Source organism: Venturia canescens, chromosome 5 (genome assembly GCF_019457755.1).
Source record: "Venturia canescens isolate UGA chromosome 5, ASM1945775v1, whole genome shotgun sequence".
Taxonomy (NCBI): domain Eukaryota; kingdom Metazoa; phylum Arthropoda; class Insecta; order Hymenoptera; family Ichneumonidae; genus Venturia; species Venturia canescens.
Window position 1 is genome coordinate 22840271 of NC_057425.1, and position 72089 is coordinate 22912359.

The window sequence follows — 72089 nt, forward strand, 5'->3', positions numbered from 1 at the left end:
CGCATCTCCCCACATACCCTTCTTCTCGCAGTTCTCTTCCTTACCTTTCTACAATTTTTTTTACTCATTAGGAGGATACACTACCGATTTTTTCCCACTCTTATCCCCCATTCACATTGTTTTTTGGGGAAAAAAATTTTTCAGGGAGAGAAAATTTTGGAAAGAAAAACTTCCCTCATTCAACCGTAGTACTCACCACAGTACGTTTCGCAATCTTTTCAAATCATCCATCTCAAAAAGTATTCATCATGTATTATGAAAACTTCAATACTGACAAGTTGGTCGGACCATATCATTATGTACGCATTTCCAGCGTGCTCAATCCGAGCCAAGTGTGTGTTCATATATTCGGTGAAGACAACAGTTTAGTGCATCGAGTGTTGGAAGCAGTCAACGATATACCCCTTGATCATGCAGAGGTTCATCCCATTCTCGAGGAAGAGGTGTACCCGGGGAAGGCTCTTCTCTATCGTGAGGAGGAAATAACACATTATCGGGCCACGGTCATCCGCCGAGCGGGAGTGGATAATGTGATTGTTTGGCTCGGTGATTATGGCTTCGAAATCATGGTGAAAATCAATGAACTTTTCACACCACCAAGATGGACATTCGAAGTGCCATATCAGGCGGTAGTGTGTGGGATCCGTGGCATTGGACCGATTGGTGTGGACTATGAACCATTACACATCGAGAGTGTTGATGCAGCGATTAAAGGTGTCGGCTGGACTCTTGAAATATCACAAGAGGAAACCAACACCGATGCAGTGTGGGGACGGCTCATAAAAAATTCGGAGGACCCGGACGAACGCATCGACTATGTCGATCTCGTTTACAGCCTCTCAGCTGGTCGAAAATCCAACGACACGACACCATTCGAGTTTGCTGCTGCAGGATCGTGGTTCTGCAGCGTATATGAGCAAACTAACAAATTTGCTAACTTCGCGAATGGTGAGGATGATGATGATGATGATGATGGAACTCATCCAGTTGGTGATGCAGATGACCAGATATCATTGTTTGATGACGATGATGATATGTGGTTAAATTTCGACTTGGAAGAAGAGGAGATGGACGTGATGGCAGCGGGCGAGGAGGAGGAGGAGGAGGACGATAACTTGAGGGCACCACCAATGCATCCCGAGGAAATCCGATTCCTTCAACAATGGGGTGTGTTGGAAATACCAATGTTGGAGGAGGAGGAGGAGGAAGAGGCTAGTGACTCCGACAATTCCATCGACTTATGTTGAAGAAAAAAGTGCGTGTGTGTGTGTGTGTGTGTGTGTGTGTGTGTGTGTGTGTGTGTGTGTGTGTGTGTGTATTATATTGTTGATAACCTTTCATATATTTTGTCAAAATATATTTTTCATGAAATATTTTTTCTTAATAAAAATAATAAAATCTAATATCCAAAAAACATAATAAGCCTGTCTCCGAGTCATTTTTTTATTTACTACTCCAATATATCTCCCTCCCAGTTAGTAATTTCAAGTCAACGTGAAAACGAGTGAGGTAGAACGCGAGAGAGAGAGAAGAATAAGAAAATTACCTGCACCATCCGAGGGAAAGGACTGTGTAAAGGGAGTGAGCGTGAGAGGGGAGAGATACATAGAAAAGGAAAAACTACGGGGCACTTTTCCTTTTTTTTTCATTTCATTTTATTGCACCAGCATCAATCCATGAATTCTGGCTATCGTCGAAACCGAGCCATTTTACAAATATCTTATTGCCACGCCTCTTAACTACTTTTTCTATGAGATAAATATCAGGATATTTCACCTTTAAAAGTTCATGCTCGTAAAAACCACCGGCAATGACCTCGTCTTGGTAATCTTTTAAATGGTAAGTTATTGGGTTAGTTCTTCTTACACGGGAGACGGTAAATATTTCAGTTGTCCAATTTGGCGTATAACCTTTATCGAAAACATTTTTAAACTTACTTATACGCACTTTATCACCTATTTTAAATTTTGCTCGTTTTTTCACCACCTCTATTCGGTTATAAACGCTATGTAAAAGTCGTTCTTCATTCGCGATGTTAACATCTTTCGGCTTCATTTTTGTCGTACTATGAATAGTATTATTATAATTCTTAATTAAAGTACTAAGAATATCTAACCATTTCCAATTGCCGCGAAGACTAAATTGTAGCCACATTTTATTTTTGAGTGTGCGATTGAAGCGTTCGCAAATCGAAGCTTTTAAATTGCTAAATGTTGAATATAAATTTATATTATATTTTTTCATTAAATTCTTAAAGTCCATATTGTAAAACTCTTTGCCACGGTCGACATGAAGATTTTTCGGTACACGTCCTTTGCGGAAAATTGATTCCATAACGGCGGTGACATCTTTCCCACTCTTACTCTTCAACGGTGCGGCCCAGGCGAATTTGGAGAAAATATCGATGACGGTAAGTAAAAATTTATACTTGGAGTTGTATTGTGCGTATGCGGTCATATCCACAAGATCAGCTTGCCAAGTCTCATCCAGGCCGCGTATATCCACTCGTTGACGTGGATAATTTCGTCGAGCTGGCTTATGCAGCTCCTCCACCACGGCACGCTTCTTATTACTCATTTTCTCTCGTCAGTCGCAACACGTCTTACCACATTTTTCATGATTGAGTATTGTTGGCTTTTTCTTCGATCGTTTCACTTCAGTTTGATTGTAAAATTTTGAAGTCACTTTTAAGCTTTGCAACTGCACTTTCCAAATTTTGCATCTCCTTTAACAGGATGGGGAGATCATCTTTTATTTGCTTCGCGATCGCATTTTCCAAATTTTTCATCTCCTTGCGTAGAGTGGTGAGATCATCTTTTACACGCTTCTCTAGAGCAGCCACATTCGATTCGCACCTTTGCGTCGTTATATGAGTCACACCATGTGTTATAGAATGAATGTGTTTACTTAATACACCGAGTGTTACAACATCTCTGGCATTTATTGGGTCGCCAACGTTTCCCAATCGTTTTCGTTCCAAATTAAAATGACCGTCTGGGGTTTTATTGAATCCAACACCTGGTTTACCCGGAGGACCTGCACCACGTCTACTCAGCTTTCGTCCAAACACATCGACTGTCATGTTGGGAATGCGGATGAAAGCAAGCCCTCACATGTTAATAAATGATTTCAGCTTCGCGCAATTCTTCAATAATTGAAATAATTTCATTCGAATGCGATGAGTTTCCGGCTGCTTGCGATGCGAGTAATAAGCGAAGACGATCCACTAGTTCATTCGGATCGTCCCAATGCACGTAGTCGATAGAGGTATGCTTGCGTGCCACCTTATACTTGGGCAGACCAACACTATCACCCCCACCACCACCTTTTTTATATCCACCATTGCTATGCAGCATATTGGATATATAATTTTTGAATTTATTACTTTTATCATGGCGTACTGCACCATTACGTTTATAAAATTTTCTATGAGCATTCGTTGAAATAATAATTTTTTGATATTTCTCCAAGTCATTTGGTGTTAAATATTTGAGCTCAGGCTCTTTTTTAAACAATAATTCGATCAAACCAATACTTTTTGGATACTTTTCCGCTCCAACTGATATATGATCGAGTTCAAAATGAATTGGTGAATTGCCAATCATCAATTTATTCTGAGCGAGATTTCGTACACCATACAAGCAGTCTAATTTCGTCTTGTTATTTCCACGTAGTAAACTCAAATATTCATTTATCAACTCATCAACATCTTTAGATGATTCATCATCATCATCATCATCATCATCATCATCATCATCATCATTATCATTATCTTCATTATCATCATCATTATTATTAGTTGAGGGCACATTCTCATTGACAATTACATCATGCCATTCATCATCATCATCATCATCATCATATTTTGGAGAAATGTTGTGTAACATGTTGTCTTGTATTTTTTCAAAGATTTGAGGCTCCTCTTCACCCCTCTTCTCCACCTTAACATTCACACGTTCCTTCTTAATTTTATCTTTTGGGTTTTTTGTATATGACACTAGCTCTTCTAACGGCTCAACAATCGGTTTAAACACATCATGCATTTTCTGCTGAACACTGTCTCGTCCACTTTTTAACATTCGATGTTTCCGTCTGATTGCATCACTTGCCTTGGCAAGTTCACTCAATACAGCCTTCTCCTTTAAAAGTTCTTTGCTCTTCATGTTGACATGAGCAAGTCAGACTTCAGACTGTTCTATAAACACTAACGAACAATCATTTATTATCATCATTATCATCCGCAGTGAGGAAGAAATCAAATCCTCTTCTATATCTTCCAGCATTCATTTCACTATCCTTGTCAATCGTGATGAACCCATACTTTTCCGACTTCCAACACTTTATACACATGTTTTTGAAGCATGCATAAGTCATATCGGTATTCACATGATCATTATACACATGTTTGAGGTTCATGTCGTCTTGCTTGAACAGCACAACAAAATTTGCATTATCTCTCACAAGATGTTTCGGGATACGCGTGTACGTTTGACATAGATAAAAACTGTCTACAATCTCATGTCTCCCCATGGAAAAAAATGCTCGCACATTATCCTGCTTTTCACATGCTATATCGTCAAAGATAAATATTGAGTTTGGTCGAGCATCATTTGGTGCAATGACTTGTTCATGCTCGTTGAAAGGAAAAAATTTCACTCCATCCACGGGTTGAAGCATTTGCTCAAGCAATCTATATTTTGGCTGCTTCAACGATTTGGAGTAGAGATAAATGTTTTCAAATCTCAGACCATTTGGATGTATTAGTAGCGTGAGTAATGCATTAGTCTTTCCACAATTCGATGGTCCACAAAATATGGCGCGAATACTGTCGGGTAGTAGATTTCCATGACGCTTCTTCACACCCGCACCCGCTCCAACGACAAATTCATCGAAATTTATGATGGGGAGTTGACCGCCACCACCACCACCTGAAACTTGTTTCTTGGGCACCATCTCATACGCGACTAATTGAAAACCCTATAAATACACCATTATAACATCTGCAATGATCAGTTAAGAACGACCTGTCCAACGGTGATGATCATACATCATAAGTCGGGTAAAGGTTTAATCAACGATCTCATCAACAATCTTCCCATAGAATTACATTTACCGGGCTATCAATATTGTGGACCTGGCACAAAGTTGGTCAAACGTCTTGCGCGTGGTGATCCTGGAATAAACCCGCTGGATACAGCTTGCAAAGAGCACGATATTGCATACTCGAAAAATCGACATAATTTAGAAGCGAGGCATTTGGCCGACAAAGTTTTGTCTGAACAAGCGTGGCAACGAGTCATCGCAAAAGACGCTAGTATCGGTGAGAGAGCAAGCGCTTTGGCAGTAACGAACATTATGAAGGCGAAAAGAAAATTCGGTATGGGCATGGAGTCGTTGAATAAGAAGAAGAAGAAGACGAGAAAAACTGCGGCAAAAAGTGTTTGCTTGAAGAAGGTCATTAGTGCAGCACGAAAAACTATGATTCGAAGTGATGATCCTCGTAAAGTGGTCTTGTCCGCACTAAAAGGGGCTCGTGCCAGCGTGAAAGGTGTCAAAGTACGCACACCTCGAGTGTTACCTGTTCCCCCGAAAACCGGGGGTCTGCTACCCTTTCTCATTCCAATCTTTGCCGGCCTCAGCGCTGCAGGTGCTTTGTCTGGTGGTGCGGCCGCAATAACAAATGCTGTGAATAATGCTCAATCGGCTAAAGAACAATTGGAAGAAAACAAACGTCATAATCGAACCATCGAGGCGATTGCTTTGGGCAAAGGTTTAGTAATGAAACCATTTAAGCAGGGTTTGGGCCTTCATATTTCACCAAAAAAAAACGCATAATCACGCTACCACATCGGCCACTCACCAATCATGATCTACTAAAGTATGTGAGAATCATGAAAATTTCAAATTTTCGAGGAGTTTACATGCGAGATACTCTACCTGCGAGTGGACCACTGAAACGCGAATCTGCCATTGTGAATTTGGATGAAAATGTTGGTCCTGGCACGCATTGGGTTGCTTTCAAAAAAACTGGTGGGAAAATCATGTATTTTGACAGTTTTGGAAATCTCCCACCTCCACCCGAACTCATGAAATACTTCAATGTTGGTAGCGTGAAATATAATTATAAAAAATATCAGGAATATAATACCGTAATATGCGGTCATTTATGTTTAAAATTTTTGTGTGGTCAGTTGAATCGTCGAGGCAAATACACACTATATAAATGAGGAATACAAGTCTAATAGTTTAGTTCTAATTTGTAAGCATCATGGATGATAGCTTAACAATCACCATATCTGGATCGTCATCTGTTCTCGAGGCGCAATTCTTTCCACCTATCGTGCTATCACCCGACAAAAATTATACTCTCGGCCTCGTTGAGCTACTCACATTCAATTCAATTCCCAATATCGACATTGGCTCGAATGAGTTTCATGTTGGACCACATACATTGATCATACCAACGGGTAGTTATGAAATAGAGGACATTGAAAATTACTTAAAATCTGAACTAACTCGTAAAAACATAAAAATTCAGCTCAAACCGAATAATAATACACTACGCAGTGAACTGGAGTGTGATCAACCTATACATTTTCCATCTAAAAACTCGATTGGACCCCTGCTGGGCTTTGCATCGCGCTCATTGGAAGCCAATAAAAGACATGTGTCTGATCTGCCAGTATCCATTCTCAAAGTGAACGCCATACGAGTCGAGTGCAATATAACCACTGGTGCTTACATTAACGGACAAAAAGTGCATACAATTCATGAATTTTTCCCATCTGTACCGCCAGGCTATAAAATCATTGAAGTACCATCAAGCGTCATATATCTACCTATTACAACTCGTTCAATCGACAATATACAACTTCGTATTGTTGATCAAGACGGTGATTTGGTAAATTTTCGCGGAGAAATCATCACCGTACGACTGCACATAAAATCTCGATGGGCATAGTTTATAATAGAGTGGACAATATTAATAAGCCACCGGCATGGAATTGCAGAATCAGTCATCGATCATCGCTCAAAGCGCTAACACCGCAAAATCGTCTACTCTTGAAGAATTTGGGTCTCAGAGTTCGTGGGCTACGCGTGTGAAGAATTATCTACTTTGTGCATTGTGCATCTGTTGTGTGAAATGGAAGCGGAAATTGTAAACATTCAAACACCCGTAATGTTCGATGAATCCATTATACATTATGAGGTTCATGCTCATCAACCATATGCGTCATCAACATACAACAATAGCGATGAAATACGTATTTCAATCCAACATCAAGATTTATCAATTCTACCGAGCAAAAGTTCTATTCACATTTGTGGAAAATTGACAAAGCCAGATGGAGCAGTGTTAACTTCAACAAATTTCGTTAACAACGGCATTTGTCATTTATTCGAGGAGGTGCGTTATGAACTTAATGCAGTTGAAATCGATCGTAATAAGAATGTGGGTATTACATCCCTCATAAAAGGATACACCTCGCTTTCGTCGGCGAGGAGTACAATGCTTGAAAACACCGGTTGGCTTGATGTTGCGGAGATGAAACAAATTGCAGATGCGGCGGGCAACTTTGACATATGCATACCGCTGAGTATGCTGCTGGGCTTTGCTGAAGATTATCGAAAAATGGTTGTGAATGCAAAGCATGAATTGATTTTAACGAGATCACGTTCCAATGATAATGCAGTAATTCAAACGACTGCGCAGGATTATAAAATTACTCTACAAAAAATCGAATGGCTTGTTCCGTATGTTACCATAGCAGACCAGAAAAAAATTCAGCTTTTAAAATTCATCGCTAAAGACCCGCCAATTCCAATGAGCTTTCGCACCTGGGAATTGTATGAATATCCGATGCTACCTGCTACAACGAAACATGTATGGTCTGTTAAGACATCGACACAGCTGGAGAAACCTCGATATGTAATCTTGGCATTTCAAACAGGTCGGAAGAATAATAAACGGCAGAATGCAAGTAATTTTGATCATTGCAACGTGAGCGATGTGAAATTATACCTCAATTCACAATGTTATCCTTATGGCAATATGAATCTAAATATAGCACAAAATCAGTATGCATTGCTCTATGACATGTATACAAATTTTCAATCGATGTACTATAATAAGGAGGCTGAGCCGTGGCTGACGAAAGCAAATTTTTTGACATATGCTCCTCTCATAGTCATTGACTGCTCAAAGCAAAATGATTCTCTCAAGTCTGGACCTGTCGATGTACGTCTCGAATTTGAAATGAAGGAAAATGTGCCAGCGTCAACGTGTGCATACTGCCTCATACTGCATGATCGTATCGTCGAATACACTCCCTTGAGTGGTGGGGTAAAAAAATTAGTATAAGATCATTGTTACGAGTTGACTAAACATCAGTCGCGATGGACTTTATCGTGGATCTACAAGGTTTCAAGGGACCCACCAACGACTTTATCCTCAAAGAAATATCAATTGTTCGTGCTAACGACAAAAATGCTGAACCTCTTACATTATTCTTCGAATCGCCATATGCATGGCATACTCTACCAGCTAAATATAAGACAATGAACAAATGGTTGGAACGAAACTATCATGGAATATCATGGGACTATGGAAATCTACCATATGATACAACAAAAGTTATAATTCAAACCACCTTACAACGAGCCCGAGTAATATATGTGAAAGGATGTGAAAAATCTTTGTGGCTGAAAAGTTTGTTGGATCTATCAACGGAGATTATCGATTTAGAGACTCTGGACTGTCCATCGCTGCAGAAGTTGCCAAAAGTTCACGTCAATTGTCCCCACCACCACCACCACCACCACCACCACCGCCGAAATGAAAATTCAAAATATAACTGTGCGAATGAAAATGTGAAATCTCTAAGGAATTGGTTATATGTATATCTAACATTATGTGAACGTGGGATTCTTCAATGAAAAATAAAACATTTTTTTCCGATGATAATATGTGACTTTTCTTCGTTTTTATTATCAACTCCCTTCTCATCAGCGTAGCATACAATATTATGATTATTAAGATTATTCACAACGATGATACACTTCTTCTCCTGTTTTCACTCTGAAGATTTTGCAATATGTTTAAACTCAATTTTACTCCACTTGTCGGCAAATGTTTCCATATAGAGTTCCCTTGAACGAGCTGCCTCCAACAATTGATTGAATCCCTCCACATCCTGGTCAAAAGCCTCGGCAAGTCGTCCAGGTAGAAAGACTGAGAACTCGCCTCCGATGTCAGCGACGTATCGTTTGCCAAATTTGGTTTTCACCGATCGAATATTGTGGATTGGATAATCTGTTTTAACTTCAAGCTCGATCAACTTCTTCCACGGTAGATTCTCCAATGTGGCAACTTTGTTCAGAGATTTGAAGTCCATTTTCTTTTTTTTTCGAAGAGTTAAAAAGATTGTGAGCGAGAGTGAGATTAACGTCCAACTCGGAGCTGATGTACAGGCTGAATGACAAAGCTCTCGATTCCCTTTTTCATTTTCAAAATCATCCATTTCCGCTCCCCCTCCACCTTCTCGATGCGCAGGTTCAAACATATCACCAAACTTCCACCTCCACATCTCGCACCCATCGTTATCATAATACGGCTCGGGAAAACAGGTTTTTTTTCCACTTTCTTGGATTTTCTTCTTTGTCTCCATTTATATACTTTTCCCTACAAAGATATTGACTTGAGCTCAGTTAGACTCTTCACTCTCTTCTCTACATTTTCTACAATTTCGACGTAGAGGTGCAGGACCATCTATATGATTGCCCACCGAATTGGTATTCCAATGTTCATAGCATCGACGAAAAAATTTAATTTCACTGTCAGATTTGTAATATTCAGGCAAACGCTCCCACAATATGTCGGTAAAGTCGCTGAAATATTTCTTAAACATTGTTGGCGATATTATTTGAAGTTCTTCAGACGATATTTCACTAGGATCTCGAATGCAATAAACCACATATATATTCATAAGTTCTTCCATCATGTAACACTTTTCACAATTGCGACGTATAGGCCATGGAGCATCAATATGAGTTCGTACCCATGGAGGATTAAAATGATCTTGACACCAATGATATGACTGCACCTCACTATCATTTTGCAAATGTTCAGGCAATCGATCCCACAGAACGGGAATATATTTATTATAATATTTTACAAGCAAAGCCTTGGGAATCCATTCAAGTTCATTTTTTGTCAGTAACCACGGCTCTTTTGACGGATGGACTGCATACATACTTGCACATCTATCCATTTTGAAATCTACTTTGGAAATGATTATTCTATGAAAAAAAACGATACATAAAATGCATTTTCTATTCATTCATACTGATCTATCCATCCCTCTCTTACACTTACCATCTTTCTAACTATCCCACTCTTTTTCACACCTCCCTTCCCCCTCCCGCCGAACCTACAGACAGGTCAACTGAACGCACGGGGACCCTCGGTTGCGGGGGGAACACGCTATAGTAAGAGAGCTATGGGGATTCTGGATCAAGTGGAGGGGCCGAGGGGGGAAGCGGTGCGGGGTCCCCCCGCACCGCTTCCCCCCTCGCCTCCACTTGGTCCAGAATCCCCATAGCTCTCTTACTCGCGTCCCTTGATCCCCAGTGCTGATTAATGTGGAAGAAGCTTGTCGCAGCTTCACTATTTCTCATTCGTCATTTATTCATGGTATGCTATCGAGTCAGAGCAATGTCAGATGGTTCCGCTTGGTGGTATTTTTCATTTCACACAGAAGTTTTGGAGACTTTGTCGTAACGAACCAAGCTCATGGATTCCCAAAGTATTAGAACTTGTTACGTACACTTTATACTCGCTTTTCTTGTGGAAGGTCATTCCTCGGTCATTCGAGCTTTACTCGACGGACAGGGAATTATTTCTTGTATTTTCCTCGAGTTGACATATTATTTTCACACCACCGTTCATTTCGTCCTCGACACCGCGAAATCTTGGGTTTTTGAAAATTCAGCCATAGCAAAACTAATGCGTGTTTTTTTTTTCGTTTCCGGTCTTGCAGAGTCTTGTTTCGCGGTACAATAATAGGAAGGGACCCGGAAATTTGCCTGGTTCAAAAGCAAAACAGGCAAACGAACCGGCAAACATTTTGTTAATCCGAAAGAAGGAGTGATAAAAACGTTGTATTCATCATTTTTAATCATTACCTTTTGATAAAACATCCTAAAACAGAATATAAACTGCACAACTGATAAACTCGTTTAGCGTCATGTTCAATTTTAATTAAAATTCTACAGTCAATTGATTTCTGAAGTAATATTCAAGTTTCAATTCGATTTTTTGACGTCGATAGATTTTGCAGTGGAAAGGGTGCACAATTTCCTAATAATACTTTTAACTTCAAACCGATACGGAGTGATTTTCTACGATCGCAATATTGGTACATCTGTTCGGAAGAACAAAATCAATTGGTCAACATGGTTTTACAAAGTCTCGGGTGCCTCATGGAAATATTCCAAGCTTTTGGACCTCATAATAAAAATTCTCATCGCTTGTCCAGATTGTGTGAAATCTCAACTGATTCATACCAAGACATTCCTTGAGCCAGGGGCTTCAAATATATAAGTGGATACTGACAATGAGATTCATGGGTCACTTGTGAGAATCGAAAAATCCGAAATATTGTCTGAAACCTTGTTTATCAGAACTTTCGAAAAACACGAGAAACATTCTAGATTTAGGTCAACAAAATTTTGCTCAACGACCATTTTTCGCAATTTTCACCTATTTTCACGGTATTTTGGAATTCGGCTTCAGCATGTCAAAATAAATATATAGAGAGAGATGGGTGTAGGTGAATATATAAACTGCTTTATTGGGTGATCAGATGTTTCAATTTTATGATCATTATTTCAATTTTTCAATGTATCCCATAAAATTTCAGATTTCGAGTACACAAAAAGTCGTCAAATAAACCTGCAACACAGCACGAATGCTGTAAAAAAACTAGAGACAAGTACATTTATGCCCTCTGGGAAGTCATCTGTAAAATCATGGAAATCAATGGTCGTAAGACTTTAAATCCAAGAAACAAAACGTTGTTAAATAAATGCAGAAGTTGCCGAGTACATCGCACGACGAACAAAAGAATTACAAAAGAAGAAAAATAGGACACAACAAATTACAACCACAAAGAATACAAAGACAAAACATTACAAAAACAAATTGCGACTAAAATAAATTAAGATCATAAAAATTTTTAATAAATTACCCACGGAAAAAAATTATATACCAAAAAATTGAAACAAAAAAAATTTGGCCGTTGTACTTGGCGTTTTACTCGACTTTCGAATTTGTGAGTATAAGATACATGTAAATTAGATAATATTAGCTAGAAAAAAAACGCCAAGTACAACGGCCAAATTTTTTTTGTTTCAATTTTTTGGTATATAATTTTTTTCCGTGGGTAATTTATTTAAAATTTTTATGATCTTAATTTATTTTAGTCGCAATTTGTTTTTGTAATGTTTTGTCTTTGTATTCTTTGTGGTTGTAATTTGTTGTGTCCTATTTTTCTTCTTTTGTAATTCTTTTGTTCGTCGTGCGATGTACTCGGCAACTTCTGCATTTATTTAACAACGTTTTGTTTCTTGGATTTAAAGTCTTACGACCATTGATTTCCATGATTTTACAGATGATCTTCAATTACTGCTCCTTCTTCAATCAAAACTGTTTCCAAATTTTCCTCCATTTTTTCTTTCTTCTCCTTTTCACAGGGTCCCACTGCGGGAATTACATCAACTACATCATTATATTTGACCTGGAGACTCATTTCTCCCAAATCAATCAAACTTTTCAAGGGTTGGAGTGAATCTACTCCCAACAATACGTCTCTTATTAAGCCAGGAATAATTAGATATTTGATAAACGTTTTTATTTTGCCAATTTGAGTTACAGCCATAATTTAATGTTTAATTTTTGTCAATTTGCCTTTAATAGCACCTTTCACCGTGACTCCCGTCACAGGTAAAAGAGGACAATTTTTCAAAATTTCTTTATTTTCGAGATAGAATTCTTCCGAAATCGTAGTCACTTTCGATCCGGAGTCAACGAGAGCTGTCACCTGAATGCCTTCAATTTTCGCATAAATTTCTGGACATTCAATAATCGGGACTGCTTCACCGTTGATTTCCTCTCCCATCAAATACTCTCTAGTATCAGTGAAAATTGAATTTATTGGAATTTGTTCATCGCGCCTGAGGTCCATTTTTAATGCGTCGTGCGGGTAATTTCTAATTTTATTAATTTTCTTTTGATTTCTCGTTGTACCTCGCATTTTTATATCATTTTTGTTTTTTCGATTATCGTTTTCGTTTATTGCGGGTACAACGCCTACGCGTTTCCCGCTTTCGAGGTAGAGGGTTGAGGTTCTATTTGCGCCTCTATTGTTTGAATCGGTGGTTGCTGCGCATTATTATTCGCAGGTGGCCGATATCCCCCGTTGTTTTGAGGTGGTCCTCTATTTTGGTTTTGGTTTTGCTCACGGCTGTAATTTGGGCGATTATTTCCGTTTTGCCCTCCATTTTGTTGATTCCGATTGAAATTTCCATTATTCGGCCGTTGATTACCGTAATTCTGTTGATAATTGAAGTTGCGGTTTTGTTGATTATAACCGTTAGTGTTTTGGTAACCTCGGTTATTTTGGAATCCTCCATTGTTCTGATTCCAATTCTGGCGATTATTTTGCCAGTTTTGATTTCCGCGATTATTGTTCTGGTAACCATTGCTGTTCCAGTTGTTTTGCGGAGGCATTTTGAATGGCCGTTGCTCATTTCTGTCGTTATTCGGTTTTTGATTTTGAGGCTTTCCTTCCTCAGTTCCCGTGTTGACAGGCCCACTTTGATCCAGTTTCTCCAAGAATTCGATCAATTGTTCGAGGGTTTCGAACCCACGACTTATGATCGTGGCTCTAATCTCCTCGGTGAAGTGCTGAGAAAGCGATGCAACAATATCCGGATCGCTCGGTGGTGGAATCAAATCACGGGCCGCTCCGAACGTCCGAGTTGCATATTCCACTTTTGTTAATTTGCCTGGCTTTTCAGGATATTTCCCGAATTCCAGGTCTTTACGCACTCTTCGTTGCACGTCGTGACTCCAAAATCGATTTGTAAATCGTTTTTCGATGTCTTCAAAACTATTAACCTGGTCCTCGACCAGTTCCCACCATTCCTTGGCGGCTTTCTCAAGTGATTGGCTGAGCAAGTACTTCATTTCGGTGAACGTTGGGTTCGTCACCTCGCAATAATGCCGAAATTCTTTTATGAACTTAATTGGTCGTTTATTGCTCGATCCATCGAATGTTGGAGGCTTGATTTTAATTTTGTTGGTCGATGTGATCTCGTTCCGGAACGTTTGCCTCTGTTGTTGTTGCTCCTCATCGTCATCCGATTCTTCATCTTCGTTTTCTTCCGGGATGTCCGTCAATCGTGGATGAATCCGGGTGCTCTCTGTATTTGGACTTTGTAATTTGTCCGTTGACTCCAAATTTTCTACCCTTTTTTTGATTGCACTCACGTCGAGTTGAATTTGGGCTACGTTTACTTCGATTACGGCGCTTTTGGCCTCGTTTTCTTGCACAATTCTAGTAAGCCCCGTAACATGACGTTTGATTGGATCGTATATGCTATGAACGTCCGAAGCTATTTTAGCCTGCATGACGGTCAATTTTTCAGAAAATTCGGCTCTCAATTCAATTGTCGCCTGATTATTTTTCGCGACTTCATTCGCCATACTCTGCATTTGAGATTTCATCTCCTGCATTGATTCGATTAAACTGACAAGCAATTGATTATTTATTTCTCCAAATTCTAATTTTCCCTTTTCCGATTTGGGCGTACCGAATTCCTCTAACCTCACCTCCTTATTTTCATTCCTTTTATTTCCAAATTCGTCCCCAAAATTGGCTCTAGATTCATTGAAAATGTCCCCCGCACCGGGTGGAGGCAACGTGGTCGTGAAATCGTTTGATTGAATTTCATGCTCTGGATTTTGAAATCCCGAATCGCCAGTGGCGCTATCAATTTGTTCTTTATTATCAGCCATTTTGAGATTTCGAATAATTTTCATTTACTGAATTTACTAACCCTTGTTTTTCCTACGCAATGCCCGTCCCTGTTCGGGCGCCACTAGTTGTAACGGTACGTTAGTGCTTGTGCACACCGTCACGCCTGGATTCGAGCAATTCTATATTAAAGAAGAGCGGGCATGAAGGAAAAACAAAAGTGAAATGAAATTAAATTGAAATGACAAATGCTTTATTCAATTTTAAATTGTTTTGAACCAAATTACAAAAATAAAGGCTTTTTATTTGAAATCGTGTTTTTAGCTTTATTTTAATTGCATGAAAAATTTTATTTCCGGTATTTTTCTTTGTAAAAAGAATAATTTTCGCAGAATTAATTATCATAAACTTCGCATGAATTTACGCTCGCTTTTATTAGAATAATAACAATTAATAGTTTCGCTTGCAATAATAATTTTTCAATAATTCTCGCCAACGCTGGTCTTGATAAATTTTTAATTGATTTTGTTTGATAATTCGTTCATTTGATAATTTGATAATAGAGCTATAATTCTTAGAAACTCACTTTTTGACTCTATACAATACAAATTGATTGTTCGAGTGGATTTTTGTGGTTGATCTCACTCTTTTGACTCGATATAATTCAAATTATGATTTTTTAGTGAGATATTTCGCTTTTTGAAATAATTTAATTGGCTCAAAATAATAAATGACTCGCTATTGTCTCGTTATGAGAATAAAGAAAACTTGTTTGGTTTTAATGATTTTTAATGAATTTAAAAGAGAATTAATTGAATCGCCACTCAGAAAACAATGACTCATTGATGGAAAAGAATCCACCCAGAGTTCTTGAGACAGAACGAACCCGAACTGTCCCGGCCCCTCTGGCGTGGAAAGGTAGGAGTCCTACCCAAGAATCTTGTGACCGAACGAAATCGAACGGCCATGGCCCTCTTGGATAGAAAAAGGATTGGAAATCTACCAAGAATCTTGAGACAGAACGGAATCGAACTGTCCCGGCCCTCCTGGATAGATCGGAAACTCACCTAGGATTCTTGAGTTCAAACGAAATCGAATGAACCCGGCCCTCCTAGCGTGAGGAGGAAAGGTGTTATTCTGTTTGAATTCTGAGTGTTAATGAGCGATGTTATTTTGCTCTTTGTTCTGAGAGCTATTTAAATGAGCGAAAAAATTTTTATGTTTCTTTATTCTCTTCAATTAAGGCGAGTGCACGCGGCGAGATCCGGAGGCAAGACTGGCTTTTGGTTATGGCATGCGAGTCGAGCTCTCGGGGATTCGAGACGTGACTGGCTCCTAGCTCCTAGCGTGGCGAGATTCGATATGAGACAAGCCAACTGAGCTTCCGCGCTCGGGTTTTTATACCCTTTCAAACAAAGGAAATAATAATAATAATATGATGGACTTTGTCCCGTTTCATGATTCGCTCAGTGATTTAATCTTGAACCAGGGACTCCTACGCTAAATTCTCTCATTGGCTCGGTGAGGCCCCGCGTGAGTCCCAATTCGTTGAATTGAGCTAGAGTCACAATGCGCATGTGTGGAAATTCAATGAATTTTGAATAAAACGAATTTCAGATGAATTTTTATCGATTTTATGACTTTTATTATTATTTGACATTATTTTTTTATTAATTTCATTCACAAGATTATTTTTATTTAGCTTTATTCACCAATTTGCAAAAAGTCACGTTCTTGCACGCGTCTGTTGAAAGTGGGTCATTGCGCATGCGCACTGTGCACTTTATCTCGCAACGAAAAGTTTTCTTAAAAATTTGAGTAATTTTGACCTGAAATTTACACCCGTTTGTTCAAAATATGTTTCTTTAATAGTTCGCATCATTATTTTTAATAAGAAAAAGATTATTTAATTGATATTCAATAAAATAAAGAATTTCATGAATCTAGGGAATTTTGTGGAATCGAAATTGAGTTGGCAGCGCTGAGCGCCTCGCTTCCCGAGCGCCGCTTCGCGAAGTGACAGTTTTTCAACATGGCCGCCGGTGTAAACACTCGTGCGTGCCATGTCGTTGAAATAAAGTTCTCGAGTCGGTGTTTCGCTTCAATACATATTAATTTTATTTTTAAAATGGATAAAAAAAAAATCAAAAAAAAAATTAAAAAGAAAAAATAAAAAATAAAAATAAAATAAAAAATATATATTGAAAAAACTCACCGGGGTGACGCGTCTCTCTCCCCGATCCAGGCTCCACGACGCTGTCTCGTGCACCATTGTTTTTCACGTGCACACACACGCACACACGCACGCACGCACGCACACGCACAGAATCTATTCTTCGGCACCGGCCGGGGTGTCGACAACGTCGACGAAGCCGTCGTCGTCGCCCCCCTCGTCGTACCCGTGATAGCCGTCGGGTACCAGCAGCTCGTTCACGAGTACACCCCCGAGATCCCGGCCGTCCTCAGCGAACAGCAGGACGCTCAGGGGGTGCCGTGTAGGAGGGCTCATGACGATGGTCGTAAGAGGCCCCTCACACAGCGCCTCCACCTCGTGGATCGAGTAATAATACTCATCCAAGTAGGCGAGACCGTGGAGGGAGCACTCTATCATGAGCGCTGGTATCACCGCTAATGCTGGTGAGGGGTGGTAGAGGTAGCCTAGATCGTAAAAGGCACTCTCGCCGCGATCTACCAGATACACCTCAACATAATCACAGCTATCACGGTAAACAACCTCCCCGCGGTAGGCGGTATACGAGCCCCGCGGTACCACCACACAACTCGCGCCCGGCGTCGCCTCCTCTCTTTGGACGGACCGGCCCAATCTCCTGTCTATAAAATCGTTGTGCAGCAACGACACCACGTGCAAATAAAGCTGCTCTAGTGCGTCGGTACGCACGTAGAGCGACCGACGCACTCGACCGATTGTGTACTCGGAAAGTTTTGAAAGCATTTTCTTGACAGCGATCAAAATTTCGATTGAATTCGAATCTGATGTTCATAAAAGTTTCCTGCAGCGATGAACGTTTTGGCCCCATTTTTTAAGTAGTTGGAAATTTTTGAAAACACTCTCTTTCCAGAAATCAAAATTTTGTTGGATTTCAATATGAGGTTCATAGAAAATTTTTTACTACAATAGTGAAAGTTATAATTCAATTTTTTGTGAAGTCGGAATGTTCGGTGAAAGTTATGATTAAATTCTTTAAGTAGCTGAACATTTTTGAAATTATTCTCTATGCAGGGAAGGAAGTGATGGCCAAATTATTTGAATAATCGGAAAGTTTTGTAATCATTCTCTACGCAGCGATTACAATTTTTTCAAAATTTCCATGAGGTTTATAGAAGTTTCTTTCTTGCAGCGATGGAAGTTATGGCCCAATTATTTGAGTAATCGGAAAGTTTTGTAATCATTCTCTTCTCAGTGATTACAGTTTTTCAAAATTTTAATATGAGGTTTATGAAAGTTTCTTTCTTACAGCGATGGAAGTTATTGCCAAATTATTTGAATAAGCGGAAAGTTTTTAAATCATTCTCTTCGCAGCGATTACAATTTTTTCAGAATTTCAATATGAGGTTTATGAAAGTGTCTTTCTTGCAGCGATGGAAGTTATTGCCAAATTATTTGAGTAATCGGAAAGTTTTGAAATCATTCTCTTCGCAACGATTTAAGTTTTTTCAAAATTTAAACATGAGGTTTATAAAAATCTCTTTTTTGAAGCGTTGGAAGTTTTGGCCAATTTTTTTGTGTAGTTGGAAAGTTTGAAATACTCTCCTGCCATTGATTATAATTTTGTTGGATGGAGGTTATTGCCAGATTATTTGAGTAATCGGAAAGTTTCGAAATCATTCTCTTCGCAGCGATTAAAAATTTTTCAAAATTTAAACATGAGGTTTATAAAAATCTCTTTTATGAAGCATTGGAGGTTTTGGCCAGTTTTTTTGTATAGCTGGAAAGTTTTGAAATACTCTCCTGCCATTGATCATAATTTTGTTGAATTTCAATATGAGGTTTATGAAAATTTCGTTCTCGTAGAAGTGAAAGTCGTGATTAAATTTTTTTGTGTTGACGGAAAGTTCTGAAATCATTCTTTTCGCAGCGATGGACTTTTTTTCAAAATTTGAACATGAGGTTTATAAAAATCTCTTTTTTGAAACGTTGGAAGTTTTGGCCAATTTTTTTTTTGGGTAGTGGGAAAGTTTTGAAAACACTCTTTCCATTGATCATATTTTTGTTGAATTTCAATATGAGGTTCATAAAAATTTCTTTACGATTGTAGAAAATGTCGAGAGAGTGGAAAACTTGCGCGAACCTGTCCGGTTACAATAAGGAGGCCGAACCATGGCTTACAAAACAGATTTTCTCAAATCTGCACCTCTCATGGTGATTGACTGCTCGAGGCAGAACGATTCTCTCAAGTCTGGGCCTGCTGATGTGCGCCTCGAATTTGAAACAAGCACAAATATTCCAGAACAAACATGCGCATACTGCCTCATTCTACACGATCGCATTGTTGAGCACAATCCTGTGAGTAGTGGGGCGAGAAAATTGGTATAAACCGTACCATGAACTTCTTCAGCCAGCAGTCAACATGGATTTTGTCATCGATCTACAAGGCTTCAAAGGACCTATCAACGAGTTCATTCTCAAAGAAATTTCAATCATTCGCGCAGACGTAAAGAAAGCTGAACCTCTGACGCTGTTTTTCGAGTCACCATATAATTGGAACGCTCTACCCGGTCAATACAAAATGACAAACAAATGGTTGGAACGAAATTTCCATGGGATGTCATGGGACTATGGAAGTATACCATACGATACGGCGAAAGAGATAATTCAAAGCATCTTACAACGAGCTCGCGTCATATACATGAAAGGAAGCGAAAAGTATTTGCGGCTGAGAAGTTTCTTGGATATATCCATGGAAATTATCGATATGGAGAGTCTGGACTGTCCATCGTTGCAGAAGGTGCCGAGGAATCACCTCGACTGTCCCCACCACCAACACAACAATCCGAATTCGAGATATAATTGTGCGAAAGCGAATGTGAAATCACTTCGAAGTTGGTTATATGTATATCTAGCTTTGCGTGAACGAGGGATTTTTGAATAAACATAATATTTTATAATACATATCTTTTTTCATATTTTTTATTTCACATCTCATCTCCTTTTCCTCCAATCACCATACAATATTTCATATTATTAGTATGATTTTCAAAAAATGATCACAATTATAGATGTTTATAGATTTTTTTCTTTTTCACAAAGATTTTGGAATATGTTTGAACACAATTTTACTCCACTTGTCGGCAAACGCTTCCATGAAGAGTTCCCTCGCTTAAGCCGTCTCCAACAGCTTTTCGAATTCGTCCTCGTTTTGGTCGAAGGCCTCGTAAAGTCTCCCCGGTAAAAAGACCGTAAATTGGTCTCCGATGTTAGCGATGTAACGTTTTCCAAATTTGGTTTTCACCGATCGAATATGATGAATTGGATGATCAATCCCTACCTTAAGTTCAATCAGCTTTTTCGTTGGAATATTGTTTTCCAAGGTAGCAACTTTGTTCAATGACGTGAACTCCGTTTTGAAGAGTGATTTTTGTCTTTTTTTCTTTGGGGTGATCAAGAAAAGAAACTCGTCTGTTTTCTGACTAATGTGGTGCCTGAATGACGACGTTCTGTCGATTCTTCCTCTAGAACTTGATGACTATTCACCCCCTCTACTTTTTTCTTATCGGCGCATTCAGCTGCAATTCTGGATAAGTTCAAACGCGACGAAAATCTCCCCCATGTCCTTCACTATGCATCCTAGGATCAGGTTCAAACGTGCTGCTGTCACTTCCCCCATCCTTTTACAGTCTACTCTCTCGACATTTTCTACAATTTTTTCGTAGAGGCGCAGGAGCATCAATGTGATCTTCCATCGAAGATGTATTCCAGTGATCATGACATCGGCGGAACGATTGGATTTCATCATCAGATTTGTAATAATATGGTAAACGCTCCCACAGAATATCCGTATAGGCACTGAAATATTTCTTGAACGTAGATGGAGATATAATCAGGAGTTCTTCTGTCGTCATTTCGCGAGGGTTTCTTATACAATAAATTGCGTAAATATTCACTAGCTGCTCCATGATCAAACATGTTTCGCAGTTTCGACGTAGCGGTCCTAGATTATCGATATGAGAGCGCACCCATGGTGGATTAAAATGGTCGTGACAATATTGATATGACTGAACTTCACTATCACTTTGCAAATGTTCAGGTAATCGCTCCCATAATGAAGGAATGTATCTGCTATAATATTTTATGAGCAAAACCTTAGGAACCGATTCGAGTTCATTTTTAGTCAATGTCCAAGGTTCTTTCGATGGATGAATTGCATACATACTCGCACGTCTATCCATCTTGAGATCAACTTTGAAAATGAGGTTTTGAAAATTGTTCAGTGTAAAAAATTTATCACTTGGGTTTCAAGAGACTCGGTAGAGTCTCGGGACAAGTACATTGACAGCCCTGTCGTCTGCTGGCCCGAGGCTCTCGCCGAGACTATACTTTCTCTGAATAAAACGATTCGCGGTGGTGGGGGTAAAATTGGCATGTGATTTTCTTTAATAGCGAAGCTCATGAGTTATGTACGGCTTTGAAAATTGAACTTTAAGCTAATTAAGAAGTTCTCTGTCGAACGAGCCCAAAATCAGCATTCTCGGTGGCGTATTTGCCGAGAAAAAACTTTGCACGGGCTCAAGATTATGCAAAAAGTACCAACACATTTACGCAGCTGACGTATCCGTATATGGGTTCAGACCGATACATACAAGGGCTTCTTGATGCCCATCATAACCAATCACCGGTGAGAATCTATCCGTCTCGACCAATCGCCGATGAGAAAGTTTCTGATAGTCCTCAATGTTTTCTTGTATACCGTCTGTTATCGTCTGTTATGTTATTATAAAGTGATTGCGATCGTAGCCCCGTGGATCAACGGTGCAAGATTTGCAAATTTCGTTTAAATAAATAAAACATTATTGGAAATAGCAGTGGATATAATCAATTTTATTTTTTTCATAAAAGAAGTTTCAATAAGTTTCGAGCCCAATTCACGACAGTAATATCTATAATAAATAAAACCTCAAAAGTGGATTAATTGATCTCATACAGTGTACTGAGAGTGAGTAAAATATTGAGAAGTGAAAACGTGAATAATGTGTCGTAAAAATTAAGAATTATCTGTTCTACTTCGATATCGTAATATATATATAGATAGCAAATTTGCGAGATTTCGCGTCATGTTGACGTTTGAGGTTATGACCGCCGGAGTGCTGTTGCGTGCAGAGTGTAGAAAAATAAAAGTGGTTATTGAAAAGTGGAAGGAATCGATATTATTAATGACGTGACTAATTAGTGTTGAATAATAATAATAATAATAACAATGAGAAAAAAAAAGTTCGTTCATTATAACCTCTAAAACGTTCTTTCCAAACAGAAATTCTATGTTGTGTAATTACATTAAAGAAAGAGGTGGATGGTTGTGTGTAAACGAAATCAAATAAATTAAAAAAAACTTTGGTCAAGTAATTCAATGTATTGTTGTCATAATTTCTTTCATTTAGTTTGGCTGTGTTCACCGGTCCCTTTTTCCACCTGCTTAGCTTACAGTGTATTGTCATACCAATTTCTATTTGTTCTCCAGACAATACGAGAGATATTCGTATTTCTATTTCTTTATATTGATTTCAACAACATAATTTGAAATATTTATAACAAAAAGCCTTCATAATTGCTTGTTCATATACCCAAGTTTTGAAAAATCTTTGAGCCATGTAATAATGTATAGATATATTCATTTGAGTTGTTACATGATAAATTTGGAAATTTATTTCAATAAGTCATTGGGTGCTTAATTTTCATGTTATCAAAATTTGTATCTTCGAAATGCAATGAACACCTCTAATCTTGTGGGTTGAAAAATTCATGTCTGTAAGTCTACACCTGATCATTTTTGGATGTGATCAAATATTTTGTCTGCGGATAACCATGGAGGCATACAAAATTACAGCATTTTGCTTGCTTCAACATGCATCGTATTTGTCACTTTTTTTTTGAATGTGTCATAATAAGTTTCAAAAATGTGGTTCATGTAATTTTGAAGTGTTTTTCCCTATAGCACCAAAGTCTGTATAACTGATACGTAGCAAGTACCTATGAATTTTGATATTTCTGTGAAATAGCAGGTATGCCAATCTTTTAGCTTTTTGGTTCCGACTGGAATATATTAACGAAGATATTCATTACTAAAGTCTTCACCTACTTATTTCTGAATAGATCTGAAATTACTGTCTTCAGAAACTAATGCATAGATACATGAAACAATTTTGATTTCTGTTCTCTTTCAATTGCGCTGTCTTTTTTCTTTTTAACTAGGGCAGTAGTAAGGCTATACCAGTTCTAACTCAGGGATCTCAGGGGGGAGCGGGGACGGGGGAGCGCGGGGACCGTTGCGGGGCTGCATGGTATGTGGAGGGGGAAGGTTCTCGGACAGCGGGGGTGCGGCGGCACTTTGATGACAAAAGATTGCCGCACTTCTCGAATGACTGATTTATGTTTCCGGTGTGATCATCAGATTGCATTGGACGGAATTTTCTTTTGAAAAAGTGACCTGCTCTTTTCGAAAATGATCTCAATTATCAGACCAAAGCACTACTCTAATGACAAATTTATGTGTCCTACATATTTTTGCATTCCTGAGATGGTGCCAGTTTTCATGAGATTTCTTTTTCAAAATGCCCCTCCCCCGACTTTTCACTTGAGACTTGTATCTTTGAAAAAATATATTGTTATTCCGAGAATTGCACGTCACACGACGTCTAATGATAAATGTCCAGTGTTACATATCTCTACATTCCTGAGACGGCGCAAGATCCGACGAGATTTCTTTTTCAAAATGCACCTGCCCTTCCCCGAACTTTTGACTTGAGAGTTGTTTGAATGTTTTCCGAGAAAAAAAAAATTTTCACATCGAACGCTTATTCTGAAAGTAAACGTCGCGATGGAAAGGTGTGCTAGTATGTATGCTATCCATCCAGCAAAAGATCCATCGACATTAACGGAAAATGAACTTGAGTCATTGCCGAAGGCTTTGCTTTTAAAGTACTATAGTAATTCTATTCCTACGTTATGGGATCGTTTACCCAAGTATTTGCAGTGTGATGCTGATGTGCAATCATATCAATTGTGTTTCGATCATTTCAATCAACCCTGGGTGCGAACTCATGTTGATTCAGCTAGACCCAGACGTAGAAATTGTGAAAAGTGCTCGATTATGGAACGACTTGTAAACATCTATGGGACTTTACGGATAAAAAATCCCTGTGAAATGACATCGGAGGAGCTCCAAATTATATCTCCAACCATCTTCAAGGAATACTTTGGTGAATATACAGATATTCTGTGGGATCGTTTACCCGAATACTACAAATCCGATAGTGAGATTGCATTATTACGTCGTTGCGTTGAACATTGGAATGTATCATCGATGGACGACCATATTGACGGTCCTGCTCCACAACGTCGAAATTGTAGGAAATGCTGTGAACGTGTTTAAACAAGTTTAGAATGCACGTGTTCATAACGTCGGCGGAATCAAAGAGCCTGTACAGAAAAAAGGACCACCGGAAGAGATTGGATCGATTCCAATATAGATCACGTTTGAACCTGTTTGAAAGCGTGTGGAAGGGGATGGTTCAGTTTTGGGGTAGGGATAGATGGAAAAACTACAAATAGCAGAGTCCAGAAGAAAAAAGCATCACTTCACGTCTTCGTAAAGTTGAGTCAAGACTTGCTCTTTAAAGAAAATCTCAAAAAACTATATCCATAATGGAGTTCTCCGCCATCAACAATATCATTGCAAAGTCAGAGTATCTCCCCGCCAAGAAGCTGAAAGAACTCCAAGTCAACGAGGAATATCTCATCTCGGACGTGAGGACAGCAAATACCAAATGGGGAAAAAGATACGTCGCCGAAATCAGGAATGAATTCACCGTATTCCTGCCACCGCGAGTTGTCAAGGCATTCGACCAGAATCCAGCGGTATTCGAGAAACTTCTGGAAACGGCTCATTGTGGACAACTATACATGAAATATCTCGGTGGTGATTGGAACGCTATTGAATTTTCTCAAAGAGATTTCTAATATTCTCAACGCAAAAAATGTATATATCTGAATCACCGATGAAATGTATGTTGAAGGAGGAGGAGGAGGAGGAATATTGTATAAATAAAATTACACATTTATGAAAAAATTGTTTTGTTTATTCCAAGATCCCTCTATTACATAATGCATGATATACGTATAACCAGCTTTGCAAAGATTTTACATTCTTCGTTGCACAATTAAATTTCGATTCGTTGATGTGGTGGTGATGGTCGCATTTCGATGGACTTTTCGGCAGTTTTTTCAACGATGGGCAGTCCAAAGTCTCCAAATCGACAATCTCCGTTGACAGATCCAAAAAGTTCGTCAGCCATAAAGACTTTTCGCCGCCTTTTACGAAGATGGTATGAGCGCCGCGTAAGATAGTTTGAATTATTCCTCTTGCAGCATCGTATGGTATTACACCAAAATCCCATGGCAATCCATGAAAATTACGTTCCAGCCATTTGTTTGTCGTTTTATACTTTGTCGGCAGAGAATCCCATGCATACGGTGGTGCGAAGAAAAGTGTGAGAGGTTCAGCATTCTTCACGTCCGCACGAATGATTGAAATTTCTTTGAGTATAAACTCATTGATGGGTCCTTTGAAGCCTTGTAGATCGATGACAAAATCCATGATGACTGTTGGCCGAAGAAGTTGATGGTACGGTTTTATACCAATTTTCTCACCCCACCACTCACAGGATTGTATTCAACGATGCGATCGTGTAGAATAAGGCAGTATGCGCATGTTTGTGCTGGAATATTTGTGCTTGTTTCAAATTCGAGGCGCACATCAACAGGTCCAGACTTGAGAGAATCGTTCTGCTTCGAGCAGTCAATCACAATGAGAGGTGCAAATTTGAGAAAATCCGCTTTTGTAAGCCATGGTTCGGCCTCCTTATTGTAGTACATCGGTTGAAAGTTTGTATACATATCGTAGAGTACTGCATACTGATTTTGTTCTATATTCAAATTCATATTACCATAAGGATAACATTGTGAATTCAAGTATAATTTTACATCAGTAACGTTGCAATGATCAAAATTACTCGCATTTTGCCTCTTATTATTCTTTCGTCCTGTTTGGAATGCCAGGATCACATATCGAGGTTTTTCCAGCTGCGTTGATGTCTTGACTGACCACACGTGTTTCGATGTCGCCGGTAACATTGGATATTCATACAATTCCCACGTACGAAAACTCATTGGAATTGGGGTATCTTTGGCGATGAATTTCAGCAATTGAATTTTCCGTTTATCCGCCACGGTGACGTATGGAACGAGCCATTCAATTTTCCGTAGTGTAATTTTATAATCTTCAGCGGCTGGTTGAACTATGGCATTATCATCGGAACGTGATCTAGTCAAAATCAATTCGTGCTTTGCATTCACCACCATTTTTCGATAATCTTCAGCAAATCCCAGCAGCATGCTCAGTGGTATGCATACGTCAAAGTTGCCTGCTACGTCTACAATTTGTTTAGTCTCCTCAACATCGAGCCAACCGGTGTTCTCAAGCATTGCACTTCTCGCCGACGAATGAGATGTATATCCTTTGATGAGAGATGTGATTCCCACTTTTTTATTACGATCGATTTCAACTGCGTTAAGTTCATAACGCACCTCCTCGAATAAATGACAAATGGCATTGTTGACGAGGCTCGTTGCAGCTAACGCTGCACCATCCGCCTTTGTCAGTTTGCCGCAAATGTGAATTGAACTTTTACTCGGTAGAATTGATAAATCTTGATGCTGGATTGAAATACGTATTTCATCACTATTGTTGTATGTTGACGATGCGTATGGTTGATGAGCATGAACCTCATAATGTATGATGGATTCGTCAAACATGACGGGTGTCTGGATGTTTACGATTTCTTCCTCCATTGCAGGCAGCAGATGCACAACGAGCAAAGCAGATAATTTCTCACACTCGAACTCCACGAATTTTGAGACCCAAACTCTTCAATAGCAGAAGGTTTTGAGGTGTTAGCTCTTTGAGCGTTGATCGACGACTGCTTTCGCGATCCCATGTTGGCTTATTAATATTGCCAATACGATGATTGTAAATTATGCCCATTGAGATTTTATATGAAGTCTTATGGTGATGACTTCACCGCGGAAATTGATCAAATCTCCGTCTTGATCGACAATACGAAGCTGTATATTGTCAATGCGACGAGTTGTGATTGGTAGATAAATGACGCTCGACGGTACTTCGATGATTTTATAGCCGGCCGGTACAGATGGGAAAAATTCGTGAATTGTGTGAACTTTTCGCCCGTTGATGTATGCACCAGTGGTTATGTTACACTCGACTCGAATGGCGTTCACTTTGAGAATGGATACGGGTAGATCGGACACATGTCTTTTATTGGGCTCCAATCGACGCGACGTAAAACCCAGCAAAGGTCCAATCGAATTTTTGGATGTAAAATCAATCGATTGATTACACTCAATTTCACTGCGTAGCGTATAATTATTCGGCTTAAGCTGAATTTGTATGTTTTTAGATGCCAACTCAGTTTTCAAATATTTTTCAATATCTTCAATTTCATAGCTGCCCGTTGGAATGGTCACCACATGATTTCCAACGTGAAATTCATTGCAACCAATGTCGATATTTGGAATCGAATTGAATGTGAGCAGCTCGACGAGTCCAAGAGTATAATTTTTGTCGGGCGATAGTTCGATGGGTGGAAAAAATTGTGCCTCGAGTATGGAGGATGATCCAGTAGTGGTGATCGTCAAACTATCATCCATGATGCTCACAGATTTAGAACTAAACACGCAGCTCCATAGTCCTCATTTATATAGTGCATAATTGTCTCGTCGATTTAGTTGTCCACACAAAAATTTCAAGCATAAATGCCCGCATATTATTGTATCGTATTCCTGATACTTTTTATAATTGTATTTCACGCTACCAACATTGAAGTATCTCATGAGTTCGGGTGGAGGTGGGAGATTACCGAAGCTGTCAAAGTATGTGACTCGTTGACCATTCTTTTTATATGCAACCCAGTGTGTCCCAGGGCCCACATTTTCATCCAAATTCACGATTGCTGATTCTTGCTTGTGTGGTCCATTTTCAGGCAAAGTGTCACGCATGAAAACCCCACGAAAGTTACGAATTTTCATGGCTCTCGCATACTTTAGCAGATCGATGTCGGTGAGTGGTTGATGTGGTAGCGTGATTATACGTTTTTTGTCCCGAGGTAAAGACCCAAACCCTGTTTGTATGGTTTCAGATGTAAACCTTTACCCAAAGCGATGGCCTCGAGTGTTCGGTTGTGACGTTTACTTTCCTCCAATTCCTTTTTAGCCGCTTGAGCAGCATTTACAGCTTTGACTATTGCAGCACTTCCACCAGACAGTGCACCAACGGCGCTAAGGCCGGCAAAGATGGGTACGAGGAAGGGCAATAAACCGCCGATTTTGCGAGGTACAGGTAGAACCCGAGGCGTGCGTACTTTAACACCTTTAACACTGGCACGCGCACCTTTCAATGCTGACATGACGATTTCACGGGGGTCACCACTACGAACCATGGCTTTCTTTGCAGCACTGATGATCTTTTTCAGGCAAACACTTTTTTTGGTCTTTTTCGTCACTCCTTTCATACCTAGACCAAATTTCTTTTTCGCCTTCATAATGTTTGTCACGGCCCAAGCACTTGCTCTTTCACCAAGACTTGCGTCTTTCGAGGTTACACGTTGCCAGGCTTGTTCAGCCAAAATTTTATCCGCCAGATGTCGTGCTTCCAAGTTTTCACGATTTTTCGAATATGCGATATCGTGTTCTTTACACGCAGCGTCCAGCGCGTTTATACCAGGATCACCACGAGCAAGACGTTTGATCAATTTCGTACCGGGTCCACAATATTGATATCCCGGTAGATGTAGTTCCACGGGGAGATTGTTGATTATACTGTTTACCAAACCTTTACCAGGTTTATCATGTACAATCATCACTCCGCAGTGGTTACAATTCGACTGACTATTCCAACATTATAAAGTTGCATTTATATGATTTTTTCAATCAGTCGCATGCGAGATGAAGTCGAAGAAACAAGTTTCGAGCGGTCAACTCCCCATAATAAATTTCGATGAATTTATTGTTGGAGCGGGTAGTGTGAAGAAGCGTCATCGAAACTTACTACCTAACAGCATTCGAGCCGTATTTTGTGGCCCCTCGAATTGTGGAAAAACGAATGCCTTACTCACGCTCCTAATACATCCAAATGGTTTGAGATTTGAGAATATATATCTATACTCGAAATCTTTGAAGCAGCCTAAATACCGATTGCTCGAGCAAATGCTTAAACCTGTGGAAGGAGTGGAATTTTTTCAATTTAACGAGCATGAACAAGTTGTGGCACCTAGTGAAGCTCGCCCAAACTCCATATTCATTTTTGACGATATAGCGTGTGAGAAACAGGACAACGTGAGAGCATTTTTTTCCATGGGAAGACACGAGATTGTGGATAGTTTTTATCTCTGTCAGACGTATACTCGTATTCCGAAACATCTCGTGAGAGACAATGCAAATTTTATAGTGCTATTCAAACAAGATGATATGAACCTCAAGCATGTATATAATGATCATGTCAATACGGATATGACTTATGCAAGTTTCAAAAAAATGTGTGTCAAGTGTTGGAAATCGGACAAGTATGGATTCATCACGATTGACAAGGACAGTGAGTTGAATGCTGGAAGATATAGAAGGGGATTTGATTCTTTCCTCACTATCGATGATGATGATGATGATGATGATAAATAATTGTTCCCCTGGATTTTACAAGACAGTCTAAAGTCTGACTTACTCGTGTCAACATGAAGCGCAAAGAACTTTTAAAGGAGACGGCTGTATTGAGTGAACTTGCCAAGGCGAGTGATGCAATCAGACGAAAACATCGAATGTTGAAAAGTGGACGTGATAGTGCTCAGCAGAAAATGCAAGATGTGTTTAAACCGATTGTTGAACCATTAGAAGAACTAGTTTCATATACGAAAAAACCTAAAATTAAGAATGAACGTGTAAATGTTAAAAAGGAGGAAGAGGAGGAGGAGCAGGAGGAGAAGAAGGAAGAGTCTCCAAATTTCGGAGAAAATAGCATGAAGCAAGATATTTCTTTCAAAGATGATATTTGGCATGATGCAATTACTGATGAGAATGTCGGTGTACCCTTAACTAAAAATAGTGATAATGATATTCATGAAGATAATAATGATGATGATGAGGACGATGATAACTTGGAATCATCTGGAGATGTTGATAATTTGATACGTGAATATCTGGGCTTACTGCGTAGTAATAACAAAACAAGATTAGATGGCGTGTATGGAGTACGAAATCTCGCTCAAAACAGATTAATGATTGGTGATTCACCAATTCATTTCGAACTCGATCATATAGTGGTTGGAGATGAAAAGTATCCCAAAAGTATTGGCTTGGTGGAACTGTTGTTTAAAAAAGAGCCCGAACTCAAATATCTAACACCAAATGACTTGGAGAAATATCAGAAAATTATCATCACAACGAATGCTCATAAAAAATTTTATAAACGCACGGGTGCGGTACGTCAGGATAAAAATAGTAAATTTAAAAATTATATATCCCAAATGCTCGGTAGCAACGATAAGAAAGGTGGTGCTCTGCCTCAGTATAAGGTAGCATGAAAGCATACCTCTGTCGACTATGTTCATTGGGATGATCCAAATGAGCTGGTAGATCGTCTTCGCTTATTGCTCGCATCGCAAGCTGCTGGAAATTCATCACATTCGAATGAAATTATATCGATTATCGAGGAGTTGCGTGAAGCTGAAATCATTTATTAACATGTGATGGCTTGCTTTCATCCACATTCCCAACATGAGCGTCGATGTGTTTGGACGAAAGTTGAGTAGACGTGGTGCAGGTCCTCCGGGTAAACCAGGTGCTGGATTCAAAATTACATCGGACGGTCATTACGACTTGGAACGAAAACGACTGAGCAACGTTGGCGAGCCAGTAAATGCTCGAGATGTTGTAACACTCGGTGCATTCAGCAAACACATTCATTCTATAACTCATAGTGTGACTCATACAACGAATCAAAAGTGTGAATCGAATGTGGCGGCTGCAGAAAAGCGTGTGAGAACCGAGCTCGCCCATCTCCGTGAAGAAATTGATAATATAAAGAGAGAAATCTCAGAACTTCATGATGATATGAAGTTTTTACGAGATCATCTAATGATAAGTCAGTGAAAAATCCTCCAGACTCTTATCTTCTGCAATTGATGAGGACTGTGGGGGGGGGGGGGGGAGAAGAAAAAATGAGTGAAAAGAAGCTTGCGGTGGTTGAAGAACTGCATAAGCCAGCTCGGCGGAATTATCCACGTCGACATGTGGATATACGCGGCCTGGATGAGACTTGGCAAGCTGATCTTGTAGATATGTCTGCATATGCACAACACAACTCCAACCATAAATTTCTCCTCACCGTCATCGATATATTCTCCAAATTCGCCTGGGCCGCACCGTTGAAGAGTAAAAGTGGAAAAGATGTGAGTGCTGCAATGGAGACGATTCTCAGCAAAGGGCGCATACCGAAAAATCTTCACGTCGATCAAGGAAAAGAATTTTATAATACTGACTTTAAGGCTTTGATGAAAAAGTATAATGTACACTTGTATTCTACATTTAGTAATTTGAAAGCATCAATTTGTGAGCGCTTCAATCGTACACTTAAGAATAAAATGTGGATTCAATTTAGTTTTCGCGGAAACTGGAAATGGATCGATATTCTCGATACATTAATTATAAAATATAATGATACATTACATCGTACGATAAAAATGAAACCGAAAGATGTGAACACTGCGAATGAAAAACGCCTGTTGCGTAATGTATACAATAGATCAGAAGTTGGAAACCAAGCAAAATTTAAAATCGGTAATAAAGTACGCATAAGTAAATTTAAGAATGTATTCGAAAAAGGTTATACACCAAACTGGACAACGGAAATATTTACAATATATCGAGTTAGAAAAACTAATCCAGTTACTTATAATATAAAAGATCATCAAGATGAACCCATCGCAGGTAGTTTCTATGAGCAAGAGCTGCTTCGAGCAAAACATCCCGACATATATCTTATTGAAAAAGTATTGAAGAAACGTGGTAGTCAGTTGTTCGTAAAATGGCTAGGTTTCGACAAAACACACAATAGTTGGATAAGTAAAAATGATTTGTAAACAATAAAGATGGAAAATTCAAAAGTCTGAGTGATTTTTACGACCTTTCCCCAACTCCGCATGAAAAGCAGATTAAAGAAAAAGAATGACAGATTTTCACAAAAAATTTTTATTTTACATAAATTACAACATATATTTACAAATTTACAAGTTTTTGAGGAAAAGTCCTCTCGCACAAAATTTTTTTTATTTCATATCAATGTTGAGAACAAGTTCTCACTCTCACAATTTTTTTTTTTTCGCATTCAATGTACAAATATTCTCGCAATCTCTAACATTCACAAGCACACATTCGTATTTACAATGATCTATGCCTCCATAGCTTCTGGAAATTCGGGAATATTGTAATGGCCCCATGGTAACGTGTCTACCGTTCCAGGTATAACATATCGCTTGTCATCGTGTGGACTTAGAGCAATTTTTGTCTCCGTGATGGTATAGACATTGTGTAATGTCGAGCGAATTGAAGATTGAGAACGCTTCATTTCGATCTGCTCATTGAGACATTTCACGTAATCTTCGAATGTTATGGTCCTCGCCACAACATTACTTTTTACTCCTTTTGCTTTTTTAACATCGTTCTCACCCTCAACTCGCGTCGCATACATCTTCGATCTAAGTCCAACGAATTCGGTCATTATGGCCCCATTGTTCTCATCTTTCATGAGACCCGGGACCTTTTTGTTGACTAGCGGTATACCATAAACGTTGTCATGGGGATAGTCACTGGTGTCATATTTGTCGAGATTACATTTCATGTCCTCGTACACATCTTCACATTCAATGTGGTAAATTAAACTATCAGTATCCGTATACATGACTTTACATTTATTTTGATACGACGGCATCATGAACTCGTGATGGAATTCATATAAACAAGTTTTTGAAATATCTAAAATAGACATGCCAACATATATCGGTTTATTGAATTTGACTTGTAGATTTCGCAACTCTACAGCGATTAAATTTTCCGCAAAAATACTTCGACTGTGAAAGTTAGGTTTAGCAATCATAGCCTCTGCTCCGTATCGACCTGCCCATTCCGTTAACAGTTTAACTTGGACGTGACTACGAACATCCTCCATGGTTTTTCCAAACACGGCATTATTCATTATCTTGAATAGATTTTTTTCAAAATCATTTTTCGCACGTGTACGAAACTGTGTATTCAAATCAATGTATGTTTTGAGCCAGGAAGATTGCTTAAACTTCAAGACTCTATGAATTTTAGTGATTGTCAAACCATGTTTCAAACACTGCTGCAATGCACGATAGTGGATGACATATCGTTTTTTCGCATTCACCGTGGCAAGAAGCTTCTCTTGCTTCGCGCCCGGAGGTTTGTCATGCGTTGGACAAAATGGCAAATCATTATGTGCATCATGCAAGTGTTTCGGATATTCCAGATCAACCTCAAGAATATAGCCAATTTCAGATTCAAATGGATGAGACTCGATGTTGAAGTTGGCAAGGTCTTCAATCCATTCGAAATCTGCATACGGCAGTGGTTGACTCATTGCCCAACCATACAAATTGTTCACATCAAAATACATCAAGTATGACGATGGAATAGATGGGTCATACGAGTTCATGTACTTGTTATTGGCACGGGCATGTCTTTTGGAGCATTGACTAAGACCACCTCGGATACCTCTCTCCACAAACAATACCATGTCGATGTCTGTGAGCAATTCAAACTTTACTTTTGTATATTTCATCATGGCATCCCAGGTATATCCGGGGAGAGTGTAGTAAAACGCAGGGTCAAGACCATAACTTTTCAGGCAAGTATCGCGAAAATTCTCAAAGATATCGGCTAATAGTAATACGTCAGTCTTCAAGTATAAATCGCTGTATTCGCCGAGCGTTCGCGTTGAAAATCGTTCCCACACATTTTTCGCATGTGCATACTCCTTCTCGGAAACTGTTGAATCAGTTAAAGAGCTGTAAAATGCTTCCCGCGGTGGAAGCTCCGTTTCATCCAACTTTTCGAAACTGTCAATATACTCGTACGGGAAGACACCTTTCCGTGTTAATAAATGAAAATGGTCTACATCTTGGAATTGCGACTTTAACGTCGCGAGTTTATCTACAGTTAAAAAGGATGCTAATTTGTCTAGGCTCGTATTGAGAAATCTGAGCGAGTCAATGAAACGCAATTTTATATTTTTCCGCGTGTCTTTGCCTGTTTGAACCGTTTTCGAGAAGGAGATGTACTTTTCTTTTGTTATTGGGAGCAAGTCGATTTTCCCCGCGAACGCAGTTGCTACTTCTTTAATTATAAAATGTGCATCATAACCGGATAAATTGTGGAAAACTATTGGCATGAAAAACGAATTCTGATAGTTTAAATTACAATTTGAATGAGCCGGACCTCTGAATTGCCCTGTCAAGTGGCAATGATCGCGAACACGCTCGTCACCCTCGACAAAAGGTTTCTCACAAATATGGCACTCTTTTTCTTCCCGAAATTTCCTCCACTCTTGCGGAGACAATTCTTTCATCGGAACGTTCGTAAGAAGAATCTTTTCTACGCGCAAAGCTAATTGTTTAAGTTCTTCTACGAACCATTCCACGCAGTCCTCACCTCGGCGGTATCCCGAAAGCGAATCATCGTAGGAGCACTTGACATAATATCCAACGCTGAAGACGCGATGATGTTGGCTCTTATTTTTCTCCCTTTCTTCAGCGCTGGTCTTCTCCAAGATGCATTCGAGGTCGGCGTATACCACGAACGGGAGACGCTCCTTCCGATTGGCATTGGTAAACTCCAACCATTTGTCGTTCTCAGCTGGTAGTCGAACGGCACAATCGTTGATAACGCCACAATCCACCTCATGGAACTGCAGCTTATCAATGGTTGGGAAGTAATGAAGGCATCTATAACAATAAAAAATTTCAAATATTTACAGTATATTATCATAATCGTAAAGAAATGTATACAGTTGTATATTAAAAATACTTACCGATCACAGATGTATTTCTTGTGCCCATCAGAATTGAGCTGTGAGTTAACGAGCCGGGATAAATTCTTGATCCACGCGAAGTGTCCAATTCCACATCCCGACACGTCTTCGATGTAAAGCAAGTTGAAGTGTCGCTCTTTCTTCTCCTTGCTCACGCGGACTGGTAGAATGACTTCCTCCTTCTCGCTATAGACATTGATTGAGAGATTATTCATCTTCTCAAATTTCCCAATCTGGTCCAACGTCATAGGGAAGTTGATGCCTTGGAAGTTGAATATCGTTGAATAATGCGGGTAAGAGGATGTGCGATCGCTGTTTTTTTTCTGCTGGATAAAGTGCAGCAATCATAGCCCATCCAAAACACGCATTATCCGCCGATTTCACATTTACCACAGCTCTTTTCAACTGTATACGTTTCGCCAATGAAACGTGACATCCCGCCCGCAAAGCGTTGTACTTGTTGATGTTCACAGTTAAATTTGTTATTGATGTTAATGTCCAGCCACTGTCACTCTCCTGGAACTCCTCGAGCGATCTCAGAGTCGGCTCCACGACTCGCTTCCGATACCACTCACTCAAGTCCGATGTTGTGAAAAGTTCAACATTTCCCGTGTTGACACTTTTATTTGCCCGCTTATCGCCCACGGTAAACTCTCCGTTAAACGAAGTGTTCACTTTTATACTATTATATTTGCAAATATGAGCCTGCACTTGTTCTTCAACAAGCTCATACGCATCCAATAGAAACTTTCGTGGGTCGATATGATCACGATTAATCACAGCACCGGTTGACAAGCGATTTTCAAATGCGCTGTCAATTTCACGCCATGTTAATCCATGATCATTTAATCCTCCGCCCCAATGTATGAAGCGTTGGCGTGTTGCCTGCTTCAAACATTCGAGACGCAAGATTTGCGAAGTGACCGAGTGGTGATATCCCAGTCGCGGTCGTTTCGATCGAACTTGCTCCTCCAGCGATTCGATGAGGGTATCACACTGGTGTTCCCACACCAAAAATTGCTCCAACGTCCGCAGGAGAGTTGCTTGCATACGCAGCAATTGCTCGGTAGCGATGTCGACGGTGAGAGACATGATGCGCTGAACGAAATTTGACTCGAAATGTAACTGTTACGTCGTCTCAACAGAGTCTGAACCTTCCTCAAAATTGTTTCATTTTATATACGCTTTTTTTCGTTTCTGAGGTGGGGATGAGTAGGAGGGAGAAAAAATCTTGACTTTTCTGGAAACTCGAATGTGGTACCCAGGATCTAATCGAGGAAGTGCGGTTGACTTCAAAAATCCCTTCTTGCGCCTTTTGAGAAATGCCTCTGCAGGTTAAAAATGTGCAACACCAGACACATAAATCTGTCATTGAGCGAGTGCATCTCTGTAAAGATTTCTAGTCCAATGTGAACATTTTTTTTTCTCGGAAAACATTCTTCTAAACATCTCTCAAGTCAAAAGTTGGAGGGAAGGGCAGGTGCATTTTTAAAGAAATCTCATCACCATCTCACGAATGTAAAAATATGTAATATGGGACACATAAATTTCTCATTAGGGGTCTCCGTCACGGATTCCAATAATTGAGAGCACTTTTCTTCTCAACTGACTTTTCTTAAAACTCCGCAGGAAACATAAATCAGTCATTCGAGGGGGGGGGGGGGGGGGGGGCATCCACGAGTTCTTTTTATTCCTGAAAATATACTTTGTCTATGCAATGCCGCAAACAGGACCGCTGCATCCCCTCTCCCCCTCTTTGTTACCCTGAGAACCTCCACACACCATGCAGCCCCCGCAATGCGCTTCCCCGTTGTCGCACTCCCCCTAAGAGCCCATCGGTTAAAACTGGTTTTGAAAACAGAAATCTTGTCGGAACTTGCACCACCTCAAGAATACAAAAAAATGTAACACAAAACACATAAATTTGTCATTAGTGTGACATGCAAACATCGTAGGTCACGGAGTCCGATAATTGAGATCATCTTTGGAAAGAGCACAAAATTTCGTCCAATACAATCTGATACCGGAAACATAAATCAGTCATTGGAGGGTGCGGTGAAAAAAAACCTTTGTCCCAAATTTTTTGTCTCTTCAAAGTGCCGCCGCACCCCCGCTGTCCGAGAACCTTCCCCCTCCACATACCATGCAGCCCCGCAACGGTCCCCGCGCTCCCCCGTCCCCGCTCCCCCCTGAGATCCCTGAGTTAGAACTGGTATAGCCTTACTACTTAGGGCTCTGCTCTTTCCGATCCTTGTTTTGACTCCATCGGTTTGCAGCGGATCGATGCATATTATTAATTGGTTGCCTAATATGTGTCCTATGATTTTCTACTATTTCTTCATGCTGATTGTGGTAACGTGATTCAAAAGGTTTCCAATTATGATCATCAATCGCACATTTTGTACAACAGATTCTCAAAACAGTTTCTGGTCTTGATATAAGTGTAGTTATTCTTTTTCCACCTGGTCTGTCGAGTAATAAATTTTGAAACTTGTTCCAAAAAGTCTTGGGATGCTTTTTTTGCTGATAATATGAAAATTTGAATCGTCGGAATGCGGTAGGCAAACACAAATATTGACAACAATACTTATGAAATTACGTGTATGTTGAGTATTCCTATTCTGCAAACTGCAAATGTGGAATTATTGGTGAAAACATTCATTACGATAAGTGTACAGTTGCTCAGTTTTCGATGCGACTAAGTATAATACCTGCCAACATCATGGAAACCTACAGAATTTATGAATGTTCTCTTGTACGGATTCTCCCGTACAGTTTCGTTTTTTTATGATTGATTTTTATTTGATTTAAATGAAAAGTGATGGGCCGGACAAGTACTTTTAACTCATATTTAAACATAATTTCTATCGATCCAATCGACGTCGAATATTGTGAGAAATATCAGTAGCTCCTGAAAGTCTGAAAAAAATCGATTGTCTCTGCCACCATAGAGTAAGAAATGACTAGCTTGCATGTGATTTTTTTGGATTTAAAAGCTTCTTAAAACAGTTCCATAATGTTGAAATTTGGAGTTACTCATAAATTACTTGTCCTTCGATTGATATCATAAATTTTAGTGCTGCACGTAACTCAAATGGTAACTTTTTTCAATTTATTAGAAAATACTTGGCCTCGAATTGATATAATAAATTGTAATGCTGCACGTAAATTAGATGGAATTTTTTTTAGTTGATTTAGCATTTCGAATCAAATAAGAAGAATGAGGCATCGGTTTCCAAAATGATTTCAAACGCGATTTTTCGGTTTTTATTTTTTACTTGTTATTTGATTCTTTTAACACTTTAAAAAAGAGATAAAGTTTAGTTTTTTTTAAAGATAATGCTTTTTCAAGATTTGTGAAATTTTTTTCGAATTGTTCTGTATTTTTTTTATAAAATAATTTTTTTGCCCATTTTTTATAAAAATTTTGTTTTAAAGTTTTTTTCATGGATGGAATTATCAACAAACGAGGGACCATCAATGTACTTGTCCCAACCTTTTTTCCTAGGGTTCATTTTTTTTTTACATTCTTGTTCCGAGCTGTGTCTTTAGCTCGCGGAGATACGCCCTTCATAAGTGAATCGGTTGAATCCGCAAAAATAGCATATAATAAAGAATATATATCGATGGGGTTTGTTTAGAGACATCAAGAGGCTGCATCCGTATGCGTAATTTTGACAGCTCTGTATAAAGCATCGCGTCTCACGGGAGAACGAGAGAGAGAGGATTGTTCGCTAAAGGATCGGTATGACGAGAGCGAGCGAGACGGTATACGGTATCACTGCTACAGCTCTGAAGCAGAAAATTTCTTTCTGCAGTGGTGAAAGTTTCAATTCAATTTTTTGTGTAGTCGGAATGTTCGGTGAAGGGTATGATCAAGAGACTCGGTAGAGTCTCGGGACAAGTACATTGACAGCCCTGTCGTCTGCTGGCCCGAGACTCTCGCCGAGACTATACTTTCTCTGAATAAAACGATTCGCCGTGGTGGGGGTAAAATTGGCATGTGATTTTCTTAAATTACGAAACACATGAGTTATGTACAGCTTTGAAAATTGAAGTTTAAGCCAATTGAGTAATTCTCTTTCGATTCCGCCCTAAATCAGCATGATCGGTGTTGTAATTGCTGAGAAAAAACTTTGCACGGGCTCAAGATTATGCAAAAGTTACCAACACATTCAAGAATTTATGCGTCTGTATTTATAAACACCATCAAAGGCACTTTGATGCTCTGGAGTTTCTGATTCGTTGGATCTGACGACATCCATTTTTAGACGTTGTGATTGGTTGTTGAAATTAGTTGTTGATGATTGGAAATCGGACGCCAACTTCAGAACGTAGCACACGGCGCAGCAAAGCTGGTAACAGCAGTCATACATTCGACCGATATACATATATATATGTACAAACCATGTGTCAGTTTTTGATCGTATGAGCAGAGGTTCGACATTACGAAGTGCATGCGGGATCAATAAAAAAATAATTTTCGTCATCTAAAGAAGTGCATATAACTATTTATTTTGTTAAAATTTATGATATATTAAACCGGTATCAAAGCGGCCGCGTAAATGTAGTCTGTGATGTGTGTGTGAAAAAGAATATAAAAAATGCGTGATGCATATATGTCAACGAAACTTTTCAAGATTTCATTATTTCGTTCGATTGGAAATAAGTGTTGACTGAAATAATCCTTTAATTAAACCAGATTACGAGAAATATTGTCCAGTGCGAATATATCGTCACTGGTGTGGTTATATATCATGTGTAAATAGGTTATACATACGAATAAATAGAACAAAAATACACGCAACTGTTAGAATGATATTAGAAACTTTAATTGAATAAATGTTTTCTAATTTATTTCTTGTGTCGTCATTATTTTTAAACATCCCCATATTTTGCATGATATTCAGTTTGGCTCTGCCCTCTCCGATCCTTGTTTTCACCCGCTCAGTTTGCAGCGGATCGATTCATATTATTAATTCGTTCCCTAATATGTGTTCTATGATTTTCTACTCCTTCATGATGATTGTGGTAACATGATTCGAGAGGTTTCTAACCATGATCTTGAATTGCACATTTTGTAAATCAGATTTAAAAAAAAAAATCTGGTCTTGGTATAGTGTGTAGTTATTCTTTTCCCATTAGGTCTGTCGAGTGATAAATTTGGAAACTTTTCCAGAAAGCCTTTGGATGCTTTTTTTGCTGATAATATGAAAAGTCGTATCTTAGGAATGTGGTATGCAAACACAAATTTTGATAACAAAACTTATAGAATGACATGTATGTGAGTATTTCCACTTTGCAAACTACAAATATGGAATTATTATAAAAAAAATTCATTCCGATAAGTCTACTGTTGCTCAGTTTTGGATGCGATCAAATATGATGCCTACCAACATCCCCAGAAATTTACGGAATTGCTGAATGCAATGTGCGCTATATCATTTTAATGTAACATCATGACTTTTGACAACTTTTCATTATAATGCTGTAGATTCGGATCATTAAAATACTGCAAAAATCTGTAAACTATACAATTTAAATACTGTGCCATTCATTTTACATTTTGACTCTAACTGTAACATCTATATTATGAAGTAAAAAATTGATTATAAAGGTCTTCAGTTGCTCATTTATGGATAGATTTCAAAGTGCTGTCTTCGTAGCTCATTGCGCAGATACATTGAACCGCAGCAGATACCTGCGAACTCTGAAATTTCTGTGGACAAATATATATGCGACGGATCACCCCTTATCTTTGATTATGGTAACATGTAATGGAACTTGGTTCGGCAAGTTTTTAAGTGTTCCTTTTCAAATGGTATTGAAGTTTATATGACTGATATACAGCGAATACTTCCAAACTTTGATATTTCTGTGTTGCAGCATGTGTGCCAATCATTCAAATCATTTACTCCAACCGTATCATGTAATCTAGAAAATTCATCACAAAAGTCTGCTGCTTTCCTAAATACTTCAATTTTCCTTTTTCTACTCTATTCTGAGTTTTTGAATTTCTAAATTCATTTCTGAATTGTCCTGAAATGGTTTTCTTCCAAAACCAATGCAGGTACTTTAAACGTCTTTGAATTCTGTTGCTCCGTTGAATTAAGTTCGCTTAGTTTTTTTGCTGCTTTGAGTTCTGGCATAATAAACCATCCATAAAAAAAACTTAAAAAAATTTTTGTTTTTAAATTTAAAAAAAAATTATTTTATAAAAAAAATACTAAACAATTCGAAAAAAAATTCATAAATCTTGAAAAAACATTATATTAAAGCAAATACTAATCTGTATCTATTTTTCAAAGTGTCAAAAGAATCAAATAACAAGTAAAAAATAAAAAACCGAAAAATCGCGCTTGAAATCATTTTGGAAACCGATGCCTCATTCTTCTTATTAGATTCGGACAGCTAAATCAACTGAAAAAAATTTCATCTAATTTACGTGTGGCATTAAAATTTATTATATTAATTCGAGGCCAAGTATTTTCTAATGAATTGAAAAAAGTTACCACTTGAATTACGTGCAGCATTAAAATTTATGATATCAATCGGTGGACAAGTATTTTATTAGTAACTCCAAATTTTGACATTATCAAATTCTTCTAAGAAGCTTTTAAATCCAAAAAACTCACATGAAAGCTAGTCATATGTTAATCTATGGTGGCAGAGACTTATAAGAAAATCAATTCTTCTCAGACTTTCAGGATCCTCTGGTATTATTGACAAAATTCGACGTCGATTGGATCGATACAAATTATGTTTACATATGTGTTAAAAGTACTTGTCCGGCCCATCACTATTCATTTAAATAAAAATCAATCATGAAAAAATGGAATTGTATGGCAGAATCCGGTTAAACATTTATTGAAATGCGATTCATTATTAGTTTAATGCTCTTAATAATAGTATAGGTTAGTTCTTATTCCGAATGGAATTCGTTCGCTGGAAGAATAAGTGAGAAGCAAAAATTGCCGTCATTGAATACAAACTGGAGATTTATTTTTTAAACTTGAACATATATATTATGTACAATTATTTTCATTTATCAATGCACAATAATATCCCTTGTATATTTCGTAACAATTTCTTTGCTTTTTTTATTAAATTAGTACAATTACGTAAAAATTACTTGAAGATAATTCTCTCAATTCCCTCTGCATGGATACTTGTGATCCATCAGTTCTAGACAAGCACTGATTATTATTGGGATGAACAATTTAAACGGAAAGTGATGGGCCGGACAAGTACTTTTAACACATATGTAAACATAATTTGTATCGATCCAATCGACGTCGAATTTTGTGAATAATACCAGAGGATCCTGAAAGTCTGAGAAGAGTCGATTTTCTTATAAGTCTCTGCCACCATAGAGTAATATATGACTAGCTTTCATGTGAGTTTTTTGGATTTAAAAGCTTCTTAGAAGAATTTAATAATGTCAAAATTTGGAGTTACTAATAAAATACTTGTCCACCGATTGATATCATAAATTTTAATGCTGCACGTAATTCAAGTGGTAACTTTTTTCATTTCATTAGAAAATACTTGGCCTCGAATTAATATAATAAATTTTAATGCCACACGTAAATTAGATGAAATTTTTTTCAGTTGATTTAGCTGTCCGAATCTAATAAGAAGAATGAGGCATCGGTTTCCAAAATGATTTCAAGCGCGATTTTTCGGTTTTTATTTTTTACTTGTTATTTGATTCTTTTAACACTTTAAAAAAGAGATAAAGTTTAGTTTTTTTTAAAGATAATGCTTTTTCAAGATTTGTGAAATTTTTTTCGAATTGTTTAGTATTTTTTTTATAAAATAATTTTTTTTACAATTTAAAAACAAAAATTTTTTTAAGTTTTTTTTTATGGATGGAATTATCAGCAAACGAGGGACCATCAATGTACTTGTCCCAACCTTTTTTTCCTAGGGGAAGTTTATGGTTTGATATCACGTCTTTTTTCTCAAAATTTCCTTATTTATTTTCAGTTGACTATAGGATTTTAGTTTGAATTTCTATGGATTATTTATGATTTTCATCTTATGACGTTGGTTTCCACGAAAAAAGACCTATTTTTCGTCAAAATAGTACTGAAAATATTTCGTCACAGGTCTGTCCTTGTACTTTGGCAATTTTTTTCCTTGTACCCTAATATGTTTTGTCAATTGGGAACTCAAGAGCATGTAGCAATGCGTGTTGTGGGCTGAGATGTGATTTCCGGCTTATAACATTAGAAAAAAGAAAGGAAACGAGGAAAGACAGATCAAATTCAAGACACAACAAATCCAATAGAATTGGTCATGTTTAAATGTCGCTTTTGCATTCTGAATCTAGACGTTTTCGTGTCATCCAAAACATGCCCCCGATGAAATATATTTCCAAAGTTTGCAAGTGGCCGCTGAGATCCAATTATCTACAGTTTGATAGTTGCAGAAAAAAGGCACCCGAAAACATCTATTGTGTCAGAACTCAAAGAAGCAAAAAAACTGAGCGTACTTAATTCTACAGAGCAACGGAAATCAAAGACGTTTAAGGTACCTGCATTGGTTGTGGAGGAATACAATTTCATTTCAGGATAATTTAGAAAGAAATTTAGAAATTAAGAAATTTAGCATGGAATTTAGAAAAAGGAAAATTAAGTTAAATAGTAAAGCTGAAAACTTTTGTGATGAATTTTTGAAATTACATGTTACGGTTGGAGTAAAAAATTAAAATGATTGGCACACATGCTGTGAAACAAAAATATCAAAGTTTGAAGTTATTCGCTCCATACCGCAGTAATACAAACTTCAATACTATTTGAAAAGAAACACTTTAAAACTTGCTGAACAAAGTTCCATTCCATATTACTATAATCAAAGATAGTGGATGATACTAGCACATATACTTATCCACAGAAATTTCAAAGTTCGCAGGTATCTGCTGCGATTCAATGTATCTGCGCAATTAGTTTGGAAGACAGCAATTTCAAATCCATCCATAAATGAGCAACTAAAGACTTTTCTAATGAATTTTTCACTTCATATTTACATTTATGTTACGGTGAGCGTCCAAAAGTAAAATGAATGGCACAGTATATAAATTTTATAGTTTGCAAATTTTTGCTGTATTTCAGTGATCCAAATATATAGTATTATAGTGAAAGGGTGTTAGAAGTCATAATGTTACATTAAAATGACATAGCGCACATAACATTCAGAAATTCTGTAGGTTTCCATGATGTTGGCAGGCATTATACTCAATCGCATCCAAAACTGAGCAACTGTAGACTTATCGTAATGAATCTTTTCACCAATAATTCCACATTTGCAGTTTGCAGAATAGGAATACTCAACATACACGTTATTTCATAAGTATTGTTGTCAAAATTTGTGTTTGCCTACCGCATTCCGAAGATTTAACTTTTCATATTATTAGCAAAAAAAGCATCCAAATACTTTTTGGAACAAGTTTCAAAATTTATTACTCGACAGGCCAGGTGGGAAAAGTATAACTACACTTATATCAACACCAGAAACTGTTTTGAGAATCTGATATACAAAATGTGCGAATAATGATCATAGTCGGAATCCACTTGAATCAGGTTACCACAATCAGCATGAAGAAATGGTAGAAAATTAAAGGACACATATTAAGCAACCAATTCATAATATGTATCGATCCACTGCAAACCGATGGAGTCAAAACAAGGATCGGAAAGAGCAGAGCCAGACTCAATAGGAAGCAAAATATGGGAATATTCAAAAATAATGATGACACAAAAAATAAATTAGAAAACATTTATTCGATTGGAGTTTCTCACATTATATATACTAACAGTTCCGTGTGTTCTTGTTTTATTAATTATCAACCATAATATTTCAGATCGCAAACAGAAAATTTGACGTTATAAGTTGACAAACATTTTTTCTTACAACTTCCAGACCTATTTTTGATAAACTGATTTGTCTTATTTATATTATTCACTAACTATGCGAACGTTCGTTACATATGTCCCGCACTTCGTAACGTCAAACCCCGGCCGGTTCGTTACCACACAGCTATCAAAGGGAACTCGTATATATAACCTACATAATTACACATGATATATAATCACGCAACTGACGATATATTTACACTGAACAATATTCCGCGCACTCTGGTTTAATTGAAAGATTATCTCAGTTGACACTTATTTCCAATCGAATGAAGTAATGAAATCTTGAAAAGTTTCATTGACATATGCATCGCGCATTTTTTATATTTTTTATTTGCACACACAGATCACAGTCTACATTTACGCGGCCGCTTTTATACCGGTTTAGTATACCACAAGTTTTAACAAAATAAATATTAACCACTTTTCACTAACCATTTTCATTTATTAATTAGAATCCGCACACAACAGCACTTTGGGGATCATAACCGCACCTGTCAAATGATATAAATGATAAACTTATTTTCAGTCAAACGAATTAATGAAATCTTAAAAAGTTTCGTCGACATGCACCGCGTATTTTTTTATTTTATTCTTTTTTACACACGACAGATCACAGACTACATTTACGCGACTGCTTTTATACTGGTTTAGTTTAGCATTCCACAGGTTTTAGTACTATGCACTTCGTTAGATGACGAAAGTTTTCTTTATTTATCCCACACCCATTCCATAATGTCAAAACTCCGTTTGTTTATACGATGATCGAAAACTGACACATGGTTTATATATATATATATATAATATTCACGGAGTCTGAGCGCGGTCGGGGTAAGACTCAAAAGTTAGAAGGCCTAAAATGGCGAACAGGCATTCTGTAAAACGCATATATAGATATACAGAATGCCTGTTCGCTATTTTAGGCCTTCTAACTCTTGACCCCACCCGCCCGCGGTCGGCCTAGCAGCTGGAGGAGCCGACATCGTTGAGCCAATCAGAATGCGTAGAGGCACAACCCTACTACCACTAACTACGTCAAAACGCGTATACGTATACGTCGAACTCGTGATGTGTCAGTAACTTTTGCATAATCTTGAGCCCGTGCAAAGTTTTTTCTCAGCAAATACGCCACCGAGAATGCTGATTTTGGGCTCATTCGACAGAGAACTTCCTAATTAGCTTAAAGTTCAATTTTCAAAGCCGTACATAACTCATGAGCTTCGCAATTAAAGAAAATCACATGCCAATTTTACCCCCACCACCGCGAATCGTTTTATTCAGAGAAAGTATAGTCTCGGCGAGAGCCTCGGGCCAGCAGACGACAGGGCTGTCAATGTACTTGTCCCGAGACTCTACCGAGTCCCTTGATGTTAGAAGTTTTCGGGTACTTTTTTTCAGCAACTATCAAGCTGTGGATAATTAGACCTCAGCGGCCACGTACAAACTTTGGAAATATATTTCATTGAGGGCACGTTTTGGATGAAATGAAATCTCTAGATTCAGAATGCAAAAGCGACATTTAAAGTGGGCAAATCTGTTGGATTTTTCGTGTCTTGAAATTGATCTATCTTTCATTTGAATTTTGAAGAAAAGGGATAAATAAAATCTGTTCTATTAAGGAAATCTTTACATCAGTTCTTTCTTGGTATGAAGACTAGGAAAAAATCGCCAAAGGCCAAGGACAGACAGGTGACGAAATATTTTCAGTACAGTTCTGACGAAAAATAGATCTTTTGTCGCGGAAACCAACGTTATAAGCCGAAAATCATATTACAGCCCACGAGACGCATTTTTTCACTCTCTTGGGTTCCTATTACACAAAACATATTAGAAGATAAGGGGGAAAATCACCAACGTGGAAGAAGAAACCAGTGCCGAAATATTTCCAGTACAATTTTGATGAAAAATACGTCTTTTTTCGTGGAAACCAACGTTATAAGCCGAAAATCATATCTCGGCCCTCAACCCGTTTTCTACTATTCTCTTGGGTTCCCAATAAGCATAGCAAATTAGAGTAGAAGAAAAAAAATAGCCCAACTCCATGGACAGACCTGTGACGGAATATTTTCTGTACAATGTTGACGAGAAATTTGTTGTTTTTCGTGGAAACCAACGTTATAGGCCGAAAATCATATCTCGGCCCGCAACACACTTTTCTCCATGCTCTTGAGTTCTAAATAGAGGAAACATATTAGAGTACAAGGAAAAAAATCGCCAAAGTTCAAAGACAGACCTGTGACGAAATATTTCCAGTACAATTTTAACGAAAAATAGATCTTATTTCGTGGAAACCAACGTTATAAGCCGAAAATCATATTATTGCCCACAACACGCATTTCTTCATGCTCTTGGATTCCCAATAGACAAAACATATTAGAAGACAAGGAGAAAAATCACCCAAGTCCAAGACCAAACCAGTGCCGAAATATTTTCAGTACAATTTTGAAGAAAAATTGGTCTTTTACGTGGAAACAAACATTATAAACCGAAATTCATTTCGCGGGCCTCATCTCGGATTCCTCCATGCTGTTGAGTTCCTAATAGGCATAACATATTAGAGTATAAGGAAAAAAATCGCCAAAGTTCAAGAGCAGACTTGTGACGAAATATTTTCACTACAATTTTTACGAAAAATTGATCTTTTATGGTGGAAACCAACTTTATAATCCGAACATCATACCTAGGAAAAATAAGATTGGGTACAGTGCATTAATGGTCCCTTATTTGCTGATAATTTCATGAAAAAGATTATCCCATAAAAAATGTTCATATGAGAATGGAATCTATAAAAATGTACTAAGCAAATAATTCATAGAAATTTATACTAAAATCCTATAACCGTCATAACATAAATGAGGAACTTTTGAGAAAAAAGGCGTGATATCAAACCATAAACTTCCCCTAGGGAAAAAAAGGTTGGGACAAGTACATTGATGGTCTCTTGTTTCTGGATGACATAGAAAAAAGATATAGAACCAGGAAAAAAATTCTATAAAAATAATAAACGAAAAATTGGAAAGTTCAAAAAAATTCAACAAAAATAAAAAACAATCGAAAAAATTCTGTAAAGAAAAATAAAAAAATTTCAACAAAATTCATAAATATTGAAGACATTGAAAAATGTACTATCCAAGTTACATGTAGTATAAAAATACGTTTCCTGTAGGAATTCTGAATTTTGGAAATAAAAAAAAATGAGATCATTTTCTAACGTAGCCAAGTACAGTGAATGAATTAAGGTTCTTGTGGAATTCATTCGTGTACACTTTTAGCCCTAATCCCTCACTTATTCATAAAAATTTTCCAGCAAACGTCACAGAGCAACAAAGGTTTCTCGAATGATTCTGCAATTATTAAGAGATTATCATCTGTTTTTATGCTAGCACAGGTTATAAACTTAAAACAGTTTACGCGTACAAGTGCATGCATTGTATCTATACGATGAACTGCACAAATTCATTTTCAACATTACACACAAGCTTGGCGTGCATGGTTTTCAATCGGAAGCTCGGGAAGAGACAATTGTTTAAATTTACTATGAAAACAATAATTAATTAGAATTGTATGAACGAGTGTGAAAAAAACCGATCCCCCAATAAAATAAGAGGGGCCCTGTTATATAATGATTTGGTAAACAATACAGATGGGTGAAATTTGTGGATAAAATTGAACAATTAAACGAACGGATAAAGAAATGAAATCAATCAATCCCTTTATATGCCTTTATCTTGTACGGATAGATACGGCCATTCTTTCATGCCCATACGCATTTTAATTTATCGACGCGTCACTTTCACTCGTTTGTCCGTACACTCTTTTTTTTACCAAATGGGCAGATGATTGGATGAATTACACAAGTATTGAAATGGATGAACAAAGAAGTAAGCTGTGTAAACATTGATTTGAGAAAAGAAAACGCGTTGAATACGAAACTTTTGGAGTAATGAATTTATCAGTCAAACTGGTCAAGAATAGATATTTTTCTTTGTGTACACAGCGCGGGATCTTACGTCGAACTACTCAATAAAATAGTTGGATGGAAAAGGGATGGCAAATTAAAAAACAATTACATGAGAGGATCATCAAGTTTTCTTCAAATATATGGACGGATGAGGCATTCCTTCGCCGAGCTTCCGATTGAAAACCATGCACGCCAAGCTTGTGTGTAATGTTGAAAATGAATTTGTGCAGTTCATCGTATAGATACAATGCATGCACTTGTACGCGTAAACTGTTTTAAGTTTATAACCCGTGCTAGCATAAAAACAGATGATAATCTCTTAATAATTGCAGAATCATTCGAGAAACCTTTGTTGCTCTGTGACGTTTGCTGGAAAATTTTTATGAATAAGTGAGGGATTAGGGCTAAAAGTGTACACGAATGAATTCCACAAGAACCTCAATTCATTCACGTTAGAAAATGATCTCATTTTTTTTTATTTCCAAAATTCAGAATTCCTACAGGAAACGTAATTCATTCACTGTATATGTTACAATAGATCTCATATTTTTTCACAGTTAAACATTTTTTAAAATTTATTTATTGACAATGCGAATATAGAAAATCATTTAAAACGACGGTCACGACCTTTTAATACTTGGCGTGCCTTTTTTACTTTTTGAAGTTTTAATATTTACTGATTTCACTTCTTTTTGCGAGACGTGACAACTATATAGGAATCGTCTTTCATTCACTATATTTGTCAACTTCAGAAAACGATCTCATTTTTTTTCTATTTTGAAGTTTTTTATTGATAATACAAATATAGAAAATTATTGGAAACTACGGTCGCGACCTTTTAATAATTGGCGTTCTTTTTTTACTTTGTCAATTATTTTTTTTTCTAATTTAGCTTATTTTTTAGAGGCGTGACAATATTTACTTAAGAAAAAAAATACATTCATCGTCTTCGACGAAAATTTTTAAAACGATTTGTTTCAAGTTGAGTGCTTTTCTCTATGTGCCAAAAGCAATCGACACAGCCAATTTTTCTATATAGACGGACGAAAACTGTGCGGTTATGTTCATGTGAGTTGAAACCTTTTACAAGCAATAATGGTGACGATTTTGATTATCCATTCAGCAAATCGAATTTTCCAATGAAAGATTGGGAAATTCCTATGCAATGGGATGATATTTTCATTTCCTATTCCTTTTTTTGAAAAGTTCCACTTGTTTACTTGGAAAAATGATTTTTGAAACTATCTTCTTTTCATTCATGGATTCCATGTTGACATGGATACTGTCAATGGTTTGCAATGTCCAAGGAGATGTTTCCATGGTATTCAATGTCTAAGACCACAGCTTTATGGTTATTGGTGTCCACTGATATTTTTTTAATGGTCTTCTGTAACGTCTGAACCTGCCTCGTCAATGCAAACTATTAAATCGCAGATCTAGATATCGATAACTATGAGGAAATATATCGTAAACCATTGCACCGTTTACCTAAATATCGGGAAATATAAAATTGTCGAATATATATTGAAAAATACGAAGGCATCCACCTAGACATCGAAAACCCTATAGTCGCCAAACTAGACATCGTAAACTATAGAGCCGACGACCTAGATATCGAAAAGCTTAGAAAAACTCACCACACTATCGGAAACTATGGAGCCATTGACTTTCATATCGGGAACCATTGACAAATTCACCTTAACAACGGAAACTATGGAGCTATCGACCGGGATAGTGAAAACTATGAAGTCGTCAACCTAGTCCACGAAAACAATGGGAAAACATACCTGGACATTGAAAACTACGGAGCCGTTGATCTAGACCTCGAAAAGCATGAAGAAACATACCAAGGCGACGAAAGCCATGGAGAAATATACCTAGCCATCGAAAACCATGGAGCTGTCGATGTAGACATCGAAAACAATGGAACCGTCGACCTAGACCATGAAAACCATGGAGAACCATAACCAAACATCGAAAACTATGGAATTGTTGACCTAGCATCAAAAGCCATGACGGAATATACCTGGACCACGAAAACCATGAAGGAACATACGTAGACATTTAAAACTAAGAAGAAATATACCTGGACATCCAAAACCATGGAGGAATATACCTAGACATTGAAAAATATATAGACACATACCTAGACATCGAAAAGTATGGAGTCATCGACCTAGATCACGGAAATGATGAAGAAATATACCTAGAGAACAAAAACTATGGAAACTCAGACCTAGCCATCGAAAACTGTGGAACCATCAATTTAGACCACGAAAACCATGGAGAAACATACCCAGACATCGAAAAACATGGAGGAATATACCTGAACCACGAAAACCATGATGAAACATGCCTAGACATTGAAAACCATGGAGGAATATACCTGGACGACGAAAAACATGGAGGAATATACCTGAACCACGCAAACCATGGAAGAATCTACGTAGACCACGAAAACCATAGAAAAACATATCCATACATTGAAAACCATGGAGGAATATACCTGGACCACGAAAACCACGTAGGAACATATCCAGACATCGAAAACCATGAAGGCATATACTTAGACATCAAAACCCATGGAAGAATTATCCTAGACAACGAAAACCATGAAGAAACATGCCTAGACATTGAAAACCATGGAGGAATATACCTAGACATCGAAACCCATGGAGGAATTATCCTCGACCACGAAAACCCGAGAGAAACATACCTGAACATCGAAAACTGTGGAGCCGTCGACCTCAACTGCGAAAACCATGAAGAAACATACCCAGACCACGAAAACCATGGAGAAACATATCCATACATTGAAAACCATGGAGAAATATACCTGGACCACGAAAACCATGTAGGAACATATCCAGACATCGAAAACCATGAAGGAATATACCTAGACATCAAAACCCATGGAGGAATTATCCTAGACCACGAAAACCATGGAGAAGCATATTTGGGCATCGAAAACTGTGGAGCCGTCGACCTCGACCCCGAAAACCATGATAAAACATGCCTAGACATTGAAAACCATGGAGGAATATACCTAGACATCAAAACCCATGGAGGAATTATCCTCGACCACGAAAACCCGAGAGAAACATACCTGAACATCGAAAACTGTGGAGCCGTCGCCCTCGACTGCGAAAATCATGAAGAAACATACCCAGACCACGAAAACCATGGAGAAACAAATCCAGCCATCGAAAACCATGGAGGAATATACCTGAACCACGAAAACCATGATGAAACATGCCTAAACATTGAAAACCATGGAGGAATATACCTGGACGACGAAAAACATGGAGGAATATGCCTGGACCACGAAAACCATGTAGGAACATATCCAGACATCGAAAACCATGAAGGAATATACCTAGACATCAAAACCCATGGAGGAATTATCCTAGACCACGAAAACCATGAAGAAACATGCCTAGACATTGAAAACCATGGAGGAATTATCCGAGACCACGAAAACCATGGAGAAACATACCTGGACATCGAAACCTGTGGAGCCGTCAACCTCGATCGCGAAAACCATGGAGGAATATATCTGGACATAAAAAACTATGGGGTCGTCCACCTAGAAATCGAAATTCGCGATAGAATGTACCTAAACCTAGTCCTCCAAAACCCATGATCTATCGCCCTAGACATCCTCGAAAAATCCAGCGGCGTCGACCAGAATTTTATATTTTTTTATTTTTATTATTTATTATTTAATGTTATTCGTATTATTCAATTTTTTTGTTTTCTTATATTATTATCATTTTATATTATATATTGTATAATATAATATATATATTATATTATATTATATTATATATTAATTATAATAAAATATTTATTATAATAATATTTTATTATTAATTAATATTAATAAATAAAATCAAGAGACGCGGTAGCGGCTCGACGCCAAGTATTAAAAGGAAAAACTGCAGCGCAAAAGAAAAGCCAGCGCGAGCCCTGCCGCTACTCTTATATACGCGAATATGCCGGTTTTATGACGTCACAGAATTTTCAAATGGCTCTCACAAATAAACCATTTCATAAAAGAACTTGAAAATTTGTGACGATGTTTTTTCGATTTTTCTCTTTCCATTGGTCTTTGTTGCAAGTAAATCCATCCAGTAAATCCTGAGATATGTAACGTTAGGGATTTAAAATCCATCATTTCGGGATTTTCATTTTCTTAGAGACAGAGAGGCGTAAGTTACGCTTGTTTACATTTGGACTTACGTCCTTTGCACGATTTCTTATTTTTGTCACACTCTACGTCACGCACTACGCTGAACGCGGCTACCCCCTCTCCTTCTGCGTCGCCGAGCGAGAGAGACAGAGAATGGGCGCACAGCGGGGGCAATACCAGCTCCTGGTTTGCGCATAAAATATGTATATAATTATATAATATATATTTTATTTATTAATATTAATTAATAATAAAATATTATTATAATAAATATTTTATTATAATTAATAAATAATATAATATATATATTATATTATACAATATATAATATAAAATGATAATATTATAATAAAATAAAAAAATTGAATAATACGAATAACATTAAATAATAAATAATAAAAATAAAAAAATATAAAATTCTGGTCGACGCCGCTGGATTTTTCGAGGATGTCTAGGGCGATAGCTCATGGGTTTTGGAGGACTAGGTTTAGGTACATTCTATCGCGATTTTCGATTTCTAGGTGGACGACTCCATAGTTTTTTATGTCCAGATATATTCCTCCATGGCTTTCGTCGTCTAGGTATGTTTTTTCATGGTTACCGAGGTCTGGGTCGACGGCTCCTTAGTTTTCGATGTCCAGGTATGTTTCTTCATGGTTTTCATGGTTTCGGATAATTCCTCCATGGATTTCGATGTCTAGGTATATTCCTCCATGGTTTCTGATGTGCGAGTGTATTTCTCCATAGTTTTTCATGTCCACGTGTATTTCTCTATAGTTCTTGATGTCTAGGTATATTCCTCCATGGTTTTCGCGATCGAGGTTGACGGCTCCACAGGTTTCGATGTCCAGGTATGTTTCTCCATGGTTTTCGTGGTCTCGGATAATTCCTCTATGGGTTTCGATGTCTAGGTATATTCCTCTATGGTTTCTGATGTGCAGGTGTATTTCTCCATAGTTCTTGATGTCTAAGGTATATTCCTCCATGGTTTTCGTGGTCTAAAGGAACATCACTTTGGTGTCCCCCTCCGATTTTCTTGAAACTGCTGTATGTGAAAGAGCATTCGAAAGTAAGAGACACGTATTTTTTTTTATCGGCGGAAAAACGGTTTTAAGGGGTGAAACCACCCTTGAAAGTAAGGCATGTCAGGGGGTGATTTTGCAGTTTCACCAGCAAGCACTCAACAGATTTTGATAAAACCAAAACCAAAATGTTTCTTATCTGAAGTGATGAAAAGTTCACCCTGTGCACGAAAAAAAAAAAAAAAAACAGGGGGTTAACCACCCTTACATTCTTATATTTCTCACGCCACAATGAAAAGGAACGAATATGATGGAATGAAACGGGTTCTATTTCCATGAAAACATGAAAATAAAGTTCACATGTTTTTGCATTTTTGCAAAATAGCAGTCTTAAGGGGGTAAACTACCCCTTTTTTGAATTTTCGTACTGTATGTGGCTTATTTCTGTTTTACATGTTTTTGCTGATTCGAAATATTATAATAATTTCGAATCAAGATTTTCTGAGGTATCAAAGTCAATACAAGACTCTGAAAGTGTGAATCTCCCCCACTCGATTTTCCTCTTTATTCGCTATTTCAAAATTTCTCCCTGCATTTCGTTCAATTTGGTTGCTCTGCATCGAAATTACGAATTCAATAATTTTAGGAACGTATAATGATCGTATTGACCTCAATCTTGGCGGGCAAGGGAAGGAGGAGGGGAGCCATTTGATATTTACTACGATTCAACTTTGAAGTCTGAATAAGTCTATGCTGTTGATCTTGTTTACTAACGAACATTTTTTAAATGAAACTTCAATACACATTAACAATTCATTAACCGTCTCATAGTATAGAATCGGATTTTATTAGATAAGTACATATATCGAAATAAAATATAATAAAACCTATCATTTCCAGCAATTATGGCTCATACGTTGTACAATAATGATATTCATCAAAAAAATGTTTCAAACACAAAGATTTTTTGCACCATGCACATTTTATAATCGCTATATTATTGCAACCAGGTATTTCACAGTGTGTTTTTGATTGACCGAACCCAAAATCAACAGGATTTTCGAAATATTCCGGTTTTTCCGTAATATAATTACTTTTAAACCATGAATATTTGAAAAGATTGATATAGCGTGGAGATGACAATTGATTGTGGGCCAAAGATTGCAGTTTGATTATATTATTCCTCAAATGTAAATTTATATCAGCATCCACTAATAGAACACTATCTGAAAAATGTCGTACAAAATTTTTCCATATCCTGAATCCAAATACATCAAGCGGTTGAATTTTTCCAGTTGTACCTTTTGGGATAATCATTGTGATGATTTTTTTATCATGAGGGGTGGCTTCACGTACAACTTTGGGGCAGTGTCCACTCCAGGAATCAATCAGTAATACATTGTCACTTCCAACATTCGGAAAAAAAACTTTTTCCATCCAAATTTTAAAATGATCTGTAAACATATAACAAATTATATATTTATAACTATATTTTGGAAAAAGTTGATGCACCCTTAACGATAATACGCACCGGAAGTAAGTTTCCCAGATTTCGATGCTGTTACTATGACGTTATCTGGCTTAAACAATTCGTTCGTTACTCTCGGTCCAAATTCACCTTTTGCCTCCTTTAATACTATGAAAAGTGGAGAAAGTAGTTTCCCGTTGGCATTTATTGTTGGCTGAATCGTGTAGCTATGGGTCGTTGAAGACACTGATTGTACAACGCATTCAACTTTTTTCGATCCTTCCATCGCTAAAGTTCGTGCTGAATGGATTTCCAGTTGAAAACCGCTTTGGTCCGAATTATATACATTACTTGACCCATACTTTTCTATTAGTAATTTAACATCTTGAACAAATTTGTCCGCATTTGTTTGCAGAAGCGCTTCTTCCTCCACAGTTTTTCTCGTTATAAATTTATTAATTTTTCTGGAAACAATGCGATGCGATTTCTTAAATTTCCATAGCCAGTTATGAGAAGCTTTGAATCGTATATCTTCATGGCCTATTTCTTTCTGTGCCTGTAGAGCCCACTTTCGAAGGTCAATATCATGAACAATGACACCCGCGTCTACAGCAGTTTTCATATTCCGTAATGTGTATTCAGAAATTCGAGCAAGTTTTTCTTTATATGTACCACCCTTGTTCAGTTGTTGTGCCCAGCGTCGTAACTGCCGTATGGATTTTACAGATTTGTATTTTTGTTTGACGGTTTCAACACTGTAATTCTTTTTTTTACCAGATCTCCAATATTCAACAGCTTTTTTTTTATAATCATAGCTCAGCTCATCGTCACCAGAACAAGCGTCGGAATCGACATCATCATCCTTTTGCCATATCATATCTTCAACAGCAATTGCTTCGAACTCTTTAAATGGTTCTTGAAAATCAAGAGTTTCTTCCTGTATCATCTCAATCCCGTTGTAATCTTGCATAGAATCGATTAAAATTTTTTCGAAATTCTCCTTCATCTCTATTTCTGCATTATTAACAGGAGTTTGTGCAATGTTCATAGCTTCAAATGTAGCCAGTAACAATTTGATAACGTTGATTGGGTTGACTTTCATGCTGGTAAAAGTAGTAGGCACAATACACCAAAAGCACAGAAAAAGCACGCACGATTTGGAGCTCACTCAAAAATGCACTAGTACAATGCTAATGGTTACCGCCTTCGAAAATAAGTATCGAAAGAAAAAAATATTTATTAATCTCACGATGCCTGATAACGTTTTTATCTGATGCATGACTCAAGAATATTCGGAATGACTAATGTTATTCGGTGTGTGAGAATGCCAAAAATATCAGGTGATCATAACTACTTGATAACATTTTTATCTAGCACAAACACCGGGATCATATGTCTACGCCTCTATTTTTCCGCCAAAGTTATGAAAGTGTTTTATAGAGGCATTTTTATCTGTAGCATGGTACCTATTCATTTACGTGCAGTTTACAAGCTTTCTATGATCACCGAAAAAGTAGTTGTGAGAACTTCCCCCCCCCCCCCCCCCCCCCCGCCAAACCGACACCATCCAGGTCAATACGAGTTTTATATGTTCCTAAAATTATTAAACCAGGAAAAAAATTCTATAGAAATAATAAACGAAAAATTGTTAAGTTCAAAAAAATTCAACAAAAATAAAAAACAATCGAAAAAAATTCTGTAAATAAAAATAAAAAATTTTTTTAAAAATTCATAAATATTGAACAAATTGAAAAATGTACTATCCAAGTTACATGCAGTATAAAAATGTATGATATTAATTGGAGGACAAGTTTTTATTGATAATTTGGAATATTTATCGAACAAATCGGAAACTTTCATTGAAAAATTGACGTTTTACGCATAGGAGCCACTAATCATTCATGATAATTATTTTCAAGAAAAAAGTTCTTGAAAAAAAAGTCATAACGGAAGTTACGTGCAGTACTAAAATGTATTATATCAATTCGAGGCCAAGTATTTATCATTTATTCGAAATATTATCTCCGGCGACAAATGAGCGTTGAGAATCCTCGTCGGCTCAGAACGTTTTATCAAAATTACTAAAAAATTAATGGAAATAAAAAATCGCAGAATCTTTCTTTCGAATAATAAGAACGATGTCAAACCATTTCTTTTTAACCAGACCATATAAAAATCGTTAAAAATTCACATGAAAGTCATTCGTTACTTCAACAAGGTACAGACTTTAAAGAATCGATTCCCCTCCGACTTTCAGGATCCTCTGGTATTATTCACAACATTCAACTTCGATTGGATCGGTACAAATTATGTTCAAATACGTCTTAAACGTACTTGTCCGGCCCATCACTTTTTATTCAAATTGCTCATTCGAAAAAAAATCAAAAACGAAGTTAATCCATGTGTTAATATTAAGGAACAGTAAATCCCGAGAAAATAATTTTCCTTGAAATCGCTCTTGTCAAAATGAAACGAAAATGGAAGATGAAGTTGATTAATCTATTTATATTGTATGAAGTCATAATTCACAACAAAATCATTTTTCTCCAAATTCCAGGAATCCACGTGTAGTACTTGACTAGTGATATTTATCAAAATGTGTACGTGACTATATATCGAAAAAAAAACATTGCACGGCTGAATAGGTACGAAAATTTCTTGTAATGTACCTGATTATTTCTCATTTCCATTGGTTCTTACCGAATGGTATGTGTTCCCTGAAGAAAATGAGAAGTGGATATTGCTATACGAACCTGAAAACAATCAAGTTCAAATAACTTGGATATATTATTTTTATTTTTATCCATTTTATTATATTTGGGATTATAGAACAGCCCTCATTTTTTTTCGAATGAGCAATTTGAATAAAAAGTGATGGGCCGGACAAGTACGTTTAAGACGTATTTGAACATAATTTGTACCGATCCAATCGAAGTTGAATGTTGTGAATAATACCAGAGGATCCTGAAAGTCGGAGGGGAATCGATTCTTTAAAGTCTGTACCTTGTTGAAGTAACGAATGACTTTCATGTGAATTTTTAACGATTTTTATATGGTCTGGTTAAAAAGAAATGGTTTGACATCGTTCTTATTATTCGAAAGAAAGATTCTGCGATTTTTTATTTCCATTAATTTTTTAGTAATTTTGATAAAACGTTCTGAGCCGACGAGGATTCTCAACGCTCATTTGTCGCCGGAGATAATATTTCGAATAAATGATAAATACTTGGCCTCGAATTGATATAATACATTTTAGTACTGCACGTAACTTCCGTTATGACTTTTTTTTCAAGAACTTTTTTCTTGAAAATAATTATCATGAATGATTAGTGGCTCCTATGCGTAAAACGTCAATTTTTCAATGAAAGTTTCCGATTTGTTCGATAAATATTCCAAATTATCAATAAAAACTTGTCCTCCAATTAATATCATACATTTTTATACTGCATGTAACTTGGATAGTACATTTTTCAATTTGTTCAATATTTATGAATTTTTAAAAAAATTTTTTATTTTTATTTACAGAATTTTTTTCGATTGTTTTTTATTTTTGTTGAATTTTTTTGAACTTAACAATTTTTCGTTTATTATTTCTATAGAATTTTTTTCCTGGTTCTGAATCTTTTTTCTATATCATCAAACAAGGGACCATCAATGGACTTGTCCCTACCTTTTTTTCCCTAGGGGAAGTTTATGGTTTGATATCACGCCTTTTTTCTCAAAAGTTCCTCATTTATCATTTATGTTATGATGGCTATAGGAATTTAGTTTAAATTTCTATGAATTATTTGCTTAGTACATTTTTATAGATTCCATTCTCATACGAACATTTTTTATGGGATAATCTTTTTCATGAAATTATCAGCAAATAAGGGACCATCAATGTACTTTTCCCAATCTTATTTTCCCTAGGTATGATGTTCGGCTTATAAAGTTGGTTTCCACCATAAAAGACCAATTTTTCGTAAAAATTGTCGTGAAAATATTCCGTCACAAGTCTGCCCTTGAACTTTGGCGATTTTTTTCCTTATACTCTAATATGTTATGCCTATTAAGAACTCAACAGCATGGAGGAATCCGGGATGAGGCCCGAGAAATGAATTTCGGTTTATAATGTTGGTTTCCACGTAAAAGACCAATTTTTCTTCAAAATTGTACTGAAAATATTTCGGCACTGGATTGTTCTTGGACTTTGGTGATTTTTCTCCTTGTCTTCTAATATGTTTTGTCTATTAGGAACCTAAGAGCATGAAGAAATGCGTGTTGTGGGCCATAATATGATTTTCGGCTTATAACGTTGGTTTCCACGAAATAAGATCTATTTTTCGTCAAAATTGTACTGGAAATATTTTGTCACAGGTCTGTCCTTGGACTTTGGCAATTTTTTCCCTTGTACTCTACTATGTTCCGTCTATTTGGAACCCAAGAGCATGAAGAAAAGCGTGTTGCGGGTCGAGATATGATTTTCGGTTAATAACGTTGGTTTCCACGAAAAACAACAAATTTCTCGTCAACATTGTACAGAAAATATTCCGTCACAGATCTGTCCATGGGTTTGGGCGATTTTTTTTCTTCTACTCTAATATGCTATGCTTATTGGGAACCCAAGAGAACGGTAGAAAGCGGGTTGAGGGCCGAGATACGATTTTCGGCTTATAACGTTGGTTTCCACGAAAAAGGACCTATTTTTCGTCAAAATTTTACTGAAAATATTTCGGCACGGGTTTGTTCTTGGACTTCGGTGATTTTTCCCCGTGTCTCCTAATATGTTTTGTCTATTAGGAACCCAAGAGCACGGTGGAAAGTGGGTTGGAGGCCGAGATATGATTTTCGGCTTATAACGTTGGTTTCCCCGAAAAAAGACCGATTTTTCGTCAAAATTATACTGGAAATATTTCGGCACTGGTTTGTTCTTGCACGTCTGTAATATTCCCCCTTATTTTCTAATATGTTTTGTGTATTAGGAATCCAAGAGTGTGAAGAAATGCGTTTCGTGGGCTGTAATATGATTTTCGGCTTATAACGTTGGTTTCCGTGAAAAAAGATCTATTTTTCGTCAAAATTGTACTGGAAATATTTCGTTACAGATCTATTCTTGGACTTTGGCGATTTTTCCCCTTGTCTTCTAATATGTTTTGTCCATTGGGAACTCAAGAGCATGTAGCAATGCGTGTTCGGGCTGAGATATGATTTCCGGCTTATAACGTTAGAAAAAAGAAAGGAAAAGAGGAAAGACAGATCAAATTCAAGACACAACAAATCCAACAGAATTGGCCAATTTTAAATTTCGCTTTTGCATTCTGAATCTAGACGTTTTCGTGTCATCCAAAACATGCCCCTGATGAAATATATTTCCAAAGTTTGCAAGTGGCCGCTGAGATCCAATTATCTACAGTTTGATAGTTGCAGATAAAAGGCACCCGGAAACATTTATTATGTCAGAACTCAAAGAAGCAAAAAAACTGAGCGTACTTAATTCAACAGAACAACGGAAATCAAAGACGTTTAAGGTACCTGCATTGGTTGTGGAGGAAACCAATTTCATTTCAGGATAATTTAGAAATAAATTTAGAAATTCAGAAATTTAGCATGGAATTTAGAAAAAGGAAAATTAAGTTAAATAGTAAAGATGAAAACTTTTGTGATGAATTTTTGAAATTACATGTTACGGTTGGAGTAAAAAATTAAAATGATTGGCACACATGCTGCGACACAAAAATATCAAAATTTGAAGGTATTCGCTCCATACCGCAGTAATAAAAACTTCAATACTATTTGAAAAGAAACACTTTAAAACTTGCTGAATCAAGTTCCATTACATGTTACCATAATTAAAGATAGGAAGTGATACTTAGCATATATATTTATCCACAGAAATTTTAAAGTTCGCAGCTATCTGCTGCAATTCAATGTATCTGCGCAATGAGTTTCGAAAACAGCCAAACAAACCCAAACAAACCCAAAACAGCAATTTCAAATCATTTTCATTCAATTTCAAATCAAATTTCAAAGCATTAATGAGCAACTGAAGACTTTTCTAATGAATTTTTCACTTCATATTTATGTTGCAGTGAGAGTCAAAAAGTAAAATGAATGGCAAAGTATATAAATTTTATAGTTTGCAGATTTTTGCTGTATTTCAATGATCCAAATCTATATAGTATTATAGTGAAAAGTTGTTCAAAGTCATGATGTTACATTAAAATGACATAGCGCACATAACATCCAGAAATTCTGTAGGTTTCCATGATGTTGGCAGGCATTATACTCAATCGCATCCAAAACTGAGCAACTGTAGACATATCGTAATGAATGTTTTCACCAATAATTCCATGTTCGCAGTTTGCGGAATAGGAATACTCAACATACACGTTATTTCATAAGTATTGTTGTCAAAATTTGTGTTTGCCTACCGCATTCCGAAGATTCAACTTTTCATACTATCAGCAAAAAAAACATCCAAAGACTTTTTGGAACAAGTTTCGAAATTTATTACTCGACAGGCCAGGTGGAAAAAGTATAACTACACTTATATCAACACCAGAAACTGTTTTGAGAATCTGATATACAAAATGTGCGAATAATGATCATAGTCGGAAATCACTTGAATCAGGTTACCACAATCAGCATGAAGAAATAGTAGAAAATTAAAGGACACATATTAGGCAACCAATTAATATAATATGTATCGATCCGCTGCAAACCGATGGACTCAAAACAAGGATCGGAAAGAGCAGAGCCAGACTCAATAGGAAGCAAAATATGGGAATATTCAAAAATAATGATGACACAAGAAATAAATTAGAAAACATTTATTCGATTCGAGTTTCTCACATTATACACTAACAATTCCGTGTGTTGTTGATTTATTAATTATCAACCATGATATTTCAGATCGCAAAAACAAAATTTGACGTTATAAGTTGACGAACATTTTTTCTTACAACTTCCAGACCTATTTTTGATAAACTGATTTGCCTTATTTATATTATTCACTAACTATGCGAACGTTTGTTACATATGTCCCGCACTTCGTAACGTCAAACCCCGGCCGGTTCGTTACCACACAGCTATCAAAGGGAACTCGTATATAAGACCTACATTATTACATATGATATGTTATTACGCAACTGATGATATATTTACACTGAACAATATTCCGCGCACTCTGGTTTAATTGAAAGATTATCTCAGTTGACACTTATTTCCAATCGAACGAAATAATGAAATCTTGAAAAGTTTCGTTGACATATACATCGCGCATTTTTTTATATTTTTTATTTGCACACACAGAGTCTACATTTACGCGGCCGCTTTTATACCGGTTTAGTATACCACAAGTTTTAACAAAATAAATATTAACCACTTTTCACTAACCATTTTCATTTATTAATTAGAGTCTGCACACAACAGCACTTTGGGGATTATAACCTCACCTGTCAAAATGACGTTCAGTATGAAAACAAGTTTCAGGTGGTTTCGGATGTGCGTATCGATGTATTGATATCATATAACCTATTTACAAATGATATAAATGATAAACTTATTTTCAGTCAAACGAATTAATGAAATCTTAAAAAGTTTCGTCGACATGCACCGCGTATTTTTTTATTTTATTCTTTTTTACACACGACAGATCACAGACTACATTTACGCGACTTCTTTTATACCGGTTTACTTTAGCATTCCACAGGTTTTAGTACTATGCACTTCGTTAGATGACGAAAGTTTTTTTTTATTTATCCCACACGCATTCCATAATGTCAAAACTCCGTTTGTTTATACGATGATCGAAAACTGACACATGGTTTTTATATATATATATAATATAATATTCACGGAGTCTGAGCGCGGTCGGGGTAAGGCTCAAAAGTTAGAAGGCCTAAAATGGCGAACAGGCATTCTGTATAACGCATATATAGATATACAGAATGCCTGTTCGCTATTTTAGGCCTTCTAACACTTGAGCCTCACCCGCGGTCGGCCTAGCAGCTGGAGGAGCCGACATCGTTGAGCCAATCAGAATGCGTAGAGGCAACAACTCTACTACCACTAACTACGTCAACACGCGTATACGTATACGTCGAACTCGTGATGTGTCAGTAACTTTTGCATAATCTTGAGCCCGTGCAAAGTTTTTTCTCAGCAATTACGCCACCGATCGTGTTGATTTTGGGCGCAATCTAAAGAGAATTTCTTAATTAGCCGAAAGTTCGATTTTCAAAGCCTCAGATGACTCATAACTTCGGTAATTCAAAAAAATCACTTGCCAATTTTACCCCCACCACGGCGAATCGTTTTATTCAGAGAAAGTATACTCGGCGAGAGCCTCGGGCCAGCAGACGACAGGGCTGTCAATGTACTTGTCCCGAGACTCTACCGAGTCTCTTGATTTGTAATTTCGATGCAGAGCAACCAAATTGAACGAAATGCAGGGAGAAATTTTGAAATAGCGAATAAAGAGGAAAATCGAGTGGGGGAGATTCACCCATTCAGAGTCTTGTATTGACTTCGATACGTCAGAAAATCTTGATTCGAAACTATTATAATATTTCGAATCAGCAAAAACATGTAAAACAGAAATAAACCACCTACGGTACGAAAATTCAAAAAAGGGGTAGTTCACCCCCTTAAGACTGCTATTTTGCAAAAATGCAAAAACACGTGAACTTTATTTTCATGTTTTCATGGAAATAGAACCCGTTTCATTCCTTCATATTCGTTCCTTTTTATTGTGGCGTGAGATATATAAGAATGTAAGGGTGGTTAACCCCCTGTTTTTTTTTTTTTTTTTCGTGCACAGGGTGAACTTTTCATCACTTCAGATAAGAAACATTTTGGTTTTGGTTTTATCAAAATCAGTTGAGTGCTTGCTGGTGAAACTGCAAAATCACCCCCTGACATGCCTTACTTTCAAGGGTGGTTTCACCCCTTAAAACCGTTTTTCCGCCGATAAAAAAAAATACGTGTCTCTTACTTTCGAATGCTCTTTCACATACAGCAGTTTCAAGAAAATCGGAGGGGGACACCAAAGTGATGTTCCTTGTAAGTATGTCTCTTGATGGTTTTCGCGGTCGAGGTCGACGGTTCCACAGTTTTCGATGTCTAGGTATGTTTCTCCATGATTTTCGTGGTCTAGGATAATTTCTCCATGGGTTTTGATGTCCAGGTATTTTCCTTCATGGTTTTCAATGTCTAGACGTTTTCCTTCATGGTTTTCGTGGTCCAGGTATATTCCTCCATGGTTTTCGTGGTCTAGGTACAATCCTCCATGGTTTTCGTGGTCTAGGTACGTTTGTTCATGGTTTCAATGTCTAGGCATGTTCCTTCATGGTTTTCGTCATCCAGGTATATTCCTCCATGGTTATCTCGGTATAGGTAGATTCCTCCATGGTTTTCGTGGTCTAGGTATGTTTCTTCATGGTGTTCGTAGTCGAGGTCGACGGCTCCACAGTTTTCGATGTCCAGGTATGTTTCTCTCGGGTTTTCGTGGTCGAGGATAATTCCTCCATGGGTTTCGATGTCTAGGTATATTCCTCCATGATTTTCAATGTCTAGGCATGTTTAATAATGGTTTTCGCGGTCGAGGTCGACGGCTCCTCAGTTTTCGATGTCCAAGTATGCTTCTCCATGGTTTTCGTGGTCTAGGATAATTCCTCCATGGGTTTTGATGTCTAGGTATATTCTTTCATGGTTTTGAATGTCTGGACATGTTCCTTCATGGTTTTCGTGGTCCAGGTATATTCCTCCATGGTTTTCGATGTATGGATATGTTTGTCCATGGTTTTCGTGGTCTAGGTACATTGCTCCATGGTTTTCGTGGTCTAGGTAGATTCCTCCATAGTTTTCGTGGTCTAGGTAGATTCCTCCATGGTTTTCGTGGTTCAGGTATATTCCTCCAGGGTTTTCGATGTCTGGATATGTTTTTCTATGGTTTTCGTGGTCTACGTAGATTCTTCCATGGTTTTCGTGGTCTAGGTATGTTTCTTCATGGTTTTCGCAGTCGAGGTCGACGGCTCTACAGTTTTCAATGACCAAGTGTGAAGGACCACGAAAACCATGTTCCTTCATGGTTTTCGTGGTCCAGGTATATTCCTCCATGGTTTTCAATGTCTAGGCATGTTTCATCATGGTTTTCGTGGTTCAGGTATATTCCTTCATGGTTTTCGATGTCTGGGTATGTTTCTCCATGGTTTTCGTGGTCTAAGTTGATGGTTCCACAGTTTTCGATGGCTAGGTCTGAGTTTCCATAGTTTTTGTTCTCTAGGTATATTTCTTCATCATTTCCGCGATCTAGGTCGATGACTCCATACTTTTCGATGTCTAGGTATGTGTCTACATATTTTTCAATGTCTAGGTATATTCCTCCATGGTTTTGGATGTCCAGGTATATTTCTTCATAGTTTTAAATGTCTACGTATGTTCCTTCATGGTTTTCGTGGTCCAGGTATATTCCGTCATGGCTTTTGATGCTAGGTCAACATTTCCATAGTTTTCGACGTTTGGTTATGGTTCTCCATGGTTTTCATGGTCTAGGTCGACGGTTCCATTGTTTTCGATGTCTACGTCGACAGCTCCATGGTTTTCGATGGCTAGGTATATTTCTCCATGGCTTTCGTCGTGCTGGTATGTTTTTTTCATGCTTTTCGAGGTCTAGATCAACGGCTCCGTAGTTTTCAATGTCCAGGTATGTTTACCCATTGTTTTCGTGGACTAGGTTGACGACTTCATAGTTTTCACTATTCCGGTCCATAGCTCCATAGTTTCCGATGTTAAGGTGAATTTGTCCATGGTTCCCGATATGAAAGTCAATGGCTCCATAGTTTCCGATAGTGTGGTGAGTTTTTCTAAGGTTTTCGATATCTAGGTCGTCGGCTCTATAGTTTTCGAAGTCTAGTTTGGCGACTATAGAGTTTTCGATGTCTAGGTGGATGCCTTCGTATTTTTCAATATATATTCGACAATTTTATATTTCCCGATATTTAGGTAAACGGTGCAATGGTTTACGATATATTTCCTCATAGTTATCGATATCTAGATCTGCGATTTAATAGTTTACATTGACGAGGCAGGTTCAGACGTTACAGAAGACCATGAAAAAATATCACCGGACACCAATAACCATAAAGCTGTGGTCTTAGACATTGAATACCATGGAAACATCTCCTTGGACATTGCAAACCATTGACAGTATCCATGTCAACATGGAATCCATGAATGAGATGAAGATAGTTTCAAAAATCATTTTTCCAAGTAAACAAGTGGAGCTTTTCAAAAAAAGGAATAGAAAATGAAAATATCATCCCATTGCATAGGAATTTCCCAATCTTTCATTGGAAAATTCGATTTGCTGAATGGATAATCAAAATCGTCACCATTATTGCTTGTAAAAGGTTTCAACTCACATGAACATAACTGCACAGTTTTCGTCCGTCTACATAGAAAAATTGGCTGTGTCGATTGCTTTTGGCACATAGAGAAAAGCACTCAACTTGAAACAAATCGTTTTAAAAATTTTCGTCGAAGACGAGGAATGTATTTTTTCTCTTAAGTAAATATTGTCACGCCTCTAAAAAATCAGCTAAGTTAGAAAAAAAATAATTGACAAAGTAAAAAAAGAACGCCAATTATTAAAAGGTCGCGACCGTAGTTTCCAATAATTTTCTATATTTGCATTATCAATAAAAAACTTCAAAATATAAAAAAAAATGAGATCGTTTTCTGAAGTTGACAAATATAGTGAATGAAATACGATTCCTATATAGTTGTCACGTCTCGCAAAAAGAAGTGAAATCAGTAAATATTAAAACTTCAAAAAGTAAAAATGGCACGCCAAGTATTAAAAGGTCGTGACCGTCGTTTTAAATGATTTTCTATATTCGCATTGTCAATAAATAAATTTAAAAAAATGTTCAACTGTGAAAAAATATGAGATCTATTGTAACATATACAGTGAATGAATTACGTTTCCTGTAGGAATTCTGAATTTTGGAAATAAAAAAAAATGAGATCATTTTCTAACGTAGCCAAGTACAGTGAATGAATTAAGGTTATTGTGGAATTTATTCGTGTACACTTTTAGCCCTAATCCCTCACTTATTCAGAAAAATTTTCCAGCAAACGTCACAGTGCAACAAAGGTTTCTCGAATGATTCTGCAATTATTAAGAGATTATCATCTGTTTTTATGCTAGCTCGGATTATAAACTTAAAACAGTTTACGCGTACAAGTGCATGCATTGTATCTATACGATGAACTGCACAAATTCATTTTCAACATTACACACAAGCTTGGCGTGCATGGTTTTCAATCGGAAGCTCGGCGAAGGAATGCCTCATCCGTCCATATATTTGAAGAAAACTTGATGATCCTCTCATGTAATTGTTTTTTAATTTGCCATCCCTTTTCCATCCAACTATTTTATTGAGTAGTTCGACGTGAAATCCCGCGCTGTGTACTCAAAGAAAAATATCTATTCTTGACTAGTTTGACTGATAAATTCATTACTCCAAATGTTTCGTATTCAACGCGTTTTCTTTTCTCAAATCAATGTTTACACAGCTTACTTCTTTGTTCATCCATTTCAATACTTGTGTAATTCATCCAATCATCTGCCCATTTGGTAAAAAAAGAGTGTACGGACAAACGAGTGAAAGTGACGCGTGGATAAATTAAAATGCGTATGGGCATGAAAGAATGGCCGTATCTATCCGTACAAGATAAAGGCATATAAAGGGATTGATTGATTTCATTTCTTTATCCGTTCGTTTAATTGTTCAATTTTATCCACAAATTTCACCCATCTGTATTGTTTACCAAATCATTATATAACAGGGCCCCTCTTATTTTATTGGGGGATCGGTTTTTTTCACACTCGTTCATACAATTCTAATTAATTTTTGTTTTCATAGTAAATTTGAACAATTGTATCTTCCCGAGCTTCCGATTGAAAACCATGCACGCCAAGCTTGTGTGTAATGTTGAAAATGAATTTGTGCAGTTCATCGTATAGATACAATGCATGCACTTGTACGCGTAAACTGTTTTAAGTTTATAATCCGAGCTAGCATAAAAACAGATGATAATCTCTTAATAATTGCAGAATCATTCGAGAAACCTTTGTTGCTCTGTGACGTTTGCTGGAAAATTTTTCTGAATAAGTGAGGGATTAGGGCTAAAAGTGTACACGAATGAATTCCACAATAACCTTAATTCATTCACTGTACTTGGCTACGTTAGAAAATGATCTCATTTTTTTTTATTTCCAAAATTCAGAATTCCTACAGGAAACGTAATTCATTCACTGTATATGTTACAATAGATCTCATATTTTTTCATAGTTGAACATTTTTTTAAATTATATTATATAATTATATACATATTTTATGCGCAAACCAGGAGCTGGTATTGCCCCCGCTGTGCGCCCATTCTCTGTCTCTCTCGCTCGGCGACGCAGAAGGAGAGGGGGTAGCCGCGTTCAGCGTAGTGCGTGACGTAGAGTGTGACAAAAGTAAGAAATCGTGCAAAGGACGTAACTCCAAATGTAAACAAGCGTAACTTACGCCCCTCTGTCTCTAAGAAAATGAAAATCCCGAAATGATGGATTTTAAATCACTAACGTTACATATCTCAGGATCTACTGGACGGATTTACTTGCAACAAAGACCAATGGAAAGAGAAAAATCGAAAAAAAATCGTCACAAATTTTCAAGTTCTTTTATGAAATGGTTTATTTGTAAGAACCATTTGAAAATTCTGTGACGTCATAAAACCGGCATATTCGCGTATATAAGAGTAGCGGCAGGGCTCGCGCTGGCTTTTCTTTTGCGCTGCAGTTTTTCCTTTTAATACTTGGCGTCGAGCCGCTACCGCGTCTCTTGATGTATGATATCAATTGGAGGCCAAGTTTTTATTGATAATTTGGAATATTTATCGAACAAATTGGAAACTTTAATGAAATTCATGATAATTATTTTCAAGAAAAAAGTTAATGAAACAAAAGTCATAACGGAAGTTACGTGCAGTACTAAAATGTATTATATCAATTCGAGGTCAAGTATTTATCAGTTATTCGAATTATAATCTCCGGCAACAAATGAGCGTTGAGAATCCTTGTCGGGCTCACAACGTTTTATCAAAATGACTAAAAAATTAATGGAAATAAAATCATTAAAAATTCACATGAAAGTCAGTCGTTACTTCAACAAGGTACACACTTTAAAGAATCGATTCCCCTCCGACTTTCAGAATACCCTGGTATTATTCACAACATTCAACTTCGATTGGATCGGTACAAATTATGTTCAAATACGTCTTGAACGTACTTGTCCGGCCCATTACTTTTTATTCAAATTGCTCATTCGAAAACAAATCAAAAACGAAGTTAATGCATGTGTTAATAGTAAGGAACAGTAATTCCCGAGAAAATAATTTTCCTTCGAATCGCTCTTGTCAAAATGAAACGAAAATGAAAGATAAAGTTGATTAATCTATTTATATCATATGGAGTCAGAATTCACAACAAAATAATTTTTCTCCAAATTTCAGGAATCCACGTGTCGTACTCGACTAGTGGTATTTATCAAAATGTGTACGTGACTATAGAAAAAAAAAACATTGCATGGCTGAGTAGGTTCGAAAATTTCTTGTAATGTGCCTGATTATTTCTCATTTTCATTGGTTCTTACCGAATGGTATGTGTTCACTGAAGAAGATGAGAAGTGGATATTGCTATACGAACTTGCGAACAATCAAGTTCAAATTTCTTGAAGATATTATTTTTATTTCTATCGATTTTATTATATTTGTCATTTTAGAGCAGCTCTGATTTGTTTTCGAATGAGCAATTTTAATAAAAAGTGATGGGCCGGACAAGTACGTTTAAGACGTATTTGAACATAATTTGTACCGATCCAATCGAAGTTGAATGTTGTGAATAATACCAGGGGATCCTGAAAGTCGGAGGGGATTCGATTCTTTAAAGTGTGTACCTTGTTGAAGTAACGATTGACTTTCATGTGAATTTTTAATGATTTTATTTCCATTAATTTTTTAGTCATTTTGATAAAACGTTGTGAGCCCGACAAGGATTCTCAACGCTCATTTGTTGCCGGAGATTATATTTCGAATAACTGATAAATACTTGACCTCGAATTGATATAATACATTTTAGTACTGCACGTAACTTCCGTTATGACTTTTGTTTCATTAACTTTTTTCTTGAAAATAATTATCATGAATTTCATTAAAGTTTCCAATTTGTTCGATAAATATTCCAAATTATCAATAAAAACTTGGCCTCCAATTGATATCATACATTTTTATACTACATGTAACTTGGATAGTACATTTTTCAATGTCTTCAATATTTATGAATTTTGTTGAAATTTTTTTATTTTTCTTTACAGAATTTTTTCGATTGTTTTTTATTTTTGTTGAATTTTTTTGAATTAAATTCTTTAAGTAGCTGAACATTTTTGAAATTATTCTCTATGCAGGGAAGGAAGTGATGGCCAAATTATTTGAATAACCGGAAAGTTTAGTAATCATTCTGTACGCAGCGATTACAATTTTTCAAAATTTCCATGAGGTTTATAAAAGCTCCTTTCTTGCAGCGATGTAAGTTATAGCCCAATTATTTGAGTAATCGGAAAGCTTAGTAATCATTCTGTACGCAGCGATTACAATTTTTTCAAAATTTCCATGAGGTTTATAAAAGCTTCTTTCTTGCAGCGATGGAAGTTATGGCCAAATTATTTGAATAATCGGAAAGTTTTTAAAGCATTTTCTTCTTACCGATTACAATTTTTTCAAAATTTCAATATGAGGTTTATGAAAGTTTCTTTCTTGCAGCGATGGATGTTATGGCCAAATTATTTGAATAATCGGAAAGTTTTTAAAGCATTTTCTTCTCAGCGATTACAATTTTTTCAAAATTTCAATATGAGGTTTATGAAGGTTTCTTTCTTGCAGCGATGGATGTTATGGCCAAATTATTTGAATAATCGGAAAGTTTTAAAATCATTCTCTTCGCAGCGATTACAATTTTTTCAAAATTTCCATGTGGTTTAAAAAATCTCTTTTTTGAAG

General features: G+C 37.2%; 3 protein-coding genes across 3 annotated transcripts; all 3 read right to left on the bottom strand.

Moving 5' to 3' along the window:
• Window positions 1-1650: 1650 nt before the first annotated feature.
• LOC122411408 (uncharacterized) lies at window positions 1651-2577 on the bottom strand. The gene is made up of 3 exons (XM_043420157.1): window positions 2429-2577; window positions 1938-2065; window positions 1651-1829 (listed from the first exon to the last, which is right to left on the bottom strand). The coding sequence occupies exons 1-3, from the start codon at window positions 2575-2577 to the stop codon at window positions 1651-1653; spliced, it is 456 nt and encodes a 151-aa protein (XP_043276092.1).
• A 10792-nt stretch (window positions 2578-13369) lies between these two features.
• On the bottom strand, window positions 13370-15079 carry LOC122411409 (putative uncharacterized protein DDB_G0272516). The gene has a single exon (XM_043420158.1). It carries the CDS (start codon window positions 15077-15079, stop codon window positions 13370-13372), a length of 1710 nt encoding a protein of 569 aa, XP_043276093.1.
• A 5298-nt stretch (window positions 15080-20377) lies between these two features.
• Window positions 20378-35724, bottom strand: LOC122411410 (uncharacterized). Its single transcript, XM_043420159.1, has 3 exons — window positions 35441-35724; window positions 35140-35354; window positions 20378-20595 (listed from the first exon to the last, which is right to left on the bottom strand). The coding sequence occupies exons 1-3, from the start codon at window positions 35686-35688 to the stop codon at window positions 20378-20380; spliced, it is 681 nt and encodes a 226-aa protein (XP_043276094.1). The 5' UTR covers window positions 35689-35724.
• Between the last annotated feature and the right edge of the window lie 36365 nt (window positions 35725-72089).

Coding starts and splice junctions, on each gene's coding strand:
- LOC122411410 (XM_043420159.1), bottom strand. CDS start 35,688: ATGACGTTGGACCAGATTGGGAAATTTGAGAAGATGAATAATCTCTCA. Junction 35,355..35,440: donor AAGAAATACATCTGTGATCG/GTAAGTATTTTT, acceptor TTATTGTTATAG/ATGCCTTCATTACTTCCCAA. Junction 20,596..35,139: donor AGAAAGGGAGAAAAATAAGA/GCCAACATCATC, acceptor CATTGAACAAAG/TTGCTACCTTGGAAAACAAT.
- LOC122411409 (XM_043420158.1), bottom strand. CDS start 15,079: ATGGCTGATAATAAAGAACAAATTGATAGCGCCACTGGCGATTCGGGA.
- LOC122411408 (XM_043420157.1), bottom strand. CDS start 2,577: ATGAGTAATAAGAAGCGTGCCGTGGTGGAGGAGCTGCATAAGCCAGCT. Junction 2,066..2,428: donor TACGCACAATACAACTCCAA/GTATAAATTTTT, acceptor TACTATTCATAG/TACGACAAAAATGAAGCCGA. Junction 1,830..1,937: donor AGGTGATAAAGTGCGTATAA/GTAAGTTTAAAA, acceptor ACCATTTAAAAG/ATTACCAAGACGAGGTCATT.